Source organism: Canis lupus, chromosome 25 (genome assembly GCF_048164855.1).
Source record: "Canis lupus baileyi chromosome 25, mCanLup2.hap1, whole genome shotgun sequence".
Lineage (NCBI taxonomy): Eukaryota > Metazoa > Chordata > Mammalia > Carnivora > Canidae > Canis > Canis lupus.
Genome location: NC_132862.1, coordinates 6,113,477 through 6,177,968, shown reverse-complemented (window position 1 = coordinate 6,177,968; position 64,492 = coordinate 6,113,477). Strand labels below are relative to the sequence as shown.

At 38.3% G+C, this 64,492-nt stretch overlaps 2 protein-coding genes across 2 annotated transcripts; both read left to right on the top strand.

The window, feature by feature from the left end:
- The first annotated feature begins 30,841 nt into the window (after nt 1-30,841).
- LOC140616805 (olfactory receptor 8S1-like) lies at nt 30,842-31,777 on the top strand. The gene has a single exon (XM_072797553.1). It carries the CDS (start codon nt 30,842-30,844, stop codon nt 31,775-31,777), a length of 936 nt encoding a protein of 311 aa, XP_072653654.1.
- A 13,617-nt stretch (nt 31,778-45,394) lies between these two features.
- On the top strand, nt 45,395-46,330 carry LOC140616804 (olfactory receptor 8S1-like). The gene has a single exon (XM_072797552.1). The coding sequence runs from the start codon at nt 45,395-45,397 to the stop codon at nt 46,328-46,330; it is 936 nt and encodes a 311-aa protein (XP_072653653.1).
- Nucleotides 46,331-64,492: the final 18,162 nt, after the last annotated feature.

Below are 64,492 nucleotides of genomic sequence, written 5' to 3'. Positions count from 1 at the left end.
GCTCCATGCTGGGAGCATGTGATTCTCTCTCCCTCTCCCTTTGCCCCTCTCTCCACTGCATACATGCTCTCTCTCTTCCTCTCTCTAAAAAAAACAAACAAAATTAGCTTGCACTTTGCTCAAGCTTCTTTCACAAACTCACCTTGTTCCAGCTGTCAGTTATAAAGGCTTTTCATCCTCATCTGGCCATTGATAACTCACAGGACCTCTTCTCATGTGATATACCAGAAAAGTCTAAACGCTTTATCTCCCACCACAAACAATAGGATATTCAAGGCCTTCTTTGGATTCTGTGACCTAAGGTGAAACACGAGCAAACCCTCTAATGTCAAGCTTCCTATGGTGAAGGAGAGTGAAAGGTACTTGGGATGATGACTGGTTGTAGTCAGTGCACAGATGTCACAGAATGGCAGTGATTGAGAGAAAGATACCAACAGACTCAGTGAAATTCCCTTCAGAATAAGCAAAAGATAAGAAATCGTAACTGTGTGAGACATCCCTTCAAATCTCAAAGGCTCAGCAATTGCCCTTTTGGAGGGGCAGTGCCCTGGAACTTTGATGCCCATGGTGTTATGCTGCTGACTGATCAGTGAAGGGATCCTCTCTAGGCCTTAGAGAAGCTCTTCTAACCATTCCCTCAGGGCTTTTGTGCTCTTCTGCCCTGCAGAAATTCGAGGATATTGGCATATCGTGCATATTGGCCTTCCCAAGAGGCATAAATAACTGGTAACAATCCTAGAATATGCCTGAGTGCTTTTTGCTGAAAGTTGGATTTATGGGAAAATTCTCAATATTAATTTCCTAGGAACACCATTTCTTAAGCAGGCCAGAAGTCTCTGCCTATAAGACAGGTAACAAAAAAAGCAGCAATATTCCAGAGGGGAAGACTTGCAGTGTGACAATTCATGCTAAGTTCTTCAGTTTTGCCCTAGCTTCATCATGTTCTTTACTTTTTTTACTTAAAACCTTTGCAATCTATTCTATAACTTTTATCACTTTGTCTTTATGAAAAATATCTCACCGAAAAATGTACAAAACATATACATACCAGTTAAAGAATGATTATGAAGTGAATACATACATACCCACTACTCTGCTTAAGAAATTATTCATTTAAAAAAAAAAGAAATTATTCATTTTACCATCTCTTCTTCACTCACCAAAACTGAGTACTGCTCTGAATTTGATTATTTTCTTTTGTTTTCTTTGTATAATTTAGTTTTGCCTGCTTCTGACCTTTAAAAATAGAATTATGATATATGTATTGTTGTGGTTTGCCTCTCTTCATCCATAGGAGGTTATCATCAATCAGAGCCCTGGTTTTAGCACTCAGCTGTGATATGTCTTAGAACTGATAGCTTAGGCTGCTGCTTGCTTTAGTAAGGGATTCTATGCACTATGGCCTAAGATGGAAGTTTTCAGATTTGGTCCCTAACCAACACTTCCCTCAGGTTAGGGGTTTAGAGACCAAATGTACCTTCTGACACGACCTGCACTGGAGTGTAGAACTGAAATGATGACGTAGATAATTCAGCAGTAAATTTCAACAGTTTAGAAGAATTAACTATTTTTCTTCTGATATTGTAGCAGAATCAGTACATCCAGAGACAGAAAGCAGATTGGTAGTTGCCTGAGATTGTAAAGAAGGGAAGAATGGAAAGTTGTTGCTTAATGTGTAGGAGGTTTTCTTTTGAGCTGTTGAAAATGCTTTGGCTCTAGAGAAAGGTAGTGGATGGGCAGCCCCAGTGGCCCGGCAGTTTAGCGCACCTTCAGCTCGAGGTGTCCTCCCGGAGACCGGGGATCGGGTCCTACGTCGGGTCCTACGTCGGGTCCCACGTCGGGCTCCCTGCATGGAGCCTGCTTCTCTCTCTCTCTCTCTCTCTCTCTCTCTGTCATGAATAAGTGGATGAAATATTAAAAACACACACACACACATAGTGGTTACACAGCATTGTGAATATACTAAACGACACTGAATTGTATACTTTATTTTTTAAGTTTTTATTTAAATTCCAGTTAACATATAGTGTAATATTAGTTTTCAGTTGTACAATTTAGTAATTCAACACTTCCATACCAACCTGCTGCTCATCACAAGTGCCCTCCTGAATTCCCATCAGGCATTTAATCCATCTGCCACCCAGTTCCCCTCTGGTAACCATCAGTTTGTTCTCTATAGTTAAAAGTCTATTCCTTGGTTTGCCTCTCTCTCTTTTTTTCCCTGTGCTAATTTATTTTGCTTTTTAAATTCCACATATATGAGTAAAATTATATGGTATTTGTCCTTCTCTGAGTGACTTATTTCACTTAGCGTAATATATTCTAGCTTTATCCACGTTATTGCAAATGGCAAGATTTCATTCCTTTTTATAGCTGACTAATATTCCAGTGTGTTCTATTTGCTTCGACGTGGAGGGTTCTGGAGGGTATTGTGCTGAGTGAAATAAGTCCATCGGAAAAGGACAAACAGGGATCCCTGGGTGGCGCAGCGGTTTGGCGCCTGCCTTTGGCCCAGGGCGCGATCCTGGAGACCCAGGATCGAATCCCACGTCGGGCTCCCGGTGCATGGAGCCTGCTTCTCCCTCTGCCTGTGTCTCTGCCTCTCTCTCTCTCTCTGTGACTATCATAAATAAATAAAAATTAAAAAAAAAGGAAAAGGACAAACATTATATGGTCTCATTCATTTGGGGAATATAAAAATTAGTGAAAAATATCAGTGAGGGTGACAAAACATGAGACACACCTAACTCTGGGAAATGAACAAGGGGTAGTGGAAGGGGAAGTGGGTGGGGGGTTGGGGTGACTGGGTGATGGGCACTGAGGGGAGCACTTGGCAGGATGAGCACTGAGTGTTATGCTATATGTTGGCAAATTGAATTCCAATAAAAAAATTTAAAAATGAAAAAAAATAAAGATTGTCCTTCAGGGCAGCCCAGGTGGCTTGGTGGTTTAGCACCGCCCTCAGCCCAGAGCCTGACCCTGGGGACCTGGGACTGAGTCCCACATCAGGCTCCCTGCATGGAGCCTGCTTCTTCCTCTGCCTGTGTCTCTGCCTCTCTGTGTCTCTCATGAATAAATAAAATCTTTAAAAAAAATATTCCAGTGAGTGTGTGTGTATCACATATTTTATCCATTCATCAGTCAGTGGACATTTGGATTTTCCATAATTTGGCCATTGTAGATAATGCTGCTATAAACATCCAGGGAGCATGTAGCCCTTCAAATTGGTATTTTTATATTTTATTTAGTAGAATTGCACTATAGTAGTGGATTGCTGAATTTTTAAAGTTTTGAAGAGCCTTCATACTGTTTTCCAGAGTCGCTGCACCAGCTTGCATTCCCACCAACAGAATAAGAGGGTTCCCCTTTCTCCACATCCTCAGCAACACCTTTTGTTTCTTATGTTGTTGATTTTAGTCATTTGGACAGGTGTGAAGTGATATCTCACTGTAGTTTTGATTCATATTTCCCTGATAATGAATAATGTTAAGCATCGTTTCATGTTTCTGGTGGCCATCAGTATGTCTTCTTTGGAAAAAATGTCTATTCATATCTTCTTCCTGTTTTTTAATTGGATTATTTGTTTGAGGGGTGTTGAGTTTTATAAGTTCTTTATATATTTTGGATACTAATCCTTTATCAGATATGTCATTTGCAATTATCTTCTTCCATTCTGAAAGTTGCCTTTTAATTTTGTTGGTTGTCCTCTTGCACTGTTGGTGGGAATGTGAACTAGTGCAGCCACTCTGGAAAACCGTGTGGAGGTTCCTCAAAGAGTTAAAAATAAAACTACCCTATGACCCAGCAATTGCACTGCTGGGGATTTACCCCAAAGATACAGATGCAGTGAAATGCCAGGACACCTGTACCCCAATGTTTATAGCAGCAATGTCGACAATAGCCAAACTGTGGAAGGAGCCTTGGTGTCCATCGAAAGATGAATGGATAAAGAAGATGTGGTATATCTATACAATGGAATATTACTCAGCCATTAGAAATGACAAATACCCACTATTTGCTTCGACGTGGAGGGACCTGGAGGGTATTATGCTGAGTGAAATAAGTCAATTGGAAAAAGGCAAACATTATATGGTCTCATTCATTTGGGGAATATAAAAATTAGTGAAAGGAAATAAAGGGAAATGAGTGAAAATATCAGTGAGGGTGAGAAAACATGAGAGACACCTAACTCTGGGAAATGAACAAGAGGAAGGGGAAGGGGAAGTGGGCGGGGGGTTGGGGTGACTGGGTTATGGGCAATGAGGGGGGCACTTGGCGGGATGAGCACTGGGTGTTATGCTATATGTTGGCAAATTGAACTCCAATAAAAAAATTTAAAAAAAAACTCAATGGCTAAAAAATAAAAATAATAATAATTTTTGTTGGTTGTTTCCTTTGTTATGCAGAAGCTTTTATTCACAAATAAATTAACGTGATGCACCACATTAATAAAAGAAAGGATAAAAATCATATGATCTTTTCACTTGATGTAGAAAGAGCATTTGACGAAGTACAGCATCCATCAGCAAAGTATGGTTAGAGGGAACATATGTCAATACAGTAAAGGCCATATGTGAAAAATCCAGAGCCAATATCATCCTCAATGGGGAAAAACTGAGACCTTTTCCTCAACAGTCAGGAACACAACAGGAATGTCCACTCTCACCACTGTTATTCAACATAGTACTGGAAGTCCTAGCCACAGCAATCAAACAACAAAAAGAAATAAAAGGCATCCAAATTGGCAAAGAAGAGGACAAACTTTCACTATTTGCAGATGACATGATACTCTATATACAAAACCCTAAAGTCTCCACCAAAAAAAATTGCTAGAACTGATACATGAATTCAGTAAAGTCACAGGATACAAAAACAACATACAGAAATCTGTTACATTTCTATACACTAATAATTAAGTGTATCTATCCCATTTATAATTACATGAAAAACAATGAAGTACCTAGGAATAAACTAACCAAGAGGCTTCCCAAAGCCATTACCTCAGTCTGATCATAAGAAAACATTAGACAATCAAAACTAAGGGACATTCCATAAAATATCTGAACAGTATTCTTAAACATTATCAAAGCCATGATAAACAAGGAAAGACTGAGAAACTCTCATGATTGAAGAAGGCTAAAAAGATGATGGCTAAATGCACATGGTATCCTGGGCCGTATTCTGGAACAGTAAAAGAACATTAGTAGAGAAAACTGGTAAAATCTGAATAAAGTCATTAATTTAGGTTATAATATTGTTCTAATATTAATTTCTTGAGAAATATACCATGGTTATATAAGATTTCAACATTAGGGAATTCCAGGTAGAAGGTGGAAAAGAAGGATATACAGAAACTCTGTCTTATCATTTTAATTTTTTGTTAATTTAAAACTATTACCAGAAAAGTTAGAAAGATGAATCAGCATTTGGGGAATATAAAAAATAGTGAAGGGGAATAAAGGGGAAAGGAGAGAAAATGAGTGGGAAATATCAGTGAGGGTGACAGAACATGAGAGACTCCTAACTCTGAGAAACGAACAAGGGGTAGTGGAAGGGGAGGTGGGTGGGGGGATGGGGTGACTGGGTGACGGGCACTGAGGGGGGCATTTAACAGGATGAGCGCTGGGTGTTATGCTGTATGTTGGCAAGTCGAACTCCAATAAAAAAAATATATACAAAAAAAAGAAAGAAAAAATGAATCAGTGTAGTTTACCACTTAACAAACGGAACTATTGGGACTTTATCAGGATTAAAAGCTTCTGCACAGCAAAAGGAACAGTCAACAAAACTAAAAAACAACCTACAGAATGGGAGAAGATATTTGCAAATGACATATCAGATAAAGGGCTAGTATCCAAGGTCTAGAAAGAACTTATTAAACTCAACATCCAAGAAACAAAAAATCCAATCATGAAATAGGCAAAAGACATGAACAGAAATTTCACCAAAGAAAACATACACATGGCCAACAAGCACATGAGAAAATGCTCCACATCACTTGCTATCAGGGAAATAAAATCAAAACCACAATGAGATACCACCTCACACCAGTGAGAATAGCGAAAACTAACAAGACAGGAAACAAGTGTTGTAGAGGATGTGGAGAAGGGGGATCCCTCTTACACTCTTGGTGGGAATGTAAACTGGTGCAGCTACTCTGGAAAACTGGGGAGGTTCCTCAAGAAGTTAAAAATAGAGCTACTCTATGACCCAGCAACTGCATTACTGGGTATTTACCCCAAAGATACAGATGCAGTGAAATGCTGGTACACCTGCACCCCAATGCTCATGGCAGCAATGTCCACAATAGCCAAACTGTGGAAGGAGCTATGATGTCCTTTGACAGATGAATGGATAAAGAAGATGTGATATTATATATATATATATATGTATGTGTATGTGTATATACATATGTACATATATATATGTGTATATATATATATGGAATATTACTCAGCCATCAGAAAGGACGAATACCCACCAGTTGCTTCAACATGGATGGAATTGGAGGGTACTGTGCTGTGAATGAAGTAAGTCAATCAGAGAAGGACAGTCATCATATGGTTTCACTCATATGGGGAATATAAGAAATAGTGAAAGGGATTATAAGGGAAAGAAAGGGAACTGATTGGGGAAAATTAGAGAGGGAGACGAACCATGAGAGACTCCTAACTCTGGGAAATGAATAAAGGGTTGCAGAAGGAGAGGTGGGCAGGGGATTGGGGTAACTGGATGACAGGCACTAAGGGCACTTGATGGGATGAACACTGAGTGTTATACTATATGTTGGCAAATAGAACTTCAATAAAAAGAAATGAAAAAAAAGTAAGTGAAATCAGGATATCCAAGAGATAGCTGCACTTGTATGTTGATTGCAACATTATTCACAATAGCCTAGATACAGAAACAAACTGTTTATCTACCAATTAATGGATAAAGACATGATATATATGAAAAATGGAATATTATCCAACCATGAGAAAGAAGGAAATCCTCCAAAAAAAAAAAAAAATTAAAAAAAAAAAAAAAAGAAGGAAATCCTCCCATTTGCAACAACATGGGTGGGCCTGAAGGGCACGGTGTTGGATGAAAAATGTCAGAGAGAAAGAAAACTACTGTATGGTATCATTTGTATGTGGAATCTAATCCACAAAAGCAAAACTCTTTTGTATAGAAACAGGGAATAGAGTGGTGGTTGCCAGAAGGGAAATGGAACAGGAGGAGGAAATGGGAGTTGCAGATCAAAGGGTATAAACTTTAAGTTCAAAGACAAATAAGCTCCAAGGATCTAATGTACAGCATGGTGACTAGAGTTAGTAATATGAAATTGTGGGACGCCTGGGTGGCTCAGTGGTGAGTGTGTCTGCCTTTGGCTCAGGGAGTAATCCCACGGTTGAGTCCACATTGGGCTCCCTGCAGGGAGCTTGCTTCTCCCTCTGCCTCTCTCTCTCTCTCTCTCTCTGTGTCTCTCATGAATAAATAGATAAAATCTTTTTTAAAAATAATATGGAATTGTATGCATGAAAATGCTTAGAGTAGATTTTAAGCATTCTGTACACACGCACACACACACAAAATTATAACTGTGTGAGGGGATGAATATGTTAATTTAATTTTGGTAATCATTTCACAATGTACACATATAAAAAATCATCACATTATGTACTTTAAATATATCCAATTATGTTTGTTCTTTATACTTCAATAAAAAAGGGAAAAAACTCACAAATCTATTTGAGTTACTATTAGAGTGTATTAATATGTCTCATTTAAATTGAATAGTATTGAATATCTTAATGGTGATCATAAACATTGGCCCAGGATTCAGTTCTTGAAATAATCATAAATAGGAAAAACTTCATGCTAAAATTGTTTAATGCAGTATTATACACTTCATTGAGCCTACCCGAGATATAATTTGGAGCAATTATTAGCATAAGTAAAGAAATTGATATCATGGTAAAAGGCTGAAGACATTTAGTGACAGTAGGATTACTACATCAAATTTGACTTCTGTGCCTGATGAAACTGGATGATAATTGAAAATGAGGTTTTTAAAATTAGAAGTCATGAAAAAACGTTCATGATATAATTTTAGGTCTAACTGTAGTATGTTAACAAATGCATCTAAGAATGCATTGCAAATAGATTTTCTATAGACAAATTTAGAAGGAAACAAATATAACTATTTCTGTGTTGCTAGTTATATTTAGATGGTTGCTCTTATTAAATAATTTATTTAAATACTTTTTTAATTTAGTGTAATTTGTATGATTTAACAATCTTTGACTATAAAAATTCCTTTATGATAATAAAGTGCAACATAATTTTAAAATAACATATTTTAAAATGACATATTTTAGCTCTGACATATCCATCACATATTTTAGTTCTTAATTTAATGGGGAAAATGTAGTAAGGCACCTGGGTGCTTTAGTCAGTTAAGCATCCAACTCTTGATTTCAGCACAGGTCATGATCTCAGGGTCCTGGGAATGGACCCCACATCGGGCTTCATGGGGGAACTCTACTTGAGGATCCTCTCCTCCTCTCTCTGCCCGTCCCTGGACCACACATGCTCCCTCTCTAAAACAAATAAATATATATTTATATAGCTAATATATAGGAACAAGACTTGAGTAGGAATTAGTTTGTTTCATAAAACTATATAAAGTATTGTGAAAATATTTTTAAATAGCAAAAGAAAGACAAGAATCCTCAAAAAGAAAATGAATCACAAATGAGTGGTGCATATTTCATAAAACTTGTTAAAATATGCCGATAAACTGGCCAAAATTCCCTCAAAGAATCAGAACTGGAAAATTGATTAAAAATAAAATTAAATGCTGAAATCTTGTAGGAAATTCTAAAATTTTACAAATACATATTTTAAGAAAATATTTTAAAACAAGAATTTATATTGGCAAAAATAATCAACTACGATTATGATTGATTTAAAAAATAATCCATATGATTATAGTTCTTAGGCAAATATCTTGTAGAAGAAAAGTCAAAGGAGTTCTGCAGAGGGTAGTTTGGAAGCACTGGGTAAGCAGAGACACACCAAGAGGTAGGAGACATGCAGAATGAAAGGAAGGAAGAAGATGAAAGTAGTTCCATACTTAACCTGAACTACAGGGTGTCCCAGAACTCTATCAGCGTCTCCCTAAATGACAAAGTACCATAAACCTGGCAAAGGACTGTATTTCTGTGTTTTGAGTCATTATTTCATACACAGTAAAGCTCAAGGCAAAAGTGCCAGTTGAATAGTTCAAGGATATGCACTATATTCTGCATGCTGAGGTAATTGTGAAGAAAGTAATTGATTGACCACTGAGAAACACTGACATCAAGAGTGATTCATCTCCAGTAATTGCACTACTGGGTATTTACCCAAAAAATACAAAGGCACTAATTCAAAAGGGTATATGCACCCTATATTTATTGCAGCATTATGTTACAATAGCCAAATTATGGAAGCAGCCCAAATGTCCACTGATAGAAGAGATGGTATCTATACACAATGGAAAATTATTCAGCTGTAAAAAAAAGAATGAAATCTTGCCATTTGCAACAACATAGATGAAACTAGAAAGTATAATGTCAAGCAAAATAAGTCAGTCAGAGAAAGATACCATATGATTCACTTGTATGTGGAATTTAAGAAACAAAACAAATGAACAAAAGGGGAAAAAAAGAAATCAAGAATTAGATTCAACTATAGAGAACAAACAGATGGTTATTAGAGGGGAGCTGGTTCGGGGGGGATAGTTGAAATAAGTGAAGGGGATTAAGAGTACACTTATCATGATGAGCACTGAGTACTGTATAGAATTGTTGAATCACTATATTGTACACCTGAAACTAATATAACACTGTATATTAACTACACTAGAATTAAAATAAATATTTGAAAATTTTTAAGACTCAATATTTTGCTTCTGTGAAATACAGAGCAGTAGGGTAATAATGTTAATTAGGCAAATGTGCTAATCATGTTTCAATTTTCTTATCACTACTAATTTTTTCTATTTTGTCAGTTAAGTTCTTTAACTTTTTATTTCTTTCCTTCCGTGGATGATTTTTTTTTCATTCCATTTTTTACCCACCATTCATTTAGAAGTTTTACAGTATTTCTCTCTAATTTTTGGCCACCCTAAAAATTACAATACAGTTCATTGACCTATCAATATATAATAGTAACTGATAATTTTACTTTAATTTGGTCAATTAAACTATCTTAGACCACTTTTAATTCAATACCTCCTGATGTAAAGGATATTTTTCACTAATTTTAGTCACACTCATGCACAAATATATATAAAGCCCTATATAAGAAATTGTTTTATTGTCAATATTCTTTTAGATTTACCCACATGTGTACAACTTCTTTTATCTTCATTCTTTCATGCATTTTGAAAATTACATCTAGGATTTTAGTTTTTCTACCTGGAGAACACTTTTTAAAGATTTTATTTGTCTGTTTGTTTTTTAGAGACAGAGAACACATGAGTGAAGAGCAGAGGGAGAGGGAAGGAGGGGGAAAGATTCTCAAGTAGACTCTGCACTCAGCCAGACTCGGGCCTTGATCCCACAACCCTGAGATCATGACCTGAACTGAAACCAATTAACTGAGCCATCCAGATGCCCCCTGTAGAACACTGTTTAATTTTTCCTTTGATGAAGTTCTGCTGGTGGCAAGTGTTCTTATTTTTTGTTTGAAATGTCTGTAAATCTGCCTTATGTATTACAGCTATTTTATTGAGTGTAAAATTTTAGTATGATAATTACTTTCTGTTAGCAGTTTGAAGATACTGTTCCTCTGTCCTTTGTCTTCCATTTTTGCAGTTGCAAAAGTTAACTGTTGCTCTTTTGAAGACAGTAATGCCCTTGAAGGGGAAAAGGACATTGGCTAAAAAAAGCATGAATTTCCTAAAGTAGACAAAATAGATATGCAATAAAGCAAAACTGTGGAAAGACCTGAAACAGGTCTATTTTATATATAATTCTGAGATTAGATAAATGCCTGTTTTCAATTAATATCTCACTTGATTATTATGTAAAATTGTTTTAAACCAAATCCCCTTTAGAGAAAAGGATCTAGATGAATTTGGAGCATACTCCAATTCTGGAAGAGGTCTGCGGAGGGCAGTGCCCAGGTGGAAACAGAGATACCATGAGATGGGAGGGGTAACAGAAGGGAAGAAAAGTCCATCAAAGCAAAACTATTCCTTGAGCTTCCTTGGAACTTTCTGAGGATTTCAGATATTTGGGAAGAAGCCCCTGGCCACTACCACAGCATATCTTGCATGGGCTCAGAGTAAGAGGATCCCTACCTCCCCTTCAACTGTGTTCACTGGTGCAGTGAATCCCTCAGGCCACCTGAGGGCTCCAGTGCACATACAGATAGATGAGTTTTCCATTTACTGTTTTCCCAAGGGCGTCCCCCCTTTCCTCATTCTTCTGACCCTTATCCAAGTCTTCTTTAATTTCTCCTTCTTATTCCCATTCTCTCTTCCATCGTCTCTTCTCAATCCTGGTTTTATCCGCACTAATTTCTGTTTCTTGTTTGAGGAGGGTCAGGTTTACAAATTTATCTGTTACACCAGTTTGTTCTCAGTTGATGCTCGCCTCCACACTCGTCCTGTGTATTTGGCTTTGTATTACTTTGGTTGCAGAGCTGTTTCCAGGATTTCCAGGCTGGTGGCTTCTAGTTAGGCTCAGCCAGTGGGAAGTGTGAAGGGAAACTAAGAGAATCAGCTAATCTGGTTCTGGGGGAGGCAAGGCAATATCCCTTCAGCAGCCCCAGCATCCTTGCTGATGACTGCTCCCTGGCCTCAGCACTTCCTGAGGTGCCCCAGTGACACACTAGGGCTGATGGTCACCCCAGAAAGTGGATTCTCTCCCTGTTGCCACTGAGTGAAGGTGTTGGAATAGGTAGAGTATGGAAAGTGTCTGTATCTGACTTTGCCCTAATCAGATGCTCCCTCTCCAGATCATTCTAGGAGAGCCTCTCCAGTCCATGCTTATCCCCAAGGTGACTCCCAACTCCTGAGTTTCAAGTTTATGTCACTATTAGAGGCACTGGATCTTTTACTTCTAGCAAAGCTTGCCCCTAAATCTCAAACCACTGTGGATTTAAATAAAAATTCAGGTCATAGGCATTTTTATCAGTAGTAAATCCACTCAAAATGTTCCACAGATGAAGGAATAACAAGTGTGTAACAAATTTTCTTCATGAAATAATTATCTGATCCACTGTTCTGTCCATGAACAAATTAGATATGAGCCAAAGTAGGCAAATAGCTCTTGGCCTTTTCATGAGCATCCGAAAGAAAAGAGGCTTGTACAAGATATTTTGTTATGCCTGACATTAGTAAAAAAATTTCCTTGATGATTATTATCCAGCCATATTGATTCAATTCTTCCCTGTTTCCCAATCATCCTCTGACTTTTCTCTGCTCTCTGAGGTGCAACATTCTTTTCACAGCTGCTTTTACTTCCTCATTCTCTTTTTTTAAAGATTTTATTTATTTATTTATTTGAGAGCAAGAAAGCACAGGGTGGGAGGAGAGTGTGAGGAAGGACAGGCTGAGGGGCAGAGCAGGGGGAGGGGTAAAGGGGGGAGGAGGGGTAGAGGGGGAGGGGCAGAAGGAGAAGGAGAAGCAGACTCCCCATGAGCAGTGAGCCCAGGACCCTGGGATCATGACCTGAACCAAAGGCAGTTGCTTAACCAACTGAACCACTCAGGTGCCCCAACTTCCCTGTTCCTTAGGCTTTAGAGAAAGGGATTCCCTGGGGGAGTGACCACACTGTACTATATAGAGAAAAACCACCTCCAGTGGGGAACCAGAGGTTAGCCTGAGATAGTAAAGAAAACTTGAGCCTTAAGAAAAAGTCGTTGCATTGAGGTGGGAGGAGCAGGTGGAGAAGGCCTTGCTTCTGCCTGTGATGGAGCTAATGCTCAGGAGGATGGTAATAATGTAAGTGGAAGAGAAGAGGATTAGGAGGATGGTCAAAAGGGCATGAATGATGGCAGAGCACATGAGGACTGCAAATTTGGTGGAGATATCAGAGCAGAACAGAGGAAATAGAAGAGGCAGCTCACAACTGAAGTAAGGCATAACGTGAGCCTCACAGAAGTCCAAATTCCAAGCCATGAACATCCCAAATTCTAGTCTCCATGAGACCTACACAACTGTTTACTCATAGGCTGACCACAGAGCAGGAGGTGGCAGATGGCAGGCAGTAGAGTGGTTATAAGTCATCACTTAGAGCAGAAAAGCCTCAATCCCTGCAGTACAACACACACACATACACAAACCTGAGTCAGCCTCTACTGAGATTGATTTCCTCTGAAACAAGAGTTTCTCCAGCATTTTGGGTATGGTGACTAAGGAATAGCAAAGATCCAGTAAAGAGAAGTGACTGAGGAAGAAGTACATGGAGGCAGGGAAATGGGGATCACCAACAGCACCACCAGGGTCCCCATGAAGTTCAGAAGGTAAATCTCCAAGAACAGCACAAACAGCAGCACCTGGATATGGGGTTCAGCAGACAGTCCCAAGAGGATGAGCTCAGTGATGGTCCTGGGATTTCCTACAGTTTCAATCATATCCTCTGTATATGTCTCTCTCTCCTCAGCCTGCTCATCTTTTTCATAGATTTCTTATCCCTTGTGAGAACCTTTCCATCCAATGCCTCCCAAACAACTTCTGAACCCTGAATCAGCACATCTATGTTCTTTCCCTATGTAACTCTTCTGACCCAAATGGCTCTGGAAAAATTCATATAATTTTTCTTAATAGTCCATGACTAATTGGTCTCATCTCCTTTAATTGGCCTTTGTTTTGATGCCACAAATATTATGTATATTTCGTATAATCATATTTCCAGAGAAGTGGTCTCTGTTTTCCTTAGCCAGGTTTTCACTCCTCATTGCAATGGTTCAGTACAACCTAATGACCACATCCTCTATTTATTATATTCCTACATTTCACATGTCTCTGATACACTTGATTATTTGATTCAAAACAATTTTGAAATGTGGATTTGTATGTGAGGGGGAGGGGCGTTGTGCACAAGCATGCAAATGATTATGTGTGTTAAGGAACAGGAATAAAAAAGGAGATTAAGATTGCTAAAGCTATGCCAGAAGGGCTTGGATAAAATGGGTGAAGGGAAGAGGGAGATACAGACTTCTAGTTATAGAGTGAGTAAGTCATGGAAATAAAAGGCAGAGCATAAGGAATATAGTCAATATGCAATAGCAATATAACAGGACAAAGGGTAGCTATACTTCCAGTGAACATAGCTAATGTATAAATTTGTTGAATCACCATGTTGTACATCCAGAACTAACATAACATTGTGTGTCTACTGTATTCAAATTTTAAGAATTTTGGGACGCCTGGGTGGCTCAGCAGCTGAACGTCTGCCTTTGGCTCAGGGTGTGATCCTGGACTTGATCCTAGGATGGAGCCTGCTTCTCCCTCTGCCTATGTCTCCTCTTTCTGTGTGTCTCTCATGAATAAATAAATAAAATCTTTTTAAAAATTTTAAGAATTTAAATAGTAAATTCCAAATTCAGAGAAAATTCTTTGCTAGCAAATACAAATAAACTGTTTATTTCAACAGAATTTTACAAACTTACACATAAGAAAAAATGACTTCATCTGCTTATTCTTCACTGCAGAATGTGAATTAATTGGAGCCAACATCCTAGATTGCAGTTTACACCAGACAAAACTAAGAAGTAATTTGAATTTGGGGTCTCAGAAGAATTTGGAGTGTGGCAACCTCTCTAAATACTTAAAAGGGAAAGAGGAGAAAGCCTTGAAGAGCAGGAGCCAAGATAGTCATGGGCCCAGCAGAAGTAGAATTTGCTGTGATGAATGATACTGGTAATACCATCATCAGACTATGGCATCAGGTAAATTCTGGGGAACTAGGGTAGATTGAGTTCACTGGACAGGTCAAGATTACTGTAAAGCAAGTAGGGCAGGAGGGCTCATGGAGGAGTAAGTCTGACTGTACAGTGATGGTCAAGTTTCAAACTGGGTTTGAAAAAAATTAGTAGGGGAATTTAGTCCTACATGTTGGAAAAATATGATTGGAAAACCAGGGCAAATCAGTGTATTCACACAGCAGTTCAACAAAAGTTAAGTAACATTGTTTGCCCAATGTAAATAGGAAGCCTACAGAAAGTAAGTCCATAAATATTTTAATAATTAGATAAAGAATTGGTCAAGTAATAGATGAAAGAACAAATGGAGACATAGAAGAATAGATGACTGAACTGACAGGATAGATAAATGAAAAAATGAAAGATTAGATGACTAATTAAATGGACAAACTGCTAGATAAATTATCAAACTGAGATGAATATGTGTGTAGATGAATAGTCTTAAGCAATTCAGTGAGAACAGAAATGTGCTACTGGCTCACACCTGCTAGGGAAGGGAAGGGAAGGGAAGGGAAGGGAAGGGAAGGGAAGGGAAGGGAAGGGAAGGGAAGGGAAGGGAAGGGAAGGGAAGGGAAGGGAAGGGAAGGGAAGGGAAGGGAATCTGTGAGTGAATTCACAGTAGTATAGCACCATGGCTTACCACAGGTAACTGAAAACAAAGAAAGGAAACCTAGGGAAAGCAGGAAGTACTATATCATCATTTTCTATAACCCAGGCATAGAAGGAAGTAATCAAGATAGATATGTTGGAGGAGGTAGAAATAAAGGTGAAGGTTGAAAAGTAAGTTGCATTTGGATCAGGATTTGAAGGGCAAAAATTTTAGCCAAATATCAGCTGAAGTCTGAAGAAGCCAGGGAAAAGACAAGTAATGACAGCATCTGGAGAAGTCAGGTCAGACCAGTGGATTCCCTGAATTCTGCAGCCTAAAGGCATGCTAGAACCATCCAGGGAACTTTTAAACTGCACAGCACCATGACCCAAACAAGATCCAGTCAAACATGATATCTGCACATGTAAGTGTTACTACAAAGATTGCTTAGTCTTTAAATGCTGACTGGAGGGATTTTTTATTATTCAGGAGGAACACTGTAAACAGTACTGTAGAATAATAGAATAAGCTCTGGACATAGGGTCAGGTAGAGATGATATAAATTCTGGCTGTTCAAATTGGAGACCTGAACAAGATTTATTAATATGAGCCTCAGTTTAAAAAAAAACTGTTATATATTAAGCCTCAGTGATCTTTTTTTTTTTAAGTGGACAATGTTACATTCATTTCAGGTATACAACATACTGATTGATCAAGTTTACATATTATGCCATGTTCACCACAAGTGTAGCTACCATCTGTCCCAATACATCACTATGGCAATATCATTAAACATATTCCTCGTAATGTGCCTTTCATCCCCGTGACTTAGTCACTCTATAACTAGAAGTCTGTACCTCCCACTTCCCTTCACCCATTTTGCCCATTCCCCTCTCAAAACCATCAGTTTGTTCTCTGTATTTAAATGTCTGACACTGTTTAGTTTGGGCTAGATAGTTGCTCCAGTTTTTCCATATTTAACTTTCAGTAGAGACCTGGATATTATCCTATTTTTGTTCCTGAACACCCAGCCTGAGTAAACTCCAGCATATCCAAAGAATGTTGAGGAAGCTGTGAATTCAAGATCCAATATTTGTACACCTCTTTCCTGAAGGAAAAGAAAAGAAAAAAACACCTCTTTCCCATGCTAATGCCTGCACAACCAATCAGCAAGGTAGCTGGAAGCTCAGGAGGTGAAATTCCATGCTCTGCTAAGCCAGGCCCTCAGCACAGATCCTCTGACTGGAGACAAGGGAGAGGCTTCATTTCAAACTTGCAATCAAAGACAATCAGATTTCAAATTCTCTCACTTATCTCTCAAGAAGGCATACTGCTGCTTCAATATACATTGAAGTCAAATGTCTGTTTCTAAATTCAGTAAAGAGAGAAGGGAAATTTGGGAGCCTACATTGAGAAAAAGATGAAAAGAAAGTAGAATCCAGTGAGATCCTCTTACTAAGGTGTGTAATTCATCAATTCACACCGTGAATTCATTCAACATAATATGCACCCAAAATCAATCAATTCTGATGGCAAAGCACATTTAATAATATTATAAATTTTTAACTTCTTTAGCTCTAATAACCTTACATAATTTCCCTGGAAATAGGTAACTGAGGACATTCCAAGGAGAAATCTCCCACAATTTACCTATTCTATATGCAGTAGGAAAATGTTAATTTCATAAATGAATAGATAGATAGATTAATGAAAGATAGGGCTAATGCTAAAAGACAGAAATAGTCTGGGGAACTAATATGAGGAAATTAAGTCAGTCAGAAGTTAAAGATTCCAGAATCCCAGCGACACATGGATGGAGAGAAGGGTCACAAATGCTTGCAGTCTATGTGCCTGGGAAACAAACTCCATATAACTCAATAGTTTCCTTAGACACCTCCCTGATGTGTGCTCTTCCCTTCTCTCTTACCACCAATAATTTTGTTGACCAGAACTAATGATGTGAATAATAAAAGCAGAAAATAAAATATTTTTAGCTCATGTATTTAGGGTCTAGAAAAGGACGAGGACCCTCCTAAGTCACAAAATCTCACTATCTATACCTCTTTAGACTGGGAACCTCTTAGCTCTTGGTCTCAGCTTCCTAAATCAATGCATATTTTATAGTCAGTGTATACTCAACACTTCTTTCAGAACATAAAGAGGATTTATTAATAGATTCTAAGAGCAGCTAGAAGTAAAAGCCTCACAGTAGATAAAAAATCATAACACCCTAAGGGTCCAGAACTCAAACTCTAGCACAAGGGAAAGATGATTTGGGAACTCAGGGTGAAAGGAGTTCCCTAGAAGAGCCAGGCATAAAAGCCTAGATAACAAGAAGAAATCAAGACCTAGAAGTCTCCAGGTGGAAAGAAGAGGAACCTTTAAAGAAACCATGGAGCTCTGACTTTTCCTGGCTTATATAAATTCCTCTTTTGGTTTCAGTCTTACCATAGTATAAGATGTCATCTTTGGTCTGGGGATCTCTATGCACAGGAAAACCAATTTTTCTACAGAAAGCACAGACATTAATTTATCTTGCTGGCAAGTCACAATAAAGGAAGGAAAGTAGACCATTGCAGATAGAAAATCTTAAGAACACTTATCACCTGAAATCTGTCTTAGTCCTGCCACTGTCACTCACTAAATACAGAAGAAGACATCCAGATTCTGAAAGGAACACAGGAGAGACTTCTATCATGTCACCTCAGATCAGAGGCCTCTATTTGTTTAGCTGCCTTTGTAATTCCATGTACTTGATAAAGAATATCAGTGAAGTAGGTGAGGTTCAGATATAATCTAGCAGAAGGGAAGCCAGTAATTTGGTTTATGGAGCTTTGAAGAGAATGGTATTCCCTGAGGTCATCATCTGAAATCAAACTTGCACTCATTAACTGCAAGAATTGAGGTTTATAAGAGTTTTAGGGCATTTTCACAGATATAGGCTTTGCAATTTTAGGGTCGAAGCTCTAATTGTAAACCCTAGGGCCTGATGGACTTTAAAGTGGGCAGGATGTGTAGGATTTCCCTGTTGTCCATATAGGAGGGTTTCTCCATTTGGAAATTATCTAGGGAGATGTGTAGTGACATAGAGTTCACCAGACAGTTTTATTTCCCATACTGACATGAACTGTGTTCTTTAAACACATTTTCTCTGAACATCCTGATGATAAAATCAGTTTTAAAAATCAGAAACAGTTGGCTCAGTGGATTAAGCAGCCAGCTCTTGATTTCCATTCAAATCATGATCTCAGAGTCTTGGGATGGAGCCTGGGTCAGACTCTGTGCTCAATGGGGAGTCCACTTGAGGATTCTCTCTCCCTCTGCCCTTCCCCCCACTCATGCTCTCTCTGACACATTTGTGAACCCTCAAAAACAAGTGTTGCAAAGAGCAATACAGAGACCAGCACAATCACAATGGGTGGTTCTTGCCTCAGGTTAATGAACCTGCTAAAGGGAGGCAGCTTCAATTTTGGAAACAAATTGTTTAATCAAAATGAGCATCTATTCAGGCAATGTGAAATTTTTATTTTAAAGATTATTCCAAAAATAGACAATACTATTTACCTCTGTTGTGACAGGTAGAATTATCATATTTTATTGATGACACACGTTTATTAATACAAAAGACTGGAGTCAGTGACTTTGGTCACTTAATAGAGGAATACATATTGAAAAGTCAAAAATATTTATTCACTTCCAGCACTATGCTGAATAGAAGTAATAAAAGTGGATGTCCTTGTATTTTCCTGATTTTAGAGGAAAAGTTTCAGTCTTTCAACAGTAAGTATGATGTTAGCTGTGGACTTTTCATATAGGAACTTTATTATGTTGAGGTGGTTTCCATCTATTCCTAGAGTGTTGAGTGTTTGGGTTTTTTTTTTAATCATGAAAGAGTCTTGAATCTTTCTGAATGTTTTTATTGCATCAACTGAAATAATCATGTCCTCCCTCTACCAGCCCCATCATTCTAGGATGTGTTGAATTATATTGATTAATTTTTGCATTTGAACAAAACTTGCTTCCCTGGGATAAATCTCTGTTGGTCATGTTGTATGGCTCTTTTGATAAGCTGCTATATTTGTCATATTTCCTAGTATTTTGTTAAGGATCTTTCCACACATTTATAGGGATATTGCTCTGTAAACTTCATTTCTTGTGAGGTCATTGTCTGACTTTGATATCAAGGGGATGCTGGCCTCATAGAATGAGTAGGAAGCATTCCATCCTGTTTTATCTTTTTGAAGAGTTTGAGAATGGTTGGTATTAATTATTTTGACATTTGGTAGCATTCACCAGTGAAGCTATCTGGTTCTGGGATTTTTTTGATTGGGACTTTTGAATACTGATATGATCTCTTTGCTTGTCATAAGTATGTTTAGATTTTTTATTTCTTTTTGAGTAAGTTTTGGTAGTTTGTGTGCTATCCATAAAATTCTTCATTTCATGTTAGCTATCTAATTTGACATTCAGTTGTTCATAGTATTTTCTCAAAATTTTTCAGTTCCTATAATATGATAGAAATGTCCATACTTTCATATCTGATTTTGTTGAGTCTTTTTTTCTTGCTCATTATAGCTCAAATGTTATCAATTTTGTTAATCTTTTCAAAAAGACAGATTTGTTTTTTTATTTACTCAATTGTTTTTGTATTTTCTATTTCATATATCTCTACTCTTAATATTTATTATTTTATTTTTTCTTGGGTTCAGCTTGCCCTTCTATATTTCATTCCTTAAAGTGAAAATGTATATTATTCATTTGAGAAATTTCTTTTCCTTCCATGCAGATATTTCAGCTACACATTTCCCTCTAGCAATGTTTTTACTGCATCCCATAAGTTTGGTATGTTGTGTTCCCATTTTCATTCTTCTCAAAGTATTTTCTAATTTCCCTGTTTCTTCTTTAACATGCTGATTAAGAGTGTGTAGTTTAATTTCCATATATTCATTAATTTTTTTAGTTCCTTCTGTGCTAATTTATAGCTTCATTCTACTGTAGTAACAGAAGATACTTTATATTATTCAATATGTTTAAATTTGTTGAGACTTGTTTTGTGGCCTAACATATGGTTTATTCACAAATGGCCAATAGTTGCTCAATATTTTTTTCTTTTATTTTTTTATTTATTTATTTTTGTTTAAATTCAATTTGCCAACATATAGTATAACACCCAGTGCTCATCCTATCAAGTGCCCTCCTTAATGCTCATCACCACCTCCCCCCACTTACCTGCCCTTCTGCAACACTTTGTTTGTTTCCCAGAGTTAGGAGTCTCTCATGGTTTGTCTCCCTCTCTAATTTTTCCCACTCAGTTCCCCTTATCTCCCTTATAATCCCTTTCACTATTTCTTATATTCCCCATATGAGTGAAACCATATGATGATTGTCCTTCTCCAATTGATTTATCTCACTCAATATTAATATCGTCAGGGAAATGCAAATCAAAACCACAATGTAACCATAGCTGGGGGCAATATAATGCCAGATTTCAGGTTGTACTACAAAGCTGTGGTCATCAAGACAGTGTGGTACTGGCACAAAAACAGACACATAGATCAATGGAACAGAATAGAGAATCCAGAAGTGGACCCTCAACTTTATGGTCAACTAATATTCAATAAAGGAGGAAAAACTATCCACTGGAAGAAAGTCAGTCTCTTCAATAAATGGTGCTGGGAAAATTGGACATCCACATGCAGAAGAATGAAACTAGACCACTCTCTTGCACCATACAAAAAGATAAACTCAAAATGGATGAAAGATATAAATGTGAGACAAGATTCCATCAAAATCCTAGAGGAGAACACAGGCAACACCCTTTTTGAACTCGGCCACAGTAACTTCTTGCAAGATACATCCATGAATGCAAGAGAAACAAAAGCAAAAATGAACTATTGGGACTTCATCAAGATAAGAAGCTTTTGAACAGCAAAAGATACAGTCAACAAAACTAAAAGACAACCTACAGAATGGAAGAAGATATTTGCAAATGACGTATCAGATAAAGGGCTAGTTTCCAAGATCTATAAAGAACTTCTTAAACTCAACACCAAAGAAACAAACAATCCAATCATGAAATGGGCAAAAGACATGAAGAGAAATCTCACAGAGGAAGACATAGACATGGCCAACATGCACATGAGAAAATGCTCTGCATCACTTGCCATCAGGGAAATACAAATTAAAACCACAATGAGATACCACCTCACACCAGTGAGAATGGGGAAAATTAACAAGGCAGGAAACCACAAATGTTGGAGAGGATGCGGAGAAAGGGGAACCATCTTACACTGTTGGTGGGAATGTGAAATGGTGCAACCACTCTGGGAAACTGTGTGGAGGTTCCTCAAAGAGTTAAAAATAGACCTGCCCTACGACCCAGCAATTGCACTGCTGGGGATTTACCCCAAAGATGCAGATGCAATGAAACACCGGGACACCTGCACCCCGATGTTTCTAGCAGCAATGTCCACCATAGCCAAACTGTGGAAGGAGCCTCAGTGTCCATCGAAAGATGAATGGATAAAGAAGATGTGGTTTATGTATACAATGGAATATTACTCAGCCATTAGAAATGAGAAATACCCACCATTTGCTTCGACGTGAATGGAACTGGAGGGTATTATGCTGAGTGAAATAAGTCAATCGGAGAAGGACAAACATTATATGGTCCCATTCATTTGGGGAATATAAATAATAGTGAAAGGGAATAGAAGGGAAGGGAGAAGAAATGGGTAGGAAATATCAGAAAGGGAGACAGAACATGAAGACTCCTAACTCTGGGAAACAAACTAGTTTAGTGGTGGTGGAAGGGGAGGGGGGCGGGGGGGGGTGAATGGGTGACGGGCACTGAGGGGGGCACTTGACGGGATGAGCACTGGGTGTTATTGTGTATGTTGGCAAATTGAACACCAATAAAAAATAAATTTATTATTTAAAAAAATAAATACATTTTCCAATTAAAAAAAAAACACAATGTGATATAACCTCACACCTGTCAGAGTGGCTACTATCAAAACATGATGGCAAATATTGTGAGGATGTAGAGAAAGTTTAACCCCGACACACTACTGGTAGAAATGCAAAATTGTGCAACCACTATGGCTAACAATGTGGAGAATCCTCAAAAAGTTAAAAATACAATGATAATGCTATCCAGCAATCACATATTTGGGTATTTATCCAAAAGTGTTGATATCAGTATCCCAAAGAATATTAGCTTCCTTATGTTCATTGTAGCACTCTTTACAATTGCCAAGTTGTGAAAATAACCTCAATGTTTATTAGAGGATGAACACATAAAGAAAATGTGATATATATCTGTAATGGAATACTATTCAGCATTTAAAAAGAAGGAAATTCTTATTTTAAAAAAAGGAAATTCTTCAATATGCAATAACATGGATTAATCCTAATGACATTATGCTATGTAAAGTAAGCTAGTCACAGAAAGACAAATACCACATGGTTCCACTTACATGAGTTGATCTAAAATAGTAAAATTCATAGACTCTAAAAGTGGAATAGTTGTTTCTAAGGAATAAGGAGAGATGGAAAGAAGTAGTTACTAATAGATAGGCATAAAGTTTCAGTTCAGCAAGATGAATACACACCAGAGATCTGCTGCACAGCATTGTACCTACAGTCAACAATAATGTGTTATACACCAGAAATTCGTTAAGAAGGCAGATTTCATGTTAAGTGTTCTTACCAGATAAACAGAATGTTAAAATCTATAAAGCATGTTTAACCTCAGTAATCAGGGAAATGCAAGTGAAAATTATAGTTAAGAGTCATATATTTTTACATATTGGCAAAAATTTAAAAATTGAAACTACAAAGTGTTGTTGAGACTATATAATAATGAGAATCCTATGCCAGTGGTGGGGAGTATGTTAACTGGTATAACCTTCATTGGCCTGAGTTAGCCATACCATAAGTCAGCTGAAGCATTATAGATTTATCAATCTAGGATGCACAAAATTGATTAGACATCTAAAAATACATTGTTGATTGAGTCCTTTGATTACCACAATTTGTAACCCTGGTATTTATATTCCCCAACTCATTTGGATGAAGGAAAATAATTCAGAAGTAAGCTGTGTGTCCCTGAATAGCTTCCCTTTGATTTCCTAAATGAATCACCTTACAGGTCCACAGGAAACTGCTACCCAGCCTTCCACCTTTCAAAGCTCACTAGACATCTACCTAAGGATCAAGGTCTTTGCTTTGACCCAAAAAGTCTGAACATAGAATGCCCTATGGTTCTTAGAAGTTTCAACTCTTCTGGTTAATTAAAGTTTGGCATTTGGTAGTGACCTCAGAGAATTCTGAAATTCATGTCTCCAGAGCCACCAAACTCAATTGGCCAATTTACTGATTCCCTTTCTAATGTGTTATATCTGGAAATTGCTTGCTTCACTGATACTTTAGCCCAGTATTTAGATTCACAAAGGCAACTAAAGGAATAGATGCCCATGTGATTTCATCTGGATCACATAAGAGAAGTTTCTTAGATACCTCTTGTAGGAATCTGAGTGTTTTTTTCTCCTATAGTTAATAAGAAATACTTAAACATGTAAGTTATTTGAAGTTCCTTCATCTGAGATAGTCTATTTTCCTGCCATCATTGAGACTTCTAACTAAGAAAAAAATTTTCCATTAGTTCAGTAATTGGGGTCTACAAGTACTGGCTCTTGTGTGTGAAAAAGAACACCTGACAATGGATGACCCCTTACCCTAAAACCAGAGCAAACAGATGTCTTCTGCACCAGGAAGTGCCAGGAGCTGGGTAATGTCCTCCCTGGTTTCTGTAATGGTCTTCCTTGCCCGCCCCTTCCCCAACCCCATTGGAGACTTCCACATTGTTTGTCTTTTCTCATCTGGCCTTCTACTCTTGACTTCTTGAGGCCACCCTTCTCATCTGTGCCCTCTCATCACTATTTCCCTGTGCTGACCTGAGCTCTGAACTCTAAGCACCAGTTAGTTACATCAAGGCCTAAAGAATTTGTCCTCCACCAAGGGTTTTGTCATCAGCTAGTCTTACTATCTTCTCAATAATGCTTGTTTATACTTTCAGAGTATTGTTGAAAATGGCTTTCATTGATTTCTTGCATTCTTTCTGCACATTTTGCAACTAATCTGGAAATTTCAGGTTTGAGGAAAGCTGAAACAAGCAGGTTCCTATTCTAGAGACCTGTGGGGCAAATATATCATAGTAGACAGGGAATTCCTGGAGGCCTAGAATCCTCTTCCTCTTATAAAAGCTGAATCACATATACTAGAGAAGAGAGTTGTTTTTGTTTTTGTTTTTGTTTTGTTTTGTTGCCATATCTACCTCCCTATCAATTCTAGTCTCCAGTGATGGAAGTGGTGAAAGGAAAAGGAAAAATGAACAAAAGGATTTCAGGGGAAAATAGTAAGATAGCTGAAGTCTAACTTGTATGCACACTGCTTCTCCCCATTCCAGGTGCCTCCCAGGTTACCAGGGGCAGACAAATTCTGCCTTTCAGCACTAAGCTGTTTTTCTTCCTATCACTACTGCATCTTCCTAGACATTTCTTCCAATTATTAACAGTTTCTGTGTAATTGCAGTGGGCAGATGAAGTGTTAGATGTGGAGTAGTCCTCAACTACCCATATCTTTGGAAATAATAGAATAAAATTACTAGATCTAAGGAATTTAATCGTTAGTAAAAAAAAAAAAATGCTATGTCTCCCAGAGCCGATTGAGTTTTAAATTTAGACACAAATTATTTTGAGAAACGTGAGTTCCCAATAGTGAAATTGCAGTTATAAATCACCTGATTTTTTTAAATCACCTGATTTTTTTCTTAAAATGAATATTTTTCTTAAAGTGACTCAGTAAAATCAACCTCCTACCCCACCTCTCTTTAAGATAGAATGTGAAAAAGTATAGACAAGATACTAATAAGTAGCCATCTGAGAAGTACCCAAGCTATCCCTGGCAAACTGGTAAAACAAGTATATTAAGAGGAAAGCCCTAGGCTTTATAAGCAAAGAAACCATTCTTTGTTCTCCCTTTTCTGAATTTCAAAAATAAGTCGTTCAGACTTCATGTGAGTTGAATCCACTGTGTTCCCTCTTCAAAGGTAAGTGAGTAGAAGTTGGAATTTGTGTTTATCCTTCACTCTACAGTTAAAATAAACCTTGTCTTAACTTGTCACCAAAGGATCTTGGGGACAGGGATGAGAAAATTTGGAATTTCACAGTATGTTGTTCTACCTACCTTGCTGATAGGTTGTGTGACCTTGATCTATGCCGAATCTGAATGTAATACAATTGAAGCAATTACCAGCTTAAAGTTAGGTAGCAAATAGTAAGCACTCAGAAATTTTTCTACTGGGGGCACCTGAGTGGATGACTTGGTTAAGCATCTGTCTTCAGCTTCATCATGATACCAAGGTTTTGGGATTGAGCCCTGACTCAGGCTCCCTACTCAACAGGAAGTCTGCTTCTCCCTCTGCCCCCGCCCCACCTCTGCTCATGCTCTCACTCACTCACTCTCTCCCTCAAATAAATAAACATCAAATAAACATTTGATGGTACTGACAGAGTAAATGAGTAGATAAGCCTTACAGCCATGTACAACTACAATAACTGTGATTTTTTTTTCTTTTTTTTTTTTACACATCTTGGCTACCTGACTCCTGTTTGCTCAGGTACACCTATTTCTCACTGTATGTCTTATTTCAGCAATATATTCTCTAAACTATTTTGTGTCTTCACATGGATATCTATCTTACTGTGACATTCAGTGATAAGTATTTTTCTTTTCTTCTTCAGTTAAACTAATGTTCCTTGAGGATAGGGATTGAGCTCAATGTTACTTTGGAATCTCAACACACATTGCAGTGTGAGAAAAGATAAGTCCTTAACTGAGATTTGTGCAATGTAAAAAGACCGGGAAGAATGAGGCAAATAAGACAGACATGTAGGACTCTCCTTAAGGAATATCCCCAGCTTGGATTTCAGTTTCAAAAACTGTGAAAGCCAATTGTGAAGGAGGCTGGGAAGGAAAATAAATTGAGGGGAGCATGGAGCTCTTTTTGTGTCCATAAAGGGTTAAAAAAAAGACTTATCTGGTAACTCACCAGTGCCTACAGATCCCTAATCTGGAAACAGATCACATATACTGGCTCATTTTAGTTCATATCAGGAAGGTTGCTTAAAACCATAATGTTCATTCATCTATTCACTCATTCAACCTTACACCTACTACTTAATTATCAATCTAATATTTTATTTGTTAACTCCATCATCCAGGCTACTGCTCAATCCAATCATCTATTCATCTATCTATCCATCTATCTACCCATATCTCTATTCATTAATTCATTCATTCAATAAGCAACAGATATTTATAGATTGTACTATATAGAGTGTTGTGCATGTTCCCTAACTAGAATTTAAAGAAAGATTTGGAGAAAAAAAACCCTTATGTATAGCAATAAAAATCAGAATGGTGACTTTTCTCTGATGGGGAAATGACTGAAAAGGAACAGGAAGAGATCTTTCTGGCATGATGGAAGTGCTCTGTATCTTCATCAGTATAATGGCTAAAAGGGTATATACATCTTTCAAATTTTCAACATTTAAAAATATATATACATTTTTAAGTTGTGCATTTTAATTAGTGTACATTTGTCATGGTTTTTATTATTATTTATCCATGTTGTTGCATATATCAATAGTGCTTCTTCATTTCTCATTAAATATAATTCCATTATATGAATATACCACTTATTTTTATCCATTGTCCATTCTCCTGTTGGTGTTCATTTTGGGATTTTTTTTCCAGCTTATGGAATTAGTGGGGAAGTGCTATGAACATTTTTGTACAAGTCTTTTTTATCAATATATGCATTCATTTTTTTGAGAGCAGAATTGCTGAGTCATAGAGTAGGTATATATCTAGTTTTATAAGAAACTCCCTAGTTTTCCAAAGTGATTATACTATCTTACATTCCCAAAGAAAAGTTCCAGTTGCTCTACACTTGCTGCCAACACTTGGCAATTGTAGTCATTCTGATTAATGTTTATTGGATCCGCATTGTGGTTATATTTTTCACTGTCCTAATGACTAATAATGTTGAGAATCTTTTTATAAGCCTATTGGCCATTCAGATACATTCCTTTGTGAAAGTCTTGTTCTATTCTTTTGATCGTTTTTGTATGGGATTGTCATTTCTATTATTTTAATATTTATTGTAATTCACATATATATTTTTTATTCATAAGTATCTGTCACATATATGGGCACTTTGTTCAATATTTCTCCCAGGTGCTAGTTTCACTTTTCTTTTTTCTTTTTCAAAATTAAAGGGGATTTTTTTAGTTTTTATTTTAATTCCAGTTAGTTATTATACAAGGTTATATTGTTTTCAGGTGTACAATATATATATATTCAACAATACAAAATATATATTCAACAATTCCATACATCACCCAATAGTCATCACCACAGTGCCCTCCTTAACCCCTATCACCTATTTAACCCATCCCCCTACCCACCTTCCCTCTGGCAACCATCAGTTTGTTTTCTATAGTAAAGAGTTTGATTCTTGGTTTGTCTCTCTCTCTCTCTTTCTTTCTTTTTCCTTTGTTCATTTGTTTTATTTCTTAAATTTCACACATGAGTGAAATCATATGGTATTTGTCTTTCTCTGACTGATTTATTGCACTTAGCATAATACTCTCTAGCTCCATCCATGTTGTTGCAAATGGTAATATTTCATTCTTTTTGTGCCTGAATAATATTCCATTTTATATATATATATACACGACATTTTATTTATCTGTTCATCATTCAATGGATGCTTGGGCTGTTCCCATAATTTGGCTATTATAAATAATGCTGCTATAAACATAGGGGTGCATGTATCCCTTTTAATTAATGTTTTTGTGTTCTTTGGGTAAATACCCAGTAGTGCAATTCCTGGATCATGGGGTAATTCTATTTTTGACTTTTTGAGGAATTTCCATATTGTTTTCCACAATGACTACAACAGTTTGCATTCCCACCAACAGCGCAAGAGGGTTCCCCTTTCTCCACATCCTCATCAACACTTGTTTCTTGTTATTGATCTTAGCCATGCTGACAAATGTGAGGTAAAATCTCATTATAGTCTTGATTTGCATTTCCCTAATAATGAGTGATATTAAACATCTTTTTCATATACCTGTTGGACATCCAAATGCCTTCTTTAGAGAAATGTCTGCTCATGTCTTCTGCCCATTTTTTAATTGGATTATTTGGTTCTTGGGTTTGAGTTGCATAAATTTTTATGTATTTTGGATACTAACCCTTTATTAGATATGCCATTTGCAAATATCTTCTCCCATTCCATTGGTTTCCTTTTAGTTTTGTTGATTGTTTCCTTTGCTATGCAGAAACTTTTTATTTTAATGTAGTCCCAATAGTTTATTTTTGCTTTTATTTTCCTTTCCTCAGGGGATCTACCTAGAAAAAGTTGCTATGGCTGATATCAGAGAAATCACTGCCTGTGCTCTCTTCTAGTATTCTGATTGTTTCCTGTCTCACATTTAGGTCTTTCATCCATTTTGAATTTATTTCTGTGTATGGTGTAAGAAAGTGGTCCAGTTACTTTCTTTTGAATGTACCTGACAGATTATCCCAACACCATTTGTTGAAGAGACTATCCTTTTCCCGTTGGATATTCTTTCCTGCTTTGTTGAAGGTTAACTGAATATACATTATGGGTGTATGTCTGGGTTCCATTCCATTGATTTATGTGTCTATTTTTGTGCCAGTACCATACTGGTTTGATTACTGCAGCTTTGTAATATAACTTGAAGTTTGGGATTCTGATGCCTCCAGCTTTGCTTTGCTTTTTCAAGATTGCCTTGGCTAGTCAGAGTCTTTTGTCAGGATTGTTTGTTCTAGTTCTATAAATAACGCTGCTGGTATTTCGATAGGGACTGCATTAAATCTCTAGGTCACTTTGGGTAGTATAGATATTTTAAGAAAATTTGTTCTTCCAACCCATGAGCATGAAATATCTTTCCATTTCTTTGTGTTGTCTTCAATTTTTTCATCTGTGTTTTATAGTTTTCAGAGTATGTCTTTTTATCTCTTTGGTTAGATTCATTCTTAGATATCTTATTATTTGGAGTACAATTGTAATTGAAATTGTTTTCTTAATTTCTCTTTGGGCTGCTTCATTATTGGTGTATAGAAATGCAACAGATTGTTGTATGTTGATTTTGTGTTCTATGACTTTACTGAATCTGTTTATCAGTTATAGAAGTTTTTTGGTGGAGTCTTTAGAGTTTTCTATATAGCATATCATGTAATCTGCAAATAGTCAAAGTTTTACTTCTTGCTGATTTGGATGCCTTTTATTTCTTTTTGTTACCTGATTAATGTGGCTGTGGCTTCTTTCTTTTTAATGGTTTCTTATGATGAACAGCTCAGTTCTTTTTTACCTTTATTATTTCTTAGCTTTATTTTTTTTAACTTTAAAAAATATTTCATAGTTTCCTCCCTTACCTCAACTCCCCATCACACATGCACACAGCTTTCAAAATTATCTCTAAGATCAAAAGTTCCAAATATATGAAAGATAATGAAGATGAAAAAGATAACACAAATGTACATAATTAATTAGTAATGAACTATGGCAATGTCTTGAATGGAAAGTAAAAGACAGAGTGAGGGGCAGCCCCAGCGGCTCAGCGGTTTGTTGCCGCCTTCAGCCCAGGGCGTGATCCTGGAGACCCAGGATTGAGTCCCACGTCAGGCTCCCTGCATGGAGCCTGCTTCTCCCTCTGCCTGTGCCTCTGCCTCTCTCTGTGTGTGTCTCTCTGTCTCTCATGAATAAATAAATAAAACCTTTAAAAAATAAAAAGACTGAGGAGAATAGGAAGGATTATAGTATCTTCCACAGAAAATGGGTTCTTGACCAGAATATCATAGAACAAAATCAATTTTCTAGTTTAAACGGATAAAATTTATTCAAGGGTCAGACCTGAAAATTATGTAAATTTCTCTAGAGGTGTCTGTAAGAAAAGGACAACAAATTTAAAGAGCACAGAAGTTTCAGGACTTATACACCAAGCAATCAGAAAAATGAAACACATGCTTTAAAGGGACTCCATGAGAGATATTAAACAACTATAGCAATAATAAGCAGATGAAGAAAAAAGGTGTGTGTACATAGAATAAGTAGAAAGTTTGGCTTGCCAGAGGAGGTGGTTAATACATTGTTTCTCTTTCTGCTTTCTTCCAAAGTATTATCATCTTTAAATGGCCTTGGGAAACCACAGCACCATCACTGAATTCCTCCTTCTTGGACTGCCTGCTGATCATCATACCCAGGCCCTAATCTTTGTGCTTTTCCTGGTAATTTACCTCCTGACTCTGTCAGGGAACCTGCTGATGATCTTGGTTATCAGAGCCAACTCACACTTTCACACACCCATGTACTTCTTCTTGAATCACCTCTCCTTCCTGGATCTCTGTTACTCTTCGGTCACTGTTCCCAAGATGCTAGAGAACCTCCTGTCTGAGAAGAAAACCATTTCAGTGGAGGACTGTTTGACGCAGGCCTTCTTTGTGCTTGCCTCTGGGGGAACAGAGCTCTGCCTCCTTGCAGTGATGGCATATGACCGCTATGCTGCCATTTGCTACCCTCTACTCTATGGTCAGATGATGAACAATGAGCTGTGTGTGGGACTGGTATGGGGATCTTGGGGTCTGGCCTTTTTGGATGCATTCATCAATACCCTCCTAGCTTGGAATTTGGACTTCTGTGAGACTCAAGTCATCTCGAATTTCATTTGTGAGATTCCTTCTCTGTTCCCTCTATCCTGTTCCAATAGCTCTGTTAACTTTGTAGTCCTGCTCTGCTCTGCCCTCCTGCATGCCTTTGGGACCTTCATTCTGGTCTTCTTCTCTTATACACGCATTGTTGCCACCATCCTAAGCATCAGCTCTACCTCAGGCAGACGCAAGGCCTTCTCCACCTGCTCCTCCCACCTCACCACAGTGAGCTTATTTTATGGCTCAGGTTTTCTTCGCTATCTCATGCCAACCTCAGGTTCTCCATGGGAGTTGGTTTTTTCCATGCAGTACAGTGTGGTCACTCCCCTAGTGAATCCCCTTGTCTACAGCCTTAAAAACAAGGAAGTTAAAGCAGCTCTGAAAAACATGTTGCAGAAACATTTAAAACGTCTTAGATAGCAGAGAACAACCAGAAGATGATTGGGAAGAAGGGCAGAATTACAGGAAAATACCTGAATAATAAGCATTAAGGAAAATTTTTGTTTGCTCACAATGTCAGATATGACAAAATATCTTTTAAAGCCTCCTTTGTTTAGAAATGCACGAAAAATAGCAAAGTATTTTCTTGCTTTGGTTCATATTTTATCTTTCTCAGAAGCAGAAAACATGCATCAGATAACTATTTCAATTCAAATAATTTGATTATAGACATAGATTATTCCTTTTGTTTGCAAGACATTAACAAAATGCTTAGCGCTTTGGACATAATTCAGAAATTATGTCCCGAATTCTTACATGGATTTCTGTGGGTATTAAACTGGGGATTAAGTTTTGCTACAAGGTAAAAAGCCAGGGTCTATAAAGGAAGAAAAATATAGGCTTGAGACTTGTGGAAAGTGGGTTTAAGATGAGGTCTGATTGAACAGTGGCTCAAAGGCAAGATAGGTGCAGCTGAAGGTGTGTTGTTGGGCTAAAAGTCTTCCACAAGCCTTGTGAAGCATTATCTGCCAAATGGCAAATGGTAGAGATTTCATTCACTCTAGGGTAGTATAGCAGGGCTGGTGGCCCAGAAGACTTGGGTCTGGTAGAAAGTGATGGGATTTATAAAAGAAGTGCATGAAGTAGGGAGAATCTTACACAGAAATTTCCTGAGGGAGGAAAAAAAGGACGGTCATGGAGAAGACTAATCAGAAAAACTGCATAAAATCATTTACCAAAGCATCCTAGACACATCTATAAAACCACTTGCTAAAGTATCCTAGGAATCTTAGAAATACAAAGCTACACAGACACTGTGATTTACTCTACAATATCTTAAATGAAGGTAGATTTAGTTTTTAAAAGAATTTTATTTAAATTGTAACTAATTAATATTATTAATTAGTTTATAATAATTAACATTATTATTAGTTTCAGAGGTAGAATTCAGTGATTCATCACTTGCATACAACACCCGGTGCTCATGACTTCAAGTGCCCTCTTCAATGCTTATCATTCAGTCACCCAGTCCCCCCACCCAACTCCCCTCTAGCAACCCTCAGTTTGTTTCCTAGAGCTAAGAGTCTCTTATGGTTTGCCTCGCTCTCTGTTTTTGTCTTATTTTATTTTTCCTTCCCTTCCCCTATGTTCATCTGTTTTGTTTCTTAAATTCCACATATGAGTGAAACCATATGGTATTTATCTTTCTCTGAATGATTTAGTTCACTTAGTATAATACCGTCTAGTTCCATTCATGTCCTTGCAAATGGCAAGATTTCATTCTTTTTTAGTGGTTGAGTAATATTCCTGTGTGTGTGTGTGTGTGTGTGTGTGTGTGTGTGTGGCTTCTTTATCCATTAATCTATGGACATTTGGGCTCTTTCTGTATTTTGGCTATTGTGGACATTGCTGCAATAAACATTGGGGTGCATGTGCCCCTTCAAATCACTATGTTTGTGCCTTTTGGATAAATACCTAGTAGTGTTGAAGATCAGTTGACCATTGAGTTAAGAGTCCATTTCTGGGTTCTCTATTCTGTCCCATTGATCTATGTGTCTGTTTTTGTGCCAGTACCATACTGTCTTGATGACTACAGCTTTATAATACAGCTTGAAGTCTGGGATTGTGATGCCTCCAGCTTTGGTTTTCTTTTTCAACAATTTTTTGGCTACTTAGAGTATTTTCTGGTTCCATACAAATTTTTTTCCAGAAAAAGTATTTTCTGGTTTAGGATTGTTTGTTCCAGTTCTGCGAAAAATATTGATGGTATTTTCATAGGGATTGCATGGAATGTATGGATTGCTTTGGGTAGCATAGACATTTTAACAATATTTGTTCTTCCAATCCATGAGCATGGAATGTTTTTTCCATTTCTTCGTGTCTTCCTTAATTACTTTAATAAGTATTCTATAGTTTTCAGAGTACAGATCCTTTACTTCTTTGGTTAGGTTTTTCCTAGGTATCTCATGGTTTTAGGTGCAATTGTAAATGGGATCAATTCCTTGATTTCTCTTTCTTCTGACTCATTGTTAGTATATAGAAATGCAACTGACTCCTGTACATTGATTTTATATCCTGCTATTTTGCTGAATTCCTGTGTAACGTTCATGTCATCTGTGAAGAGTGGAAGTTTGAATGCTTTGCTGACTTGGATGCCTTTTAATTCTTTTTGTTGTCTGATTGCTCTTAGGACTTCCAGTACTATGTTGAACAACAGTGGTGAGAGTGGATATCCTTGTGTTCCTAACCTCAGGAAAAAGCTCTCAGTATTTCCCCATTGAGGATGACATTATCTGTGGGTCTTTCCTATATGGTTTTTATTATATTGAGGTATGTTGCCTCTATCCCTACACTGCAGAGTTTTTATCAAAAAATGATGTTGCATTCTGTCAAATGCTTTTTTGCATATATTGAAAGGATCGTATGGTTCTTATCCTTTCTTTTATTAACGTGATATATCACATTGATTGATTTGCAGATATTGAACCACCCTTGAAACCCGGAAATAAATTCCACTTGGTTGTGGTGAATAATCCTTTTAATGTACTGTTGGATCCTATTGGCTAATATCTTGGTGAGAATTTTTGCATCCATGTTCATCAGGGATATTGGTCTGCAATTCTCTATTTTAGTGGGGTCTTTGGTTTTAGGATCACAGTAATGCTGGCCTCATGGAATGAGTTTGGAAGTTTTCCTCCCATTTCTATTTTTTGAAACAGCTTCAGAAGAATAGGTATTAGTTCTTCTTTAAATGTTTGGTAGAATTCCCCTGGAAAACCATCTGGCCCTGGACTCCTGTTTGTTGAGAGATTTTTGATTACTGCTTCAATTCCTTTGAGGGTTATGGGTCTGTTCAGATTTTCTATTTCTTCCTGTTTCCATTTTGGTGGTTTATATGTTTCTAGGAATGCATCAATTTCTTCCAGATTGCCTAATTTGTTGACATATAGTTGCTCATAATATGTTCTTATAATTGTTTGCATTTCTTTGGTGTTGGTTCTGATCTCTCCTCTTTCATTCATGATTTTATTTATTTGGGTCCTTTCTCTTTTCTTTTTGATAAGTCTAGCTAGGAGGTTTATCAATCTTGTTAATTCTTTCAAGAGTCAGCTTCCAGTTTGATTCATCTGTTCTACTGTTTTTTTCTATTTCTATATCATTGATTTCTACTCTATTCTATTATTTCCCTTCCCCTGATGGATTTAGGTTTTATTTGCTGTTCTTTTTCTAGCTCTTTTAGGTTTAAGGTTTGGTTGTGTATTTGCGACTTTTCTTATTTCTTGAGAAAGACCTGTATTGCTATGTACTTCTCTCTTAGGACTGCCTTTGCTGCATCCCAAATGTTTTGAACAGTTGTGATATCATTTTCATTTGTTTCCATGAATTTTTAAATTCTTCTTTAATTTCCTGGTTGACTCATTCATTCTTTAGTAGGATGCTCGTTAACCTTGAAAGTAGATTTAACACTAAGTTGTTGAAATGACTGGATGGCCAAAAGGGAGAAGGATGGAGGGGGTCTTAGAGAAGCAAAACAGAACGAAGAAGTTATTCCAACCCTAGGCTGACACTGATATTTCTACATTGGCTGCTATGCTGCTGGGGGCACCAGGGGCAGGACCACTGAGGAGAGGAATCTCAGTGGTTCTAGGACTGCTGAAAAAGTACTGCACTCACTACTCCTTACAGAATCAGAATCTGCCCCCACCATTGCCTCCTCTGCCTCCTCCTCCTATCCCTCCTCCTCTTTTTCTCCTTCTCCTTCTCCTTTTTATTCTTATTCATACACTTAAACAGACCACTGCCTCCAATTGGCTAAATGCAGCCAGAAGCCTATTAGCAAGAGAATCTGGGAAATGTCCTATGTGAGCTTCTAGTCCAAGTATTGTAAAATCAAGAATATAAGGGTGAATGTAGAGCTTGTAAATGTGACACTCCTGGCTCCAGAAAAGAAGGCTTCCAGACGTTGGAAACCTAGGTCTGTACCTGCCCTATAAAGCAATTGGTTGCTTAGCTTAAAGGATGGATCTCAGGCATTCACAGCCCTCAGTGAATGCATAGAAATGTAGACAAAGGACAGATGTGATTTCTGTAACTCTACTCCAAGGCAAAACATTATAATTTAGGGCTCTAATATTGTAATTTGTGAGTTTTTTTCCAAACCCTGGGAACTTTGAAAATTCCCAAGCAGCCTTCCAAAAAGAGAGGGTTTTAAGAGACTATTTAAGACTCTCTTACTTTCTGTACCCCTCTTACTCACTTTACAGTGCCTCTGTTCCCACTTAGGCAGTCCCCTCTGCAGGCCTCTCCTACCTCTTCCACTGTTCCAGCAAATCCACCTAAAATTTTGTTCTTTATTTTTTATTTGTTTACTAAAGGAAATCTAACTAAAGCAATTTTGCCTAATAATCACCTCCACTAACAAAACACTTACTGAATATCTACTCATATAATTTCAGAATTTCACACAGGATAGACCTATTCCAGCTCTTTCCAATATTTTGCCCTATTTTATTTTTATTTTTTATCATTAAATTTATCTTAGATTTTGTTTTTTTCTTTCTTTTATTTAAATTCAATTAGCCAACATATAGTATATCATTAGTTTCAGATGTAGAGTTCAGTTATTCATCAGTTCCATATAACACCCAGTGCTCATCACATCAAGTGCCCTCCTTAATGCCCATCACTCATTTACCCCATCCTCCCACCCACATCCCTTCCATAAACCCTCATTTTGTTTCCTGTAGTTAAAAGTTTCTCATGGCTTGTCTCCCTCTCTGATTTCTTCCCATTCAGTTTTTCTTCCCTTCCCCTATGATCCTCTGCACTGTTTCTTGTATTCCATGTGTGAGTGAAACCACATGATAATTGTCTTTCTCTGACTTATTTCACTCAGCATAATACTGGGTACTCCAGTTCCATCCATATCGATGTAAATGATAAGATTTCATCCTTTCTGATGACTGAGTAGTATTCCATCATATATATATGGAATATATATGGAGATATATATCTATAGATATAGATATAGATATAGATATAGATGATAGATATAGATATAGATATAGAGATAGATATAGATAGATATAGATATCTCACATCTTCTTTATCCATTCCTCTGTTCATGAACATTTTGGCTCTTTCCAGAGTTTGGCTATTATGGATATTGCTGCTATAAACATTGGGGTGCAGGTGCCCCTTCTCACCAAGAAATGGGCAGGAGACATGAACAGACGTTTCTCCAAAGAAGACATAGACATGGCCAACAGACACATGAAAAAATGCTCCACATCACCAGGGAAATACAAATCAAAACCACAATGAGATACAACCTTACACTAGTCAGAATGACTAAAATTAACAAGACAGGAAACAACAAATGTTGGTGAGGATACAGAGAAAGGGGAACCCTCTTACGCTGTTGGTAGGAACGCAAACTGGTACAGCCCCTCTGGAAAATAGTATGAGGTTCCTCAAGAAGTTAAAAATAGCTACCCTATGACCCAGCAATTCACTAGTAGGTATTTAATCCAAAGATACAAATGTATTTTTCCCTGTTTTAGATCTGTTTTCTTCTTTGGAAATTTCAAAAGTTTTCAGTCAACTTGCCTTTCTCATTTAATTGCATTTTAAAAGGTCTATTTATCAAATATTAAGTTCTTAGCATTTGAGTGATTAAAGTTACAATTTGTAAGGACTCAATTTCTTTTAGGTATTTTTCTCATACTGCATATATTTTTACAATACATGTATTTCTGAAGCAAGTCAATATATATTTATTTTTCTTCATATTAAAAACAACAAGACTAAAAATGTTCCATGGACACTGTGCAGCTTAAATTATTTTTCACTTTACTTTTGACTATGTTGAAATCATAAAGAATTATTGCTTCATGTAAAACACTAACATTTTTCTTTAAAATTTTTTAAAATATAAATCATTAAAATACAGAGAAATAGTTCTACTACACAGTGAAGACCACTATTAACACTTAGGTATAACTCAGTCCAATTTTTCTATGAGAAATGTCTTTAGGGTACATTCTTATTCACAGCCATGATTATAATTTATAAGCAATTTTGTTTCTGTCATTTTACTTAAATTAAACATTTTCCATTTCCAAAAATATTTTAGTCTCTATTATATTTTATAAAGAACACGGGCACTGGGCAGCCCGAGTGGCTCAGAGGTTTAGCGCCACCTTCAGCCCAGGGCGTGATCCTGGAGACTCGGGATCGAGTACCACATCAGGCTCCCTGCATGGAGCCTGCTTCTCCCTCTGCCTGTCTCTCTCTCTCTCTCTCTCTCTCTCTCTCTCTTCTCTCTCTCTCTCTCTTTCTTTCTTTCTCTCATGAGTGAATAAATAAAATCTTAAAAAAAAAAGAACTCGGGCACTGAGGGGGGCACTTGATGGGATGAGCACTGGGTGTTATGCTATCTGTTGGCAAATTGAACTCCAATAAAAAATAAATAAAAATAAAAAATAAAAAAAGAACAGGGGATCCCTGGGTGGCTCAGCGGTTTAGCGCCTACCTTCGGCCCAGGGCGTGATCCCAGGGATCGAGCCCCACGTCAGGCTCCTTACATGGAGCCTGCTTCTGCCTCCACCTGTGTCTCTGCCTCTCTCTCTTTCTCTCTGTGTCTCTCATGAGTGAATAAATAAAATCTTTTAAAAAATAAAATAAAGAACAAAAAAGGCCATAGCTTTTTTAACAGTTCCCCTACTATTGAATACTTCATTATCTAGCAATTGTTCCAAAGAATTTTCCTCTTTTTCTCCCTCCTTTTTTCCATGGGCTTCTCCTTTCTTTCCTGCTTCCCTTTTTAATTTTTCCTGATTTAGGAAATCAGAAGCATAGGATTGAATTATTAATTCCTGCTTATAAGGCACTGTCATAAAATCAGTATACACATATACTACTTTAATTTCATTTATTTTCTTTTTGTTATGTTGTTCCTTTGTTTCTAAAGGTATTACAAACCATGCCCTACCTCCTAATCTAATAACTAAAACTTATTTGTAATTAAATTTACTTTTGATTTCCTCCCTCATCCTGTCATCTGAGAAATTGTACATCCCCTTAAACTTTGTGTTTATAAATTTCTTTTATAAGTTTATAAACTTCCTTTCAGGATACCTAGGTGGCTCAGTGGTCAAGCATCTGCCTTTGACTCAGGTGGTGATCCTGGGGTCCTGGGATTGAGTCCCACATTAGGCTTCCCACAGGGAGCCTGCTTCTCCCTCTGCCTATGTCTCTGCCTCTCTCTGTGTGTCTCTCATGAATAAATAAATAAAATCTTTTTTTAAAAAACCTTCCTTTCATATTTTATTATTGTCTGATTTTGTTATCAAAAACAAGCTATACTTACAACTTTACATTAATATTGCTCTCAAATATCTTTGAAAATCATTCAATTGTTTTAGTGTATAAATCCCAGGTATGCCCAAATCCAGGTATCTACATACCAGAAAAGAAAACGGAACACCCATCTAGTGGTTTATTATCCTTTGAATTCACGAATGAGATCTTGATGTGGAATGCACCCCACCTGTTTACCTAATGTCATTCTCCAGAGAAGGCGGCACAGCCTTCTTACAGAACACTAGAGCTGTATCTACAGCTCCTTTTCTGTCTACAAGCTTACGTATATCACAAACATTAAACTCAATTTCTCCATTTGGGGCTATTTAGCATAATGACAAAAAGCAGTTTTTAAGGTCTTATGATATAAATTTTAACCCTGACTCTACCACTTAACTTTATAAATTTGGACCAGATATTCCACTGTGCCTCAGTTCCTCATGGGGTAAATGAGGGTAATAAAGGTTCCAGCTCATAGAGTTCCTGTGGGGAATTAGTTATCATGCCTAAAATGTGTAGGGCAATACCTGGAATTTGGTACATAATTAATAAACATTAAAAAAATAATTAATAAACATTGATCATTGTTTTTGTTTTGGTCTCATTCTCTTCTAAAACTTTGAAAACATAACTAGTTTTTAGCATTAAGGCACATCTAAATATTCTTCCATCTGGCCAGTGCTTCCACTCTTCCTTATAGACAGCAATACACTGTAAATCTAAAATCCAGTGGGTATTTTGTATTTCTAATTGTTCAGAACCAAACTGCTGCATTTATCACCATCTCCTCCTTGGCTTACATAACCTTCATTCAACTATTTCCCTGAAAGCCTCCCTGATTGTTGACACGACTGATCACCAACATATTCATCTGAGAGGTATTTATGAATTCAAATCATGAGGGCAAAGGAACATAACCTGAGATAAATACACAGCTTCCCTTTGCTTTCCCAAATGTGACATACCAAGACTAAGCACACAAAGGGTGTTGCCACCTACCTTGCTTCCTTTGGAACACACTAAACACCTGAAAGTTTTCATCAAAGTTAAAGCTTCAACATAGAAGTTCCAAAAGCCCACACTAAATAGAATCCCTTGAGCTTTTAAAAATGTGTTTGTTTTGTGTGAGTCTAAAGTTGGGCTTCATGCTCTGACTCCAGAGAATAAAAGACATTGGCCTTTTGGTCTCCTGGGGTGCCAGGCTCTGCTGGCCAATTATTATCTAATCTACACCTGCCCTTCTGAAGGGTTTTATCTGGGAATCACTCATCTCATGGATTCTCTTAGTACAACAGTATTTAAAGTCAGAGAGAAGACTAAAATCAGGGATGCCCGAGGGGTTGAACTTAAGACTACCAGAAGAACCCCTCCATACCTTTTGTGGAGGATTTGAGAGTCTTCATATAGCCAGTAGGAGAAAAAACCAGGACCAAGGTAGAGCTCAGAGGATATGTACCTTGAAGCTTCAGGCTTTGAGAGTATCTAGCTCTTAGGTAATTGATTTTCATGGCTTTACTGTAACTTCCCATTAGAAAAAAAATCAATAATCTGAAGTTCCTGTAATTGGTCTTCAGGAACATAGAGATCTCGTGGACTGAGGTACAAATCAGGGTTGCAGGAAATCTTCTGAGCCACAAAAAGTCCAGAGCTTGGTAATGTCTCAGTGACCCTCTGATGTCTCTCTCTCTCTCTCTCTCTGTCTCTCTCCCCTGATAAATTCATTCTGGCTCTCTGAGATGTGTCTTTTTACCCTGGGTCTTCTTGTAGACATTTTTTGCTAGAGACTGAGCCCCCAAATCTAGGCAGATTCATATTCTCAATGCATTGAGGTCTATGTGTACCCCTACTCTGAGCAGCTTCTTGGGGAAAACTCTCTGGCCTTGATGACTGATGTTGGGCAATGGGAATGGGATTTCATGCATTCTGGGTACAAACTCTGTATTGTCTAGGCCCTAAATGCATAATTAAAGCAGAGTAAAGCAACTCAGAGTATAATAGAGGAGGATTAGACAGAGTACATCATCACAGCAGATAGTATATGTTTTTGTCCTTTTCTAGAATCCACTTACATGTGCCACAGAAAGTTAAATTTTTTGCTATTAATAACTCCCCCAGTCTCCCAAATGGTTCAAACTGATGCAGGTGCTGAAGCACACAGGAAAAGGGGCAGAAGTCAAGAAATATTTAGGAGAAAATTTTGCTGATGTTCTTTTTCCATGCCCTCCTACTTTCAGCCCTTCTTCCAGTTCAGGGAACTCCCAGATTCCCAGGGGATTTATAATGTTTCTGAGTATACAAACTTTCCCACTTTTGGTCAGTAAACAGAGGAAATACTGACACTCTCTCTCTTCTTTTTCTTATTAATCCATCTATCCCAGCATTTGTGAAATTAACATTTTTAAATTAAATACATTTGAGATTGACAAAGTGTTAAGAAACCTATGTTTGTTCTCTTTGTCTAGGAAGGTTTCCCAACAACTTGTCCCCTTGGAAAGAATGTGATAAATTACCAAACTGCCTGAGCTCAAATCCCAAGTTCTCCATTGGTGCCTTTTTGTCATTAGACAGGGTTCTTAAATGCTGGCTGTTGCCTCAGGTCCTCGTCTGTTTAAAAGAAAGAAAAAGGATAAGAAGATAAAAATGGCTGCATCATGGGATTTTTTTAGAGAAAAAAGTAGGTTAATATATATAAAGTGCTTGGAATCAAGCATTGTCTTTTCAAATCATCACCATCATCATCATTATCCTGATTCCTTAATCTAAGGGGGTTAATACTGTGACTAATTTGACATTTAAACTCAGTCATTCCAGTGGAATAAATATCCAATGATAAAATGAGATAAAATGAGATGACTCTTTAAAAAAAACAAACAAAAGTCAGGGGCCTGGGTGGTTCAGTTGGTTGGGCATCTGACTTTTGGTTTCAGTTCAGGTCATAATCTGATTTCTGAGATCGAGCTCCACATCGGGCTCCCTGCATTCAGCAGGGAGTCTGCTTCTTTCTTCCCTCTCTTTCTGCACCCCCCTGCTTGCACACCCATGCTTTTTTGCTCTCTCTCTCTCTCTCTCTCATAGATAGATAGATAGATAGATATTTTTAAAGAATCAACATCATGCTGATTTGTAAAGCAGGTAAGACAGAACTAAAGGTTGCAGACATGTTTGACAAGTGCTCATATATGACTCTCTTATACAAATTCAAACCCCAGCTAACTTCTAATTTCTGCATTGATCTCTCTCTCTTCTTTCTTTAAGGATCTAGGACATCCCTTCATTACCTACTCTGAATCTAGGCTGTATCTTATAAATTTCATTGTAAATTGAAGGCACTGTGACCCTTCTGGATGAGTAAGTACACACAATGTAGACAAAGAGTAAATGTGAAAGAAATGAAACTATACTATGCCTAATTCATACAGAAAATTCTAAACACTGAAATGCTCATATTTTTTAAGAGAGTGGTCTCAACTGACTTTTCAATTTTGTTTTATTTACTAGTGTAGAAAACAGGAAAATTGTTTTCTTCTAACAGAACTTGACAAAAGCAGAGATAAAAGAGGTCCTTGAAATTTTTTTTCAACAGTTTGTTTTCCTTCTCTGCTAAATTTAAGTTGATTTCAGCCATCTATGCTGCATATAAGTCTAGTAGCCAGAACTGAGATGAGGGCACCTGGGTGGCTCAGTCATTTAAGAATCTGCCTTTGGCTCAGGTCATGATCCCAGCATCCTGGGATTGACCCAGCATCGGGCTCCTTTCTCAGCAGGGAGCCTGCTCCTCCCTCTGCCTTTGCCTGCAGCTCCTGCTGCTTGTGCTCTCTTTCTCTCTGTCAAATAAATAAATAAAATCTTAAAAAAAAAATAAAAGAGGTAGGTCTTCTTATGACCTCCATTAAAAAATAAATAACTGAGATGGAAACTGAATTTAAGAAAATCTCATAGTCTGAGAAAGTATGTAAAGATTCAGTATTTATCGTGGGGGAAGAATCAGAAAGGACAGCACTGAGAAGGTGGCTGTTCTACAGGATTAAACTCATTATGAGCCCTTTGGGCAACATCAAGGTCACACCTTACAGTGTCAGGACAAAGTTCAAGAATACAGGCTAGATTCTGAGCACAAGGGGACAGGCCAGAGTTTGTGTGGCATTACAAAACCAGGCAAGAGGTTTCAAGAGGCACAACCTAAGTATGTAGCCCCAGATTATTTTTCAAACTAGGCACAAAGGCAAAGGCTAATACTAGAATAAATCCCTGAATGCTAGACAAAAGTGACATAAAATCAAAGAGAAAAAAAAGCTGAGTATCTATAAAATAGTTAAGCAGCTGTATATAAAAGGTTGTCTTCTCTGCCTACCTAGCATAGCCTGGTTTATAACAGTCCACCTATGAATATCTGCTGTCTGAATAACGGGCTTATGGAAATATGGTAGAAGCATAAACAAATGAAAAGAAGGATTGTGAATAGAATGGGTAAAGTCCACTACCAGACCCTCCATAGCTACAACAATTTAACTTCTCTTCCTCCTCCTCCTCTTCCTACACACACACACACACACACACACACACACACACACAGAGCATTTTTTTCTCTTTCACTTATCTTTAATGTTGAATCTTTATCAAGATTATGGGTCTGGAACCTTTCCCAGAAATGTTACCTATACAACCTATACTCTTCATTTCATTATTTTTTATTTCTTTATTCAACAAATACTCACTGGGGTTCCACCTATGTACTTCCCTTCACTAGGCTGAGTGTTCTGGATGCCAAATACAGTCAAGCACAATCACTGCCTCCATGAAATTACAGTATCAAGAAATGGAAAACTTTAATGCACTACACATACACACTAACACTGACTACAATAGCAAAACAGGGATTCATGTGGTAGCCTACTGGGAACAGTTATTTATTATGAGCTGATGAGTTAGATCATACTGTAGAGAAACAGAAGAATTCTTAAGAAACTCTTCAGAAAAGTTGAGACTCAGTATAGAAAAAATACAGGCTTTATAATAAAAAGTTCAGAGTTGGAATCATGGTATGAATCATTTGGGTGATACTCAAACATTTTTTGTTTCCTTATTTGAAAAATCTTTACTAAGTGATTTACTTCAACTTGCACCTGGAGTTTAGTAGGAGTACCTAGAACTTAAATGGTGCTCAATAAAAAATAGTTCTATTATTAAATATGGTGAATTCAGAAGAATAATAGTTCTATTATTAAATATGGTGAATTCAGAAGATTTTTTTAGAAAGTTGAAATTAAGCTAAGTGTCAAAAAATAAATAAAATGTAGATCTACAAAGAGGGCATTCCAGATAAAGTCAATGCTTAAGCAAAGGTGGAAAGAAGGGATGTCCATAAGGTATTGGAGAAAAATATACTAGCTTGCCCTCTGAATTAGGGCTAAGAGGTAGTATATATGACAATTATATAGGTACATAGATGCCAAATGATGGAGGACATTCATTGCCAACCCTTGGTTGCAAGACATGGTATGATAGAGATACCTCTTGTCTTTGAGTCCTACATAGTACAAACAAATACCAACTATTCAAATTGAAAATTTGGACAAGTAACATAACCTCTGATACTAAATTTTCCCTTCTGTAAAATGGATTCATCAAGCTCTGCCCTTATTCATTCTACTCCATCCTCCAACATACAAAGGCAAAGAAAGACACATGCTCACACACAGGCACACATGCACTAAGATTCACGATTACATGTTTTAGTCTTGCCCCAAAGATGATATTGACAATATATGTGAAAGTGATTGTAAAAAGCTAAAGGAAGGTAAAATAACATCATTGAGTAACTTAGCTAGGTTTTAAATGGGAGTAAGAAACAGAGATGGAGAAGAAATTAGAAGTTTTGCAACATCCACTATAGACATCCCATTAAAATATGCAAATTACAGATAACATTTTTAAGCAGTTTTAACTGAAGGAAATTGACTAAATTAGTCTAGTCCATGTTTGAACAAATTTGTGAATTCCTTCAGCAATCTCTGAGATAGAATATCAACTATAGGGTAATATCATACTGAAATTGACCCATTCAGAATTGAAGCAGAGCATCAGTATGGGAAGAAATGTTCTAAAAAAATCAATATGGAAAAATACGAAATATAAGCTAGTTGGGCTCAAGCCTTCCTCTTCTGGTAATTGAGTGCAGTCAACAGAGGTTTGAGATTTATGCCTATTTTTATTTCTAGGTTATATCCTCTGTAAATGGCTTTGAAGAACCACAGCACCATCACAGAGTTCATCCTCCTTGGGCTGTCTGTTGACTCTCACATCCAGGTTCTGCTCTTTGTGCTTTTCCTTGGGATTTACCTCTTGACTATTTTGGGAAATTTATTGATGCTGTTGGTCATCAAGGCTGATTCCCACCTCCACACACCTATGTACTTCTTCCTGAGTCACCTCTCTCTCACGGACTTTTGTTTCTCTACTGCCATAGTGCCCAGGTTGCTGGAGAACCTCCTGTCCCAGAGGAAAACCATCTCAGTGGAGGGCTGCCTGGCTCAAGTCTTCTTTCTGTTTGACTTTGGAGGAACAGAAGTCTGCCTACTGTCAGCAATGGCCTATGATCGTTATGCTGCTATCTGTCATCCACTCCTCTATGGCCAGGTGATGAATAATCAGCTGTATATGCAGCTTGTATGGGGTTCATGGAGCCTGGGGTTTCTAGATGCACTCATTAACATCACCTTAGTAACAAACCTGGATTTCTGTAAGGCCCATACCATCCCCCACTATAGCTGTGAGCTGCCCTCCCTTTTCCCTTTGTCCTGCTCTGATGTCTCTACCAACCTCACTGTCCTGCTCTGTTCCACACTCCTGCATGGCTTTGGTACATTCTTCCTGATATTCTTCTCCTATGCACGCATTGTCTCCACCATCCTGAGCATCAGCTCCTCCTCAGGCAGAAGCAAGGCCTTCTCCACCTGCTCCTCCCACCTCACTGCAGTGAGCTTCTTCTATGGCTCAGCTTTCCTGCGGCATCTCATGCCAACCTCAGGCTCACCTCTGGAGCTGATCTTCTCCATACAGTATAGTGTGGTAACTCCCCTAGTAAACCCCTTCATCTACAGCCTGAAAAACAGGGAGATTAAAAATGCACTGAGAAGAACCTTGGGGAAGTTTTTGCAACAGTACAGGTAGCAAACTATGGGTAGAGATGATTAGGATTAGGCTCAAACTACATGCATGCAAATATCTGTTGAGTTGATGTCAAGTAAAATGCTTGAATGTGCATCTTGTTAAATGCTGACAGATGCCTTAGTAAATAATTTTACTACCCAAATTCAGTATATTTTCTTCTAATTTTTTCTGTACATAGAGATTTTAATTGAACAAATTATTGAGCATTCTCAATGTGAAAGCATGAATCATTTTTAGTTTTTGTCATTGAATATAGATGGGTACTATAAAATGACCCTTACTTATTTTCTAAAGAAATTTAAAGCAGATTTTTTAGCATTTTGGCTTATTTCTATTAAAATGTAACATACATATAGAAAAGTACACAGCATGCAAGGATACAGCAACCAGATCAAGTCCACTTTGCAACACTATCCCAGACTCACAAGTAATCTAATGCCATACATTACTTTTGCCTTCTCTTGTTCTTGTAAGTGGAATCTACCATCTATTTCTTCTGTACTTGACTTAATACACTCAATATTATACTTAGAGAGCTAACTCTCCAAGTATAATTTATTTGTATGTTGTTTTTCCTGTGTTGCATCCTTTTCCATTGTATGAATACATAACTTATTGATCTGTTTTACGTTTGAAGGATACTTGTGTAATTTTGGTTTATGACTATTCTGAATAGTGTAGCTATCAGTATTCTTGTACACATCTCTTAGTGACCACAAATAATTTTATTTTGCTTTGTTTTATTATATACTTACAGGTGGTTTTGTTTGATTGTAGGGTGTGCATCATGCTTCCAAGCACTTTCCCAAAGTGGTTGTAAAACTGTATATTCCCATAGTAGCTTATGAGAATTCCAGTTGCTCCCTGTGGTGACTACACATGATATTTTATGTTTCTTTCATTTTATAACTCTAGTGGGTGAGTTGTGATTGCATTTAAGGTTTTCTTTGCACTCCTCTGATAGCTAATAAAGTTAAGCACCTTTTCTTCTTCTGCTTTGTGGATTGACTTTCATTCTTTTAATGTTGGTTTGATGAAGAGAAATTCTTAATTTTAATAAAAATCCAAGTAATCATTTTTTCCTGTATAACTTGCCATTTTTGTGCTAGGTTAAGAAATTTTCCTTTACTCTGAGCTTATGAAAATAATCTGGGTTTTTTTTAAGCTTTAGCACTTTATGATAATCCATCTGGAATTGCTTTCTGTGCATAATGTGTGATAAAGGTCAAGATTCATTTTTCAATATGGAAATGCATTGGCCCATAACCGTTTGTGTTCCCACTGCACTATCATATTACTTTCATCATAAGCCAGGTATATGTGTGGATCTGTTTCTAAAATCTCCATTTTGTTCCATGATTAATTTCTCTGCTTTTGTACCGATAACAATCTGTGTTTTACTGTAAACCTTATAATATATTTCTAAGGTTGGAAGTATAAGTGTTCCTTCTAGCTCAGTTCTTCAGGATGAAGAACTTGGTTCTTTGTATTTTCATATAAATTTTTAGAATCAGCTTATCAATTACAAAACTGTCTAGGATTTTTATCGTGTCTGAGTCTATAGATCAAATTGAAAAGCTGTGGCATCTTTACAATACTGAGTGACCCAATTAACCAAGTTATATCCTTCCATTTAACTAGGTATTTTTAATTTCTCTAAAAAATATTTTACAGCTTTTATTATAGAGTTTTTGTGTACATTTTGTGAAATGTATTATTATGCATTTCATGTTTTTAACTCCATTTAAGTAGTATTATTTATAAATGTTATAATATGTGTATTTTTATTGGGATATAGAATTACAATTGATTTTTTATGTATCAGAGAACTTCTTAGCTTCATTTCATCATTTTAAGGGGTTTTTGTAAATTAACTTTTTCATATTAATAAAGTTTCTTTCCTTTTCCTAGTTTGCTAAGTGTTTCATGCATAAATTATGGCAAATTTCATCAACTGGTGTTCCTATACCTATTGAGTTATCATATAGTTTTTCTGATTTTAGTAGTTAAAGGTAAATTATATTAATTGATTTTTATTTTTTTTATTTATTTTTTTGTTTATTTATGATAGTCACAGAGAGAGAGAGAGAGGGAGGCAAAGACATAGGCAGAGGGAGAAGCAGGCTCCATGCACTGGGAGCCTGATGTGGGATTCGATCCCGGGTCTCCAGGATCATGCCCTGGGCCAAAGGCAGGCGCCGAAACGCTGCGCCACCCAGGGATCCCTCCCATCAGGTTTTATTATTAGGATTTAGTAGACTTATAAAAAGACTTGAGATTCATTCTCTCTTTTCTATTCTGTGGAGGAATTGTGTAAAATTGGTATTTCTTCATATATTCATAAGAATTCATTATTAAATTGATATGATTTGGGGTTTTTCCCCCAAGGGCTTTTTTAAAATAATGAATTCAAGTTATTTAGTACCTATTAGATAATTCAGACCTTCTACTTTTTCTGTAGGACTTGAAAAAATTGTGTTTTTAGAGAAATTGGTCCACTCACATAAATTCTTAGATCTATTAGCAATTAAACTGGTTCATAATATTCACTTTATTATCTTTTCAATATCTATAGTATATGTATTGATATCCTACTTTTTATTAATGATTTGCATATGTCCAATAAGAGGTTAATATCCAAAACATATTGCAACACACACATACACAAATAATAATCTAATTAAAAATGAATGGAAGACATTTTTCCAAAGAAAACATACAGATAGCCAACAAACACATGAAAAGATGTGCAACATCACTCATCATCAGGGAAATGGAAAGCAAAACTGCAATGAGATATCACCTCACATCTATCAGAATGGCTAAAATCAAATATACAAGAAACAACAAGTGTTAATAAGGATGTGGAGAAAAGGAAACCCTCATGCGCCATTAGTGGGAATGCAAAGTAGTGTAGCCACTGTGGAAAACAGTATGGAGGTTCTTCAAAAATTAAAAATAGATTTCTAATATGACCCAGTAATTCCACTATTGGGTATTTACCTAGAGAAAACAAAAACACTATTTTGAAAAACTACAGGCACACCTGTTTTTTGCACCATTATTTATAATAGCAAAGATATGGAAGTAATCCAAGTGTCCATTGACAGATGAATGGATAAAAATTACTCAGCCATAAAAAAGAATGAATTCTGCCATTTCCAACAGTATGAATGGATCTAGAAGCTGTAATGCTATGTGAAGTAAGTCAGTCAGAGAAAGACAAACACCGTATCATATGATTGCACTCATATGTGGATTTTTAAGAGACAAACAAAAAAAAGACTTCTTTTTTAGGATTTAACAAAAATTTCTTAATAGTATTACCAGAAATATAATAAATTTACTGACTGTAGAGCTATAATATTCATGTTTTTCTTCTTTTTTTATTTTAATTCCAGTTAGTTAACATACAATGTAATATTAGTTTCAGGTATACAATACAGTAACTCAATAGTTTCATACATCACCCTGAGTTCATCACTGTAAGTGTACTCCTTAATTGCCATTGCCTATTTAACCCATCCCCCAGCCACCTCCCCTCTAGTAACCATCAGTTTGTTCTCTATAATTAAAAATCTTTTTTTCACTTTCTCTCTCTCTATCTTCCTTTTGCTTTTTTTGTTTTCTTAAATTCCACACGTGAGTGAAATCATATTGTATTTGTCGTTCTCTGACTGACTTATTGCACTTACTGTAATACCCTCTAGATCCATCCACAACCTTGCAAATGGCAAGATCTCATTCTCTTTTATGGCTGAGTAACATTCCATTGTGTGTGTGTGTATGTGTGTGTGTGTATATATATACATATATGCCACATCTTCTTTATCCATTCATCCACCAATGGATCCTTGGGCTATTTCCATAATTTGGCTATTAGAAGTAACGCTGCTGTAAACATAGGGGTATGTATCACTTTGAATTAGTGTTCTTGTATTCTTTGGGTAAATACCCAGCAGTGCAATTCCTGGATCATAGGGTAATTCTATTTTTAACTGTTTGAGGAATTTCCATACTGTATTCCACAAAGGCTACATTTGCATTCCCACCAACAGTGCAAGGGTTCCCCTTTCTCCATATTCTCGCCAACATTTGTTGTTTCTCGTGTTATTGATTTTAGCCATGCTGAGAATTGTGAGGTGAAATCTCATTATAGTTTTGATTTGCATTTCCCTGATGATGAAGAGTGATATTAAGCATCATTTCATGTGCCTGTTGCACGTGGATTCTTTCTTTGGAGAAATGTCTGTTCATGTTTTCTGCCCATTTTTTAATTGGATTATTTGGTTTTGGGGTGTTGAGTTGTAAAGTTCTTCATATATTTTGGATACGAACTCTTTATCAGATATGTCATTTGAAAATATCTTCTCCAATTCTATAGATTGCCTTTCAGTTTTATCCTTTGCATATATATTAGTGGTTTTTAATTTGTTGTTACCGCTGGGTTTGTATATAACAACTTCTGCATATTGCAATCTATATTAAGTTGATGGTTGTTTAAGTTTGAACCCATTCTTTATTTCTTTCCCCTCCATGTTTTAGGTATATTGAGTCATATTTTACAACCTTTTATTTTGTGGGTTACTTGACTGATTTTTTAGAGAAATAATCATTTTTACTGCTTTTCTACTTCCTACTTTCATACTGTCACTTGTTTTTCCTTTCCACCCAAGGAGTCTCCTTTAATATTTCTTGCAGGACTAGCAGCTTAATGGTCATGAATTCCTTTAGTTTTTATTTGTCTTGGAAACTCTTTATCTCTCCTTCTATTCTGAATTATAGCCTTGCTGGATATAGTATGGATGGAGATAGAGTATTGGATGCAGATTTTTCTAATCAGCACTTTGAATATATATATCATGCCTCTCTCTTCTGGGTTGTAAAGTTTCTGCAGAAAAATCAGCTGATAGTCTTATGATGTTTCCCTTGTATGTAATTGTCTTCTTTGGTTTTCTGCTCTAAAATTTTTTCTTCCATTTAATTACAATTATACCAATGCCTTGGTGTGTCTCTGCTTTTTTTGGGGGGGGGGGGGTTCTCTGTGCCTCCTGGATTTAGATATCTGTTTCTTCCCCCAGATTAAGGAAGTTTTCAGCTATTATTTCTTCAAATAAATTTTCTGTCCCTCATTCTCTCTCTTCTTCTGGGATCCTTATAATACGAATGTTATTACATTTGATTGAATCGTTGGGTTTCCTAAATCTGTTATCATTTTGCTTTATTCTTTTTTTCTCTCTTTTGTTCAGCTTGATCACTTTCCATTACTCTGTCTTCTAGGTTATTGGTTCATCCTCAGCTTCTTCCAGCCTGCTATTCATTCCATCAAGTGTGCTTCTCATTGTGTTTATTAAACATTTTATGTCTGCTGTTATTCTTTATCTCTGTGTTAAGGGTCTCACTGATGTCTTCCACTCTTTTCTCAAGTCTGGTGAATATCTTAATGGTCATTACTTTAAATTCTCAATCAGGCATGTTACTTATATCTCCCTACCAATTCCCTTGTTCCTGTAGGGGTCTCTCCATGAACACTGCCTCTCTGGAACATGCTCTGAGGTGAGCAAATAGCCTCCCCACTGTGTCGCTCAGACACTCTTTAGATAACTGTTTCCACACCATATATCGTGGGCTGTTTGTCCTGCCTTCTCTCCTTGAGCAGCCCCAATGCCCTCCAGGCTCTCCCCAAGCCAAGCCCACTAACCTTTAAAACTCCAGGCTTTAAGACCCACTGGTTGTGAGAATGCACAAAATTTAGCTTCTTTTGCTTTCCAAGTCTATTGCTATAAGGATTCATCTTCCCCCTGTGGGATCCCCTGTTAGTCTGTGTCTTGCCCTTCTCTACAACTGTGGCTCCCCCCCACCACAGAGACCATGATCCATTTTTCTCCCAAAGTGCATGTCCACACTTCCTACCTTCTTAAATGTGGCCTCTTCTCTACCTTTAGTTGTGAAGCTTGTTCTGCCAGTCTTCAACGTTGACTTCTGGGGCATTCAGGATGATTTGATAGTTATCTAGTTGTATCTGTGGGATGAAGCAAGCCTAGGGTCCTCCTACTCCACCACTGTCTTCCCCTTCTTCTCCAATGATTCAACAAGTTTATATATTATGCTGTGCTGCTCATCACAAGCATAACTACCATATTCTGGCTGCTTTTTAATTTTTTAAATCAGTATTGGAAAATTATTAGCTATTACATCTCTTTCCTCCACTTATTTTTATTATAAAAAACTGTATGTAATTATGTATACAGGAGGAGGGGCAAGATGGCGGAAGACTAGGGTCTCCAAATCACCTGTCTCCACCAAATTACCTAGAAAACCTTCAAATTATCCTGAAAATCTATGAATTCGGCCTGCGAATTAAAGAGAGAACACCTGGAATGCTACAGTGAGAAGAGTTCGCGCTTCTATCAAGGTAGGAAGACGGGAAAAAAGAAATAAAGAAACAAAGGCCTCCAAGGGGAAGGGGCCCCGCAAGGAGCCGGGCTGAGGCCGGGGCGAGTGTCCCCAGGACAGGAGAGCCCCGTCCAGGAGAAGCAGGAGCTGCACCAACCTTCCCAGGCGGAAAGGAGCTCGCAGGGAGTTGGAGCAGGACCCAGGAGGGCGAGGATGCCCTCGGGTTCCCTGGGACAGTAACAGAGCAACTGCACACCCAGGAGAGTGAGCCGAGCTCCCTAAGGGCTGCAGCGCGCACGGCGGGACCCGGAGCAGCTCGGGGGGGCTCGGGGGCGGCTCCGCGGAGGGGGCTGCGGGGCCTCAGGAGCAGCTCGGGGGGGCTCGGGCAGAGGAAGAGGCTCCGCGGAGGCGGCTGCGCGGTTCCAGGACCAGCTCGGAGGGGCTCAGGCGGAGGAAGAGGCTCCGTGCGGAGGGGGCTGCGCGGTTCCAGGAGCAGCTCGCAGGGGCTCAGGCGGGCGGCTCCGCGGAGGGGGCTGCGCGGCCCGGGAGCGCAAATCCAACAGCGCAGGCCCCGGAGCACAAGGCGCGGGGACACAACCCAGGATCCGGCCTCCCCCGGGACAGGCAGAGGCCTGGAGGGCCCAGGACAGCGAGGACGCTCCTGCCCCGAGCTGGGCAGATCAGCGGCCCCGCCCCGGAGCCTCCAGGCCCTGCAGACCAAGAGCTCTGGGGTTACTGTGGGAGCTGAATCCAGGGCTCCAGAGCTGGCCCCGCCACTGGGGCTGTTGTTCCTGGGGCCTCACGGGGTAAACAACCCCCACTGAGCCCTGCACCAGGCAGGGGCACAGCAGCTCCCCCAACTGCTAACACCTGAAAATCAGCACAACAGGCCCCTCCCCCAGAAGACCAGCTAGACGGACAATTTCCAAGGGAAGCCAAGGGACTTAAAGTACACAGAATCAGAAGATACTCCCCCGTGGTTCTTTTTTTCTTATCTTTTTTTGTTGTTGTTGTTCTGTTTTGTTTTGTTTTGCCTTTTGATTTGTTTCCTTCCCCAACCCCTTTTTTTTCCTTTCTTTCTTTTTCTTTCTCTTTTTCTTCTTTTTTTTTTAGTTTTTTCTTCCTTTTCTTTTCCTCTTTCTCTTTTCTTTCCTTGTTTCTCTCCTCTCTTTTTCTCCTTTTCCAAATACAACTTGCTTTTGGCCACTCTGCACTGAGCAAAATGACTAGAAGGAAAACCTCACCTCAAAAGAAAGAATCAGGAGGAGAGCAAGATGGCGGAAGAGTAGGGTCTCCAAATCACCTGTCTCCACCAAACTACCTAGAAAACCTTCAAATTATCCTGAAAATCTATGAATTCGGCCTGAGATTTAAAGAGAGACCAGCTGGAATGCAACAGTGAGAAGAGTTCGCGCATCTATCAAGGTAGGAAGACGGGGAAAAAGAAATAAAGGAACAAAGGCCTCCGAGGGGGAGGGGCCCCGCGAGGAGCCGGGCTGAGGCCGGGGCGAGTGTCCCCAGGACAGGAGAGCCCCGTCCCGGAGGAGCAGGAGCTGCACCGACCTTCCCGGGCGGAAAGGGGCTCGCGGGGAGTTGGAGCAGGAACCAGGAGGGCGGGGATGCCCTCGGGCTCCCGGGGACAGTAACAGCAACTGCGCGCCCAGGAGAGTGCGCCGAGCTCCCTAAGGGCTGCAGCGCGCACGGCGGGACCCGGCGGGACCCGGAGCAGCTGAAGGGGCTCGGGCGGCGGCTCCGCGGAGGGGGCTGCGCGGCCCCGGGAGCAGCTCGGAGGGGCTCGGGCAGAGGAAGAGGCTCCGTGCGGAGGGGGCTGCGCGGTTCCAGGAGCAGCTCGGAGGGGCTCGGGCGGCGGCTCCGCGGAGGGGGCTGCGCGGCCCGGGAGCGCGAATCCACCAGCGCAGGCTCCGGAGCACAGGGCGCCGGGACAGCCCAGGATCCCGCCTGCCCCGGGACAGGCAGAGGCCGGGAGGGCCCAGGACAGCGAGGACGCTCCTGCCCCAGCTGAGCACATCAGCGGCCCCGCCCCGGAGCCTCCAGGCCCTGCAGACGGAGTTCCTCCCGGAGCTGAATCCAGGTTTCCAGAGCTGCCCCGCCACTGGGGCTGTTCCTCCTGCGGCCTCACGGGGTAAACAACCCCCACCGAGCCCTGCACCAGGCAGGGGCACAGCAGCTCCCCCAACTGCTAACACCTGAAAATCAGCACAACAGGCCCCTCCCCCAGAACACCAGCTAGACGACAACTTCCAGGAGAAGCCAAGGGACTTAAAGTACACAGAATCAGAAGATACTCCCCGGTGGTTCTTTTTTTGTTTCTTTGTTTTTGTTTTTGTTTTTGTTTTGTTTTGCTTTTTGATTTGTTTCCTTCCCCCACCCCCTTTTTTTCTCCTTTCTTTTTCTTTCTCTTTTTCTTCTTCTTTTTTTTTTTTTTCGTTTTTGTTTTTTTCTTTTTCTTCCCTTTTTTTTTCTCTTTCTCTTTTCTTTCCTTCTTTCTCTCCTCTCTTTTTCTCTTTTTCCCAATACAACTTGCTTTTGGCCACTCTGCACTGAGCAAAATGACTAGAAGGAAAACCTCACCTCAAAAGAAAGAATCAGAAACAGTCCTCTCTCCCACAGAGTTACAAAATCTGGATTACAATTCAATGTCAGAAAGCCAATTCAGAAGCACTATTATACAGCTACTGGTGGCTCTAGAAAAAAGTATAAAGGACTCAAGAGACTTCATGACTGCAGAATTTAGAGCTAATCAGGCAGAAATTAAAAATCAATTGAATGAGATGCAATCCAAACTAGAAGTCCTGACGACGAGGGTTAACGAGGTGGAAGAACGAGTGAGTGACCTAGAAGACAAGTTGATAGCAAAGAGGGAAACTGAGGAAAAAAGAGACAAACAATTAAAAGACCATGAAGATAGATTAAGGGAAATAAACGACAGCCTGAGGAAGAAAAACCTACGTTTAATTGGGGTTCCCGAGGGCGCCGAAAGGGACAGAGGGCCAGAATATGTATTTGAACAAATTCTAGCTGAAAACTTTCCTAATCTGGGAAGGGAAACAGGCATTCAGATCCAGGAAATAGAGAGATCCCCCCCTAAAATCAATAAAAACCGTTCAACACCTCGACATTTAATTGTGAAGCTTGCAAATTCCAAAGATAAAGAGAAGATCCTTAAAGCAGCAAGAGACAAGAAATCCCTGACTTTTATGGGGAGGAGTATTAGGGTAACAGCAGACCTCTCCACAGAGACCTGGCAGGCCAGAAAGGGCTGGCAGGATATATTCAGGGTCCTAAATGAGAAGAACATGCAACCAAGAATACTTTATCCAGCAAGGCTCTCATTCAAAATGGAAGGAGAGATAAAGAGCTTCCAAGACAGGCAGCAACTAAAAGAATATGTGACCTCCAAACCAGCTCTGCAAGAAATTTTAAGGGGGCCTCTTAAAATTCCCCTTTAAGAAGAAGTTCAGTGGAACAGTCCACAAAAACAAAGACTGAATAGATATCATGATGACACTAAACTCATATCTCTCAATAGTAACTCTGAATGTGAACGGGCTTAATGACCCCATCAAAAGGCGCAGGGTTTCAGACTGGATAAAAAAGCAGGACCCATCTATTTGCTGTCTACAAGAGACTCATTTTAGACAGAAGGACACCTACAGCCTGAAAATAAAAGGTTGGAGAACCATTTACCATTCGAATGGTCCTCAAAAGAAAGCAGGGGTAGCCATCCTTATATCAGATAAACTAAAATTTACCCCAAAGACTGTAGTGAGAGATGAAGAGGGACACTATATCATACTTAAAGGATCTATTCAACAAGAAGACTTAACAATCCTCAATATATATGCTCCGAATGTGGGAGCTGCCAAATATATAAATCAATTATTAACCAAAGTGAAGAAATACTTAGATAATAATACACTTATACTTGGTGACTTCAATCTAGCTCTTTCTATACTCGATAGGTCTTCTAAGCAAAACATCTCCAAGGAAACGAGAGCTTTAAATCATACACTGGACCAGATGGATTTCACAGATATCTACAGAACTTTACATCCAAACTCAACTGAATACACATTCTTCTCAAGCGCACATGGAACTTTCTCCAGAATAGACCACATATTGGGTCACAAATCGGGTCTGAACCGATACCAAAAGATTGGGATTGTCCCCTGCATATTCTCGGACCATAATGCCTTGAAATTAGAACTAAATCACAACAAGAAGTTTGGAAGGACCTCAAACACATGGAGGTTAAGGACCATCCTGCTAAAAGATAAAAGGGTCAACCAGGAAATTAAGGAAGAATTAAAAAGATTCATGGAAACTAATGAGAATGAAGATACAACCGTTCAAAATCTTTGGGATGCAGCAAAAGCAGTCCTAAGGGGGAAATACATTGCAATACAAGCATCCATTCAAAAACTGGAAAGAACTCAAATACAAAAGCTAACCTTACACATAAAGGAGCTAGAGAAAAAACAGCAAATAGATCCTACACCCAAGAGAAGAAGGGAGTTAATAAAGATTCGAGCAGAACTCAACGAAATCGAGACCAGAAGAACTGTGGAACAGATCAACAGAACCAGGAGTTGGTTCTTTGAAAGAATTAATAAGATAGATAAACCATTAGCCAGCCTTATTAAAAAGAAGAGAGAGAAGACTCAAATTAATAAAATCATGAATGAGAAAGGAGAGATCACTACCAACACCAAGGAAATACAAACGATTTTAAAAACATATTATGAACAGCTATACGCCAATAAATTAGGCAATCTAGAAGAAATGGACGCATTCCTGGAAAGCCATAAACTACCAAAACTGGAACAGGAAGAAATAGAAAACCTGAACAGGCCAATAACCAGGGAGGAAATTGAAGCAGTCATCAAAAACCTCCCAAGACACAAGAGTCCAGGGCCAGATGGCTTCCCAGGAGAATTTTATCAAACGTTTAAAGAAGAAATCATACCTATTCTCCTAAAGCTGTTTGGAAAGATAGAAAGAGATGGAGTACTTCCAAATTCGTTCTATGAAGCCAGCATCACCTTAATTCCAAAGCCAGACAAAGACCCCGCCAAAAAGGAGAATTACAGACCAATATCCCTGATGAACATGGATGCAAAAATTCTCAACAAGATACTGGCCAATAGGATCCAACAATACATTAAGAAAATTATTCACCATGACCAAGTAGGATTTATCCCTGGGACACAAGGCTGGTTCAACACCCGTAAAACAATCAATGTGATTCATCATATCAGCAAGAGAAAAACCAAGAACCATATGATCCTCTCATTGGATGCAGAGAAAGCATTTGACAAAATACAGCATCCATTCCTGATCAAAACTCTTCAGAGTGTAGGGATAGAGGGAACATTCCTCGACATCTTAAAAGCCATCTATGAAAAGCCTACAGCAAATATCATTCTCAATGGGGAAGCACTGGGAGCCTTTCCCCTAAGATCAGGAACAAGACAGGGATGTCCACTCTCACCACTGCTATTCAACATAGTACTGGAAGTCCTAGCCTCAGCAATCAGACAACAAAAAGACATTAAAGGCATTCAAATTGGCAAAGAAGAAGTCAAACTCTCCCTCTTCGCCGATGACATGATACTCTACATAGAAAACCCAAAAGTCTCCACCCCAAGATTGCTAGAACTCATACAGCAATTCGGTAGCGTGGCAGGATACAAAATCAATGCCCAGAAGTCAGTGGCATTTCTATACACTAACAATGAGACTGAAGAAAGAGAAATTAAGGAGTCAATCCCATTTACAATTGCACCCAAAAGCATAAGATACCTAGGAATAAACCTCACCAAAGATGTAAAGGATCTATACCCTCAAAACTATAGAACACTTCTGAAAGAAATTGAGGAAGACACAAAGAGATGGAAAAATATTCCATGCTCATGGATTGGCAGAATTAATATTGTGAAAATGTCAATGTTACCCAGGGCAATATACACGTTTAATGCAATCCCTATCAAAATACCATGGACTTTCTTCAGAGAGTTAGAACAAATTATTTTAAGATTTGTGTGGAATCAGAAAAGACCCCGAATAGCCAGGGGAATTTTAAAAAAGAAAACCATATCTGGGGGCATCACAATGCCAGATTTCAGGTTGTACTACAAAGCTGTGGTCATCAAGACAGTGTGGTACTGGCACAAAAACAGACACATAGATCAGTGGAACAGAATAGAGAATCCAGAAGTGGACCCTGAACTTTATGGGCAACTAATATTCGATAAAGGAGGAAAGACTATCCATTGGAAGAAAGACAGTCTCTTCAATAAATGGTGCTGGGAAAATTGGACATCCACATGCAGAAGAATGAAACTAGACCACTCTCTTTCACCATACACAAAGCTAAACTCAAAATGGATGAAAGATCTAAATGTGAGACAAGATTCCATCAAAATCCTAGAGAAGAACACAGGCAACACCCTTTTTGAACTCGGCCATAGTAACTTCTTGCAAGATACATCCACAAAGGCAAAAGAAACAAAAGCAAAAATGAACTATTGGGACTTCATCAAGATAAGAAGCTTTTGCACAGCAAAGGATACAGTCAACAAAACTCAAAGACAACCTACAGAATGGGAGAAGATATTTGCAAATGACATATCAGATAAAGGGCTAGTTTCCAAGATCTATAAAGAACTTCTTAAACTCAACACCAAAGAAACAAACAATCCAATCATGAAATGGGCAAAAGACATGAACAGAAATCTCACAGAGGAAGACATAGACATGGCCAACATGCATATGAGAAAATGCTCTGCATCACTTGCCATCAGGGAAATACAAATCAAAACTACAATGAGATACCACCTCACACCAGTGAGAATGGGGAAAATTAACAAGGCAGGAAACAACAAATGTTGGAGAGGATGCGGAGAAAAGGGAACCCTCTTACACTGTTGGTGGGAATGTGAACTGGTGCAGCCACTCTGGAAAACTGTGTGGAGGTTCCTCAAACAGTTAAAAATATACCTGCCCTACGACCCAGCAATTGCACTGTTGGGGATTTACCCCAAAGATACAAATGCAATGAAACGCCGGGACACCTGCACCCCGATGTTTCTAGCAGCAATGGCCACTATAGCCAAACTGTGGAAGGAGCCTCGGTGTCCAACGAAAGATGAATGGATAAAGAAGATGTGGTTTATGTATACAATGGAATATTACTCAGCTATTAGAAATGACAAATACCCACCATTTGCTTCAACGTGGATGGAACTGGAGGGTATTATGCTGAGTGAAGTAAGTCAGTCGGAGAAGGACAAACATTATATGTTCTCATTCATTTGGGGAATATAAATAATAGTGAAAGGGAAAATAAGGGAAGGGAGAAGAAATGTGTGGGAAATATCAGAAAGGGAGACAGAACGTAAAGACTGCTAACTCTGGGAAATGAACTAGGGGTGGTAGAAGGGGAGGAGGGCGGGGGGTGGGAGTGAATGGGTGACGGGCACTGGGTGTTATTCTGTATGTTAGTAAATTGAACACCAATAAAAATAAATAAATAAATAAATAAATAAAAAAAAAAAAGAAAGAATCAGAAACAGTCCTCTCTCCCACAGAGTTACAGAATCTGGATTACAATTCAATGTCAGTAAGCCAATTCAGAAGCACTATTATACAGCTACTGGTGGCTCTAGAAAAAAGCATAAAGGACTCAAGAGACTTCATGACTGCAGAATTTAGATCCAATCAGGCAGAAATTAAAAATCAATTGAATGAGATGCAATCCAAACTAGAAGTCCTAACGACGAGGGTTAACGAGGTGGAAGAACGAGTGAGTGACATAGAAGACAAGTTGATGGCAAAGAGGGAAACTGAGGAAAAAAGACACAATCAAAAGACCATGAAGATAGATTAAGGGAAATAAACGACAGCCTGAGGAAGAAAAACCTATGTTTAATTGGTGTTCCCGAGGGCGCCAAAAGGGACAGAGGGCCAGAATATGTATTTGAACAAATCCTAGCTGAAAACTTTCCTAATCTGGGAAGGGAAACAGGCATTTAGATCCAGAAAATAGAGAGATCCCCCCTAAAATCAATAAAAACCATTCAACACCTCGACATTTAATAGTGAAGCTTGCAAATTCCAATGATAAAGAGAAGATCCTTAAAGCAGCAAGAGACAAGAAATCCCTGACTTTTATGGGGAGGAGTATTAGGGTAACAGCAGACCTCTCCACAGAGACCTGGCAGGCCAGAAAGGGCTGGCAAGATATACTCAGGGTCCTAAATGAGAAGAACATGCAACCAAGAATACTTTATCCAGCAAGGCTCTCATTCAAAATGGAAGGAGAGGTAAAGAAAGAGCTTCCAAGACAGGCAGGAGCTGAAAGAATATGTGACCTCCAAACCAGGTCTGCAAGAAATTTTAAGGGGGACTCAAAATTCCCCTTTAAGAAGAAGTCCAATAGAACAATCCACAAAAACAAGGACTGAATAGATATCATGATGACACTAAACTCATATCTCTCAATAGTAACTCTGAACTTGAACGGGCTTAATGACCCCAATCAAAAGGCGCAGGGTTTCAGACTGGATAAAAAAGCAGGACCCATCTATTTGCTGTCTACAAGAGACTCATTTTAGACAGAAGGACACCTACAGCCTGAAAGTAAAAGGTTGGAGAACCATTTACCATTCGAATGGTCCTCAAAAGAAAGCAGGGGTAGCCATCCTTATATCAGATAAACTAAAATTTACCCCGAAGACTGTAGTGAGAGATGAAGAGGGACACTATATCATACTTAAATGATCTATGCAACAAGAGGACTTAACAATCCTCAATATATATGCCCCGAATGTGGGAGCTGCCAAATATATTAATCAATTAATAACCAAAATGAAGACATACTTAGATAATAATACACTTATACTTGGTGACTTCAATCTAGCTCTTTCTATACTTGATAGGTCTTCTAAGCACAACATCTCCAAGGAAACGAGAGCTTTAAATCATACACTGGACCAGATGGATTTCACAGATATCTACAGAACTTTACATCCAAACTCAACTGAATACACATTCTTCTCAAGTGCACATGGAACTTTTTCCAGAATAGACCACATACTGGGTCACAAATCAGGTCTGAACCGATACCAAAAGATTGGGATCGTCCCCTGCATATTCTCAGACCATAATGCCTTGAAATTAGAACTAAATCACAACAAGAAGTTTGGAAGGACCTCAAACACGTGGAGGTTAAGAACCATCCTGCTAAAAGATGAAAGGGTCAACCAGGAAATTAAGGAAGAATTAAAAAGATTCATGGAAACTAATGAGAATGAAGATACAACCGTTCAAAATCTTTGGGATGCAGCAAAGCAGTCCTAAGGGGGAAATACATCGCAATACAAGCATCCATTCAAAAACTGGAAAGAACTCAAATACAAAAGCTAACCTTACACATAAAGGAGCTAGAGAAAAAACAGCAAATAGATCCTACACCCAAGAGAAGAAGGGAGTTAATAAAGATTCGAGCAGAACTCAACGAAATCGAGACCAGAAGAACTGTGGAACAGATCAACAGAACCAGGAGTTGGTTCTTTGAAAGAATTAATAAGATAGATAAACCATTAGCCAGCCTTATTAAAAAGAAGAGAGAGAAGACTCAAATATAAAAATCATGAATGAGAAAGGAGAGATCACTACCAACACCAAGGAAATACAAACGATTTTAAAAACATATTATGAACAGCTATACGCCAATAAATTAGACAATCTAGAAGAAATGGACACATTCCTGGAAAGCCACAAACTAACAAAACTGTAACAGGAAGAAATAGAAAACCTGAACAGGTCAATAACCAGGGAGGAAATTGAAGCAGTCATCAAAAACCTCCCAAGACACAAGAGTCCAGGGCCAGATGGCTTCCCAGGGGAATTCTATCAAACGTTTAAAGAAGAAACCATACCTATTCTCCTAAAGCTGTTTGGAAAGATAGAAAGAGATGGAGTACTTCCAAATTCGTTCTATGAGGCCAGCATCACCTTAATTCCAAAAGCAGACAAAGACCCCACCAAAAAGGAGAATTACAGACCAATATCCCTGATGAACATGGATGCAAAAATTCTCAACAAGATACTGGCCAATAGGATCCAAGAGTACATTAAGAAAATTATTCACCACGACCAAGTAGGATTTATCCCCGGGGCACAAGGCTGGTTCAACCCGTAAAACAATCAATGTGATTCATCATATCAGCAAGAGAAAAACCAAGAACCATATGATCCTCTCATTGGATGCAGAGAAAGAATTTGACAAAATACAGCAGCCATTTCTGATCAAAACTCGTCAGAGTGTAGGGATAGAGGGAACATTCCTCAACATCTTAAAAGTCATCTACGAAAAGCCCACAGCAAATATCATTCTCAATGGGGAAGCACTGGGAGCCTTTCCCCTAAGATCAGGAACAAGACAGGGATGTCCACTCTCACCACTGCTATTCAACATAGTACTGGAAGTCCTAGCCTCAGCAATCAGACAACAAAAAGACATTAAAGGCATTCAAATTGGCAAAGAAGTCAAACTCTCCCTCTTCGCCGATGACATGATACTCTACATAGAAAACCTAAAAGTCTCCACCCCAAGATTGCTAGAACTCATACAGCAATTCGGTAGCGTGGCAGGATACAAAATCAATGCCCAGAAATCAATGGCATTTCTATACACTAACAATGAGACTGAAGAAAGAGAAATTAAGGAGTCAATCCCATTTACAATTGCACCCAAAAGCATAAGATACCTAGGAATAAACCTAACCAAAGAGATAAAGGATCTATACCCTCAAAACTATAGAACACTTCTGAAAGAAATTGAGGAAGACACAAAGAGATGGAAGAATATTCCAGCTCATGGATTGGCAGAATTAATATTATGAAAATGTCAATGTTACCCAGGGCAATATACACGTTTAATGCAATCCCTATCAAAATACCATGGACTTTCTTCAGAGAGTTAGAACAAATTATATTAAGATTTGTGTGGAATTAGAAAAGACCCCGAATAGCCAGGGGAATTTTAAAAAAGAATACCATAGCTGGGGGCATCACAATGCCAGATTTCAGGTTGTACTACAAAGCTGTGGTCATTAAGACAGTGTGGTACTGGCACAAAAACAGACACATAGATCAATGGAACAGAATAGAGAACCCAGAAGTGGACCCTGAACTTTATGGTCCACTAATATTCGATAAAGGAGGAAAGACTATCCACTGGAAGAAAGACAGTCTCTTCAATAAATGGTGCTGGGAAAATTGGACATCCACATGCAGAAGAATGAAACTAGACCACTCTCTTGCACCATACACAAAGATAAACTCAAAATGGATGAAAGATCTAAATGTGAGACAAGATTCCATCAAAATCCTAGAAAAGAACACAGGCAACACCCTTTTTGAACTCGGCCACAGTAACTTCTTGCAAGATACATCCACGAAGACAAAGAAGCAAAAGCAAAAATGAACTATTGGGACTTCATCAAGATAAGAAGCTTTTGCACAACAAAGGATACAGTCAACAAAACTAAAAGACAACCTACAGAATGGAGAAGATATTTGCAAATGACGTATCAGATAAAGGGCTAGTTTCCAAGATCTATAAAGAACTTATTAAACTCAACACCAAAGAAACAAACAATCCAATCATGAAATGGGCAAAAGACATGAAAGAAATATCACAGAGGAAGACATAGACATGGCCAACACGCACATGAGGAA

Coding starts and splice junctions, on each gene's coding strand:
- LOC140616805 (XM_072797553.1), top strand. CDS start 30,842: ATGGCCTTGGGAAACCACAGCACCATCACTGAATTCCTCCTTCTTGGA.
- LOC140616804 (XM_072797552.1), top strand. CDS start 45,395: ATGGCTTTGAAGAACCACAGCACCATCACAGAGTTCATCCTCCTTGGG.